The 72,089-nt window shown below is 33.3% G+C and overlaps 5 protein-coding genes across 10 annotated transcripts in view; 2 read left to right on the forward strand and 3 right to left on the reverse strand.

Moving 5' to 3' along the window:
• Positions 1–21,401: 21,401 nt before the first annotated feature.
• LOC109806920 (nuclear transport factor 2) lies at positions 21,402–26,395 on the reverse strand. 2 transcript variants are annotated; one of them, XM_020369451.3, is made up of 10 exons: positions 26,213–26,395; positions 25,591–25,668; positions 25,360–25,497; positions 24,575–24,851; positions 24,251–24,483; positions 23,857–24,034; positions 23,633–23,754; positions 23,495–23,554; positions 22,900–22,963; positions 21,402–22,137 (listed from the first exon to the last, which is right to left on the reverse strand). In XM_020369451.3, the coding sequence occupies exons 2-10, from the start codon at positions 25,639–25,641 to the stop codon at positions 21,824–21,826; spliced, it is 1,437 nt and encodes a 478-aa protein (XP_020225040.1). In that variant the 5' UTR covers positions 25,642–25,668; positions 26,213–26,395; the 3' UTR covers positions 21,402–21,823. The 2 variants fall into 2 exon arrangements, with proteins under 2 accessions (XP_020225040.1, XP_020225039.1); XM_020369450.3 differs by having other exon boundaries at positions 24,251–24,489.
• A 3,428-nt stretch (positions 26,396–29,823) lies between these two features.
• LOC145956827 (zinc finger BED domain-containing protein RICESLEEPER 2-like) lies at positions 29,824–34,471 on the reverse strand. Of its 3 annotated transcripts, XR_014433116.1 has the most exons (5): positions 34,452–34,471; positions 30,940–31,075; positions 30,489–30,654; positions 30,103–30,194; positions 29,824–30,022 (listed from the first exon to the last, which is right to left on the reverse strand). XR_014433116.1 is itself a non-coding variant. In XM_083072568.1 (3 exons), exons 2-3 carry the CDS (start codon positions 32,995–32,997, stop codon positions 31,423–31,425), a joined length of 1,479 nt encoding a protein of 492 aa, XP_082928694.1. In that variant the 5' UTR covers positions 32,998–33,601; positions 34,452–34,471; the 3' UTR covers positions 31,195–31,422. The 3 variants fall into 3 exon arrangements, 2 of the variants coding, with proteins under 2 accessions (XP_082928694.1, XP_082928693.1); XM_083072568.1 differs by lacking the exons at positions 29,824–30,022; positions 30,103–30,194; positions 30,489–30,654; positions 30,940–31,075 and adding exons at positions 31,195–31,484; positions 31,581–33,601; XM_083072567.1 differs by lacking the exons at positions 29,824–30,022; positions 30,103–30,194; positions 30,489–30,654; positions 30,940–31,075 and adding exons at positions 31,195–31,484; positions 31,581–33,630.
• Positions 34,472–47,049: 12,578 nt separating this feature from the next.
• On the forward strand, positions 47,050–54,295 carry LOC109807748 (cyclin-C1-2). 3 transcript variants are annotated; one of them, XM_020370349.3, is made up of 10 exons: positions 47,050–47,204; positions 47,642–47,752; positions 47,842–47,948; positions 48,442–48,481; positions 49,670–49,714; positions 50,608–50,726; positions 50,866–50,980; positions 51,490–51,540; positions 52,373–52,520; positions 53,767–54,295. In XM_020370349.3, the coding sequence occupies exons 2-10, from the start codon at positions 47,721–47,723 to the stop codon at positions 53,869–53,871; spliced, it is 762 nt and encodes a 253-aa protein (XP_020225938.1). In that variant the 5' UTR covers positions 47,050–47,204; positions 47,642–47,720; the 3' UTR covers positions 53,872–54,295. The 3 variants fall into 3 exon arrangements, with proteins under 3 accessions (XP_020225938.1, XP_020225936.1, XP_020225939.1); XM_020370347.3 differs by having other exon boundaries at positions 47,103–47,278; XM_020370350.3 differs by having other exon boundaries at positions 47,103–47,241.
• Positions 54,296–67,106: 12,811 nt separating this feature from the next.
• Positions 67,107–71,784, forward strand: LOC109807746 (GTP cyclohydrolase I). Its single transcript, XM_020370345.3, has 2 exons — positions 67,107–67,809; positions 69,977–71,784. Exons 1-2 carry the CDS (start codon positions 67,599–67,601, stop codon positions 71,158–71,160), a joined length of 1,395 nt encoding a protein of 464 aa, XP_020225934.1. The 5' UTR covers positions 67,107–67,598; the 3' UTR covers positions 71,161–71,784.
• A 269-nt stretch (positions 71,785–72,053) lies between these two features.
• LOC109807747 (P-loop containing nucleoside triphosphate hydrolases superfamily protein) overlaps positions 72,054–72,089 on the reverse strand; it is a 7,047-nt gene continuing 7,011 nt past the window's right edge. The window contains exon 9 of the mRNA XM_020370346.3: positions 72,054–72,089. This exon is cut by the window's right edge and continues 259 nt beyond it. The gene's annotated coding sequence lies outside the window, so the exon portion shown is untranslated.

Consider the following 72,089-nt stretch of genomic DNA (forward strand, 5'->3'; position numbering starts at 1 on the left):
TTATCCACTCCCAAATATTGACCGATTGGTTGACGGAGCATCAGGGCATAAATTTCTCACTTTCCTTGACGCGTATTCTGGATACAATCAGATACGCATGCACCCTGGTGACGAAGAAAAAATAGCCTTTATCACCGATTCGGCCAATTATTGCTATAGGGTAATGCCCTTTGGATTGAAAAATGCAGGGGCCACATATCAACGGTTGATGAATAAAGTGTTTTGGCATCAGATTGGCAATATGGAAGTATATGTGGACGACATGGTCGTCAAGTCCGAAGATCTTGATCGGCATATATCTGACCTCGCAGAGGTGTTTCAACAACTCCGAAAGCATGACTGCGGTTAAATCCAGAAAAGTGTGTATTCGGCATTTCTGGGGGTAAGTTTCTCGATTTCATGCTATCGGCCAGGGGCATTGAAGCCAATCCGGACAAATGCTTAGTCGTGGTCGGTATGAGAAGTCCCCAGAACCTTAAAGAAGTGCAGAGATTAGCCAGACGACTCACGTCGCCATCAAGATTTCTGTCATGCCTTGCCGAAACTACGAAGCCTATCATTGGGTTGCTGCGAAAGGTCAAAAAGTTTGAATGGTCAGCCGAGTGTGAAGAAGCGTTTCAGGTATTAAAGCAACGTCTCGGATCTCCCCCAATCCTCTCAAAACCCGATCCTCGGATAAGCATGATTGTATACTTGTGTGTATCCGACGAAGCAATCAGTGTCGTCTTAGTCCAAGAAAAGGAAGCACAATAGCCTGTGTACTTTACAGTCGAATGCTCCAAGACTTCGAAACAAGGTTCATACGGCCCGACGTCTTCGGCAGTATTTTCACAGCTGTCGTGTGATAGTTCGTACTGATTGTCCTATCGCTAAGGTTTTGCGCAAACCGGAATTGGCTGGGCGAATGATGGCTTGGTCAATTGAGCTTTCAGAGTTTGACATAACTTTTGAACCCCGAGGCCTGATTAAATCTCAGTGCTTGGCTGACTTTGTTAATGAATTACAGCCGACAGGCCACTTTATAAATGACTTGTGGACCATACATGTGGACGGATCCTCCAACAATCAAGGCAGTGGGGCTGGAATCATCCTTGAAGGACCGAAGGGGCTGACACTTGAGCAATCTTTGCGATTCGCCTTCAAGACGTCAAACAATCAGGCCGAGTATGAAGCATTTCTAGCAGGTTTAAGGCTTGCTCAAGAAGTGGGTGCTCAGCGAGTAATATGCTGGACAGACTCAAAAATCGTCTCGGAACAGGTGAATGATAACTTCCAGGTGAAGGACTCCAACTTGCTGAAGTATTACCATGTATTTCAGAAAGTACGCAACACTTTTGAGGAGGTCCAGGTAAAGCATACCCCCAGAGAACACAATGAGCGAGCCAATTAGTTGACTCGGTTAGCTAGCAGTAGCCGAAAACCGAGGCAACTGCGAACCACACTTCATCTCGACCTCTCAGCCTTAAGTGTGAACTCGGTTGAAAACACACCGATCCCTGACCTTGCTCAGAATTGGATCTCGGAAATTAAAGATTACATCGAACATGGAAAACAACCGATCGACCCCTCGGCTGCTAAAAGACTGCGAACACAAGCAGCTCGGTATTCCGTTGTAGGAGGAGAATTATACCAAAGAGGTTTTTCAACACCATTGCTGAAATGTATTGACTCGGCACAGGCCGAATACGTGTTGAGGGAAATCCATGACGGAATCTGTGGTTCCCATTCGGGCGGAAGAATCATGGCGGCCAAAGTCTTGAGAGCAGGTTACTACTGGCCAACTCTTAGGACCGATTGTGCGAAAATTGTTAAACGATGTATTCAATGCCAGCGACACGGTAATATCATCCATGCCTCAGCTGAAGAATTGCACAATATTAGCGCTCCCTGGCCATTTGCATTATGGGGAATGGACAATCTCGATCGGCCCATTCCCTCTCACAAAAGGCCAATGCAAGTTCTTGTTGGTGGCCATCGACTACCTCACGAAATGGATTGAAGCCGAACCACTAGCAACAATCACTGCAAACATGGTCCAAAAATACCTATGGAAAAACATTATCACACGTTTCGGTATTCCACATGCCATTGTGACGGACAATGGTTTGCAGTTTACGAACCAAAAGTTGAACAAGTTCATCCAAGATTTGGGCATCCGACACAGATTCACATCTGTTGAACACCCACAATTAATCAAATGGACAGGCCGAAGCGGTAAATAAAGTAATCCTGACGGAGCTAAAAAAGCGCCTAGGAGATTCCAAGGGAGCGTGGGCCGAGGAATTGCTGGAAGTGTTGTGGGCTTACAGGTGTACGCCTCAATCCACAACCAGGGAAACTAGGGAAACTCCTTTCTGATTGACATATGGCACGGATACGATGATTCCGGTGGAGGTCGGCGAACCCTCTTTTTGCCGATTGCATTTTGAAGAGTCATGTAACGACCCGGCCCTTCGGGCAGAAATCGATGTTGTTGATGAAATTCGCAAAAAAGCACACATCGTGGCCGAAGCATGCAAACAACGGATGATTCAGCGATTCAACGCACACTCACCAAATGAAGTTTTCAGGAAAGAGACCTAGTTTGGCGCGTTCAGGGATCGGCTCGAAGAAACCCTCGCGAAGGGAAGTTTGCGGCCAATTGGGATGGCCCCTTCAGAATTCGACACAACCTCCAAAATGGAGCCTACAAGCTCGAAGAGTTGTCGGGAAAAATTATCCCTTGGACCTAGAATTCGACTCACTTGAAGACATATTTTAGCTAGAAATCTCTGTAAAGACAAAGAAATCATCAATGTACATGCATGGTGCACTCTTTTCCTTAATCGGTCTTTTCTCCCCTTATAAAAAAGTGAAAAGGGGTTTTGGCTGACAAGGTTTTTAACGAGGCACCCATCAATGAAATGCAATTCTACTCATCATACTCTTTTTCAAGTCATTTATTTTCAAAAAGGCTTCCCTCCCGAGTGACCCCACCCGGCCAAGGATGTGCCTTCGAAAAGGCTTCCCTATCGAGTATCCCTACTCGGCCAAGGATGTGCCTTCGGAATTCGTACAAAGAGGCTTCCCTCCCGAGTGACCCCACTTGGCCAAGGACGCGCCTTCGAAATTCATACAAAGAGGCTTCCCTCCCGAGTGACCCCACTCGGCCAAGGACGTGCCTTCGGAATTCATACAGAGGCTTCCTTCCCGAGTGACCCCACTCGGCCAAGGACGTGCCTTCGGGATTCATACAAAAAGGCTTCCCTCCCGAGTGACCTCACTCGGCCAAGGACGTGCCTTCGGAATTCATACAAAGAGGTTTCCCTCCCGAGTGACCCCACTCGGCCAAGGACGTGCCTTTGGAATTCATACAAAGAGGCTTCCCTCCCGAGTGACCCCACTCGGCCAAGGACGTGCCTTCAGAATTCATACAAAGAGGCTTCCCTCCCGAGTGACCCCACTTGGCCAAGGACGCGCCTTCAGAATTCATACAAAGAGGTTTCCCTCCCGAGTGACCCCACTCGGCCAAGGACGTGCCTTCGGAATTCATACAGAGGCTTCCCTCCCGAGTGACCCCACTCGGCCAAAGTCGTGCCTTCAGAATTCGTACAATCAGGTTTCCCTCCCGATTAACCCCGCTCTGAATTTACACCAAACAGTAAGAAATCTGAGTGACCCCATTCGGCATGGCTTTAAAAAGATCAATCAAATCTAAATGAGTCCATTCGGTTTTGACTCCAAAAAGCAATCAATTCCGAATGAGTCCATTCGGTTTTGACTCCAAAAGCAATCAAATCCGAATGAGTCCATTCGGTTTTGACTCCAAAAAGCAATCAATTCTGAATGAGTCCATTCGGTTTTGACTTCAAAAGCAATCAAATCCGAATGAGTCCATTCGGTGTTGACTCAAAAAAGCAATCAATTCCGAGTGAGTCCATTCCGTTTTGACTCAAAAAGCAATCAAATACGAATGAGTCCATTCAATTTTGACTTCAAAAACAATCAATTCCGAATGAGTCCATTCGGTTTTGACTCCAAAAGCAATCAAATCCGAATGAGTCCATTCGTTTTTTACTCAAAAAACAATCAATTCCAAATGAATCCATTCGGTTTCCACTCGTAAAGCGAGCATTTCCAAATGAATCCATTCGGTTTTGGCTCAATGAAGGTGCCTATCCTAAACAATCTCACTCGGTTCTTGCTGGAACATCTTAGTTGAGTATTAACTTAGTCAACATGCATTGTGGAACAATCAACTCAGCCCGAGGATTTACGCAAATTTTATTAAGCAATTCAAAGATACACAACACTGTTTCGGTATGCAAGCACAAAATTAACTTTTCATTAATCAGAAAAAAGGTTCTATTGACCTTTACTACAAAGAAGGCTCTGTCGGCCCTTACTACAAAAAATGATACAGGATTAATCATTCATCAGGGTTGATGGAGGCATCCTCTTGTGTCTCAGGTTCGTCCTCTTGGTCGCGGTTCGGCCCCTCCTACTCATTTTCAGCCTCGTCATCCGACGCACCTTGGGTCTCCTCCTCTTCGGGGACGTCATTCGGCTCATCGCTGTCAGGGACAGCTCCCTCGGGCATATCCTGGAAAGACATGAAAGACCCCTGATAAAAGTCTTTGGTCATGTCAAACTCAAAATCTTCCCTAAAGCGGCCGAAATACCTTACTTGCCGAAGAGCATGGCAAAACCCGGCTTCATGCTGGGTGACAATGCGATCTTTCGCCTGTGCTTTTACCCGTTCCAGCTCGGCCTTGGCATCTTCCACTCGGCGTTGCTCTTCGTTGGTTGCCTTTTGGAGGTCCAGCCGAAGACTGTCATTATTGTGCCTCTGCACGTCTAACTCGGCTGCAAGCTGGCGATTCGTAGCTAGGGCTTCGTCGGCCGTTGCCATGGCCTTGGCCGTCGCCTTTTTAGCTTCCTCAAGTCTTTGCCTCAGTTGCATTAGCTCGCCAATCGGCCCCATGGCAAGTTGGTGTACAAGTGCCAACGACCGAGACTGTACCTCACAGTAGTACTTCCACTTCGACACCGCATCCAACTGCCCTAAAAACTCTCGGCCCTGTTCCGAAATGCCATCTGGCCGAACCAGGGAGTCGACAGAAACACCCTCACCCCAAAAGTTCCTTGACATCAACGTGGGAGGCACACAAATTACTGTCCTGCCCAGAGAAGACACAGTTTGCTTCGATTTCTTAGTCTTCTCAGGCCTCTCTTCGGTGTTCTTCCTTTTATGGCCCTCCTGAGCAGCTTCCTTCCCTTTTTTCCCTTTTTTATGCTTCCGGGTCGGAGAAGGAGGGTTTCGGTCATCTTGCACCGGACGAGGAGTTTGGGCAATAGACGAGCTACCTACAACCCCAGAGGCCTTGGCCTGTTGCATTCGGCCGGCAAGTAAATTGCGAATGTTGAATTCATCAGCCCCACTTGACACCATGATTCCTACAAAAAACAATCAAGTGAACATCAATATGCATTTACTTATGGTTGAAGCAGGAAGAATCACGTACCTATTAGATCATTTTCCCACTTGGGAGATTCTACCACATTTATATGCGACCTTGTCGGCAAGCGCCGAGGAAGCTGAAGCAAAAATTGTAAGTCCTGCTGCTCTTCAGCTGTGAGAAGATCTTCTGTTACCTCGTCATATGGCCGAGGGGAACGCGTCCAGTACAGCGGGAAAAAACTTCTGTCTTCGGCCCCAAAGAAGAAATGACGTCCATTCGGATGAATTGTTAATCGAAAAAACCCGGCCTTAAATTTCTTATAAGACGAAGTAAAACTGTCCAAAAGTTGCCGAGTCCCTACTCGGTTGAGCGATACCCACTTCGCCAGGTCTGATGGCCGAGACGAGTAGAAATACAGAAAAAGCAAAGGAGAAAGCCTAATGCTTAGGCATCGACACAGGTTTTTGAAGCCTTGCAGCTGAGCCCAACTGTTTGGATGAAGTTGAGTCGGCGCTATGTTCAAAACTCTTAGCACTCCTATCGTGAATTCATCAAACGGCAATTTCACTTTCAAATCTCGCAATAGGCAGTCATACATATAAAAGGACTCCATCTTATCACCATTCTTGTTGAGGCACACCATGTCGGGGTTTGGAAAGGCATTGTTTTGGCACGCTCTGACCCCAATCGGATACGGCTCCTCTGTAGGATCAAAATTCAGACACTTCGCATACTCCAACAAGTTAGTTATCATGGTGGTATCTCGGTAGCAGGAGTAGTAAGAAGTAACCTCCCCATTCACCCACTCATACTCCAGTACCTCGGAGGGCCCATATCGTTGCCGAGTGGAGACACGCCTAGTTTTAATCACCACTTCGGCACTCCCACTTGTAGAAGTCTCCTCGGATGAACTACCACTCCCACTAGAACGATCGCTCTCATTCGGCGATCCCCTTCTACATAACCTGAACCCTTGGACGATGACCCCTCGGACGACGAAGACCGATCCCCACTAGCCGAAGAGCTCTCGGAAGAATTTGCCATAAAACTTACCAAGAATAAAACTCTGAAAAGGTCGCTCAGCACGCTAGATCAAGATCTCTGTACTTGCTCGGACAATACACTTCGATCGAGAGCTACACGCGTGGAAGGGCCTACCAATCACTTCCATATATAGCCAAACAAGAAGGCGAGAAAATTCAAAAAATTCGAAACAAGTAACCGCCTGATCATGAAGATCCAAGGGCTAAGATGGATCAACCCTCATCGCCCCTACATAACTTAACCTTTATACCCTTGCAGAAGGTACCCTTTCTCCAAGGCTGGGGGGCAAGTGTACTAGTAAAACCGTTCGGCCTCCACGTGGCCGATACCCAATCGGCACCTGAGTGGCTGAACCAGGAACCCGACTGCTGATCGGCCACCTGATGACCCATAGGTGCAGACCCCTCCTAATCAAGAATTAAGTATTACCCCTAATCAAGGGTTAAGAGCTAATCACACCAATAAGCCGATTAGAGGCGTATTACCTAAAATGGTAGTCCTGTTGCAGGGCCCATGGGAGTCCGGGCCCATCAATGTCAGTATAAATAGCTCATGTCACGAGGTAACGTCACTGTTCATTAATTACTATCGATATTTGTGCTTTGTCCTGACTTGAGCGTCGGAGTGCCTTTTGCAAGTACCTCCCCCTCACCGGAATATTCGATCGGAGCACTCGTTCGGCCCTCAGAATACGAGAAGATTACTAGTGTGCCCTCCAGACAGGTACAATGAGCAATGAACAATAGTACAATATTATTAGCAAAGAAAAAATGGAGAAGACAAAAGCATAAAAAAAATAATGAAAAACTCACTTGAAATTTCTTGAAAAGTCACTTCAAACAATCCTTCAAAATCCGATGGGTTTGGATGAGATTGTTTTATGAATTTGGTATTTATAGATAACACTAGAAAGTCCTTCAAAATCCCTCTCACAAAACAATCATTTAAAATCCTTATATTTTTGAATACCAATGGATTGTTTTTAAGTTGTAAAAAATCTCAAATGCATACCAATGGATTTTAATGGACTCTTTAAAAAATCTTAAAAATCCAGATTGAATACCACTGGATTGTTTTTAAGTGACATAAAATCCTGATTGAATACTAATGAACTTTTTTACTCAAAAAAAGTCTTTTAAAATCCTACGAAATCCTAAACCAATACACCCCCCTAATACTCTTTTTATAGTTTATACATTTGTATTTCACTCAATTTTATTAATAGATTATTTAATATTATTTTTAAACATCTTTAATTGAGTAGACAATAATACTATATATATTAAGATGTACTAGTATATGTAATGATTCGACAGGTTATCACACTCGAACAACACAACAACTAAAACAACTACAATAGAAAATATAGAGTCAACTAACATAAGGTTCTCATGTAAACAATTCCTAGATATTCATAAAACATAAAACAAAATATGTCCATAGACTAAAAACGTAAAGCTTCTTATAAGGTTATAGTTATTCCTAAATATATATATATATATATATATATATATATATATATATAGAGAGAGAGAGAGAGAGAGAGAGTTAATCATCCATACACTACCAATGTAAAGATTTTTACATTGGCAACCGATTATATCTTTTAAATTATTTTATTTTATTTTTATTTTATTAAATGAGTAACTGAGATGACACTATTAAAAGATATGATTGGTTTCCAGTGTAAAAAAAACTTTACACTGACAGTGTATAGGTGATTAACTCATATATATATATAATATGAGGGGGTTATAATTACATCGGTATAACTTTTACCAAGTATTACACCGTTTAATAACTTTATATTAAATGTGAATTTTGTAAATCTAAATGTTGGATTGAAAGTTCATATCACTTTATATATGTATATCAAATTTTGTTAAAATTGAATAACAAGTTGAAGGTAATCAAAGTATTCATATTTTAGTGTATTTTGAAATGAATATATTACGTCAATTTTGTTTTATAAGAATGACGTATCAAATCATCTTGGATTAATATAAAAATTTTGTATATATGATCTAAGAAATATGAACTTTCAATATAACGGTTGGATTTACAAAATTCACAATTAATATAAAATTATTGAGCGGTGTAATACTTAGTAAAAGTTACACCGGTATTATTATAACCTTCCTCTCTCTCTCTCTCTCTCTCTCTCTCTCTATATATATATATATATATATACAATTAGTGTCAATATTTACATCTATGTAAGAACTAAACACAAAAACCCTATGTGTTGACCAAGCACTCTAAACTACGTTTTATCAAAATAGCTTCACAAAATGCCATCTAACTCCAAGTTTTCCCTCTAACCTAATCTTAATTTGTTTTCATACCAAGTATGATTATCGCAATCCAATACATAGAAAAGCAAAGATAAGCTTGTATAATAGAAAACATATCATAGAAAGTGAAAAGCCATCTATATCAACATAAACATCATGGTATCAACATGACATCACATAACCTTTTAATTTCAACTCAACGACTTAACATCTCAGTTTACAACTTAAGTAACACTGTTATGAAACTCACAACATGATTATACGACTCAACACAATATATGACTTGGCAACACAAATAATAACTCAATAACACAGTATGTAACTTAACAACATTATGCATCGGCACACATTTCAACTTAGGAGATCTCCTACAACACATGTGAATAGTTTAAGTGATTTGACCCTATCAAACTAACAATACAAAATACCTTTCATTTTTAGATCATAACAACACAAGTTTGGCTTAAAAGTCATAAACAACTTATAAATAGTTTTTCGAATGTCCCTACTTGAACTAGAAAGGTTCAGTATAGCTGTCAAGTATAATACAACTTGAGTTTGGGCCTACTATAACATTGGTATACTCAAGTAAGTCTCAATATAGAATTTGTTTCCCATCTTCTTGGTAACGTGCACCCTTCCAACACCTGGTTAAGGATTTGAACCTCTGACTCTATGTCTTACTCCATTGGTTCCTTTTAACAAGTACAATTTGACCTTACCCCCATACTATATTAATTTAAGAAATTAGAGGAAACATCATTTCAAAAGCAACTATTCACTTCATGACCCAACTCTATTACTAAAGATTTTTCATATTTGGACTCATAAAGCACCATAACTCAAATTCTCACAATGGGATTTTTCAACACAGAATCAACTCACTCTATTGAAACCAAAGACAATAACATGCGTCTAGTTCACTAGTTTTGATGATAACAAGACAATGACCTTCACTAATATTTATCTAATTCATTACATGATACATGTGTCTAAGGATATAGAAGGAATGAAGACTAAAAATATTTTTATAACAAACGTCTTCTACAATCACGTAAAAATAAACAAGCATAAAGCTTAGTAACTTAGGATTGTTAGCATATGCATTCATTGTCCAATGCATTATGATAAATGTATGCATCTTCTAAGTTTTCAAAAGTTCAATGCTTGTTGAACATCTACATGCCTTAATATATGTTTTCAAATGTTTGAAAAACATATGTGATACAATTAAGAAACAATTCACTCTCCTTTAGTTTCTAAGTTCAACTCACAACACAAAAAAAAAAGCAACATGGATTATCAACTCAAATTAAAACTTAATCAACTCGTCACTCTATAACTCACGACATCTACTAAAAAAAATCGTGTAAATACAACACAATTACAACTTGAAATCTTAATCAATCCATATCACATGTCATCAATCTTTTCATATTATCCCAAAGTCATCACTAAAAATCAACATGTAATCATTTACGACATTTGTTATCAACTTCACATCATAACGATAGCCAAGCATCTCAAATAAATCAACAAAAACAAAATTCTTCAAAAATAGGGCTTTCACTAAGTGAGTTCTATCTCGTAAAGCACCTAACCCTCACTAGGGTCTCGCCCAGTGAGAAAAACTTTGTCATTCCTCTCATTGGGCCAACAAAACCTTATGTGGTCATCCGCCCTAAGCGAGTAAGACTCTCTATGAATCCCCTCACTAGGCGAGCTTGAACTTGTTGGTTGAGCTCCTAATGATCCACCCACAAAACTATCATCTCATTTGGCAATGATAGTGTTGCCTGATGCCACTTCACCATGTTCATAGCAACTGGTCATTTTCATTAAGCAACTCGTGGTGTTGTTGAGAAAAAAAAAGATTATAGGTTTTTAGCCTTTGTTTTTGAAGGCTTGTGTGAGAATGTGTTGCACCTCCTTGGTGCTCACATTCTCCCAGTTCATCCAGCAACCACATCCCACTTCCATCACATGCAACTCAAGAATTCAACTCCAAACCACCTAAAAAATCAACTTAAACAACACATGCATTCACAATATAACAAGGATTCAACAAGAATTGGGACTTGGTTCTTCAAACCCAAACCCACACCTTCAACTCAATATCAACAACTCCAATCTTTGAACTAAATATCATTAATGGCTAAACTAAGAAAGAATCAACAAAAATCAAATCAAGAAAATCAAACAACAAGCTTTTCTTATCTCGTTTGCTTCCTAAAATAGAGAAATCAAGGATGAAGAGGAAGAACCATGGGACCTTCAAAGGTCGACTTCCCTCTAAGAATTTGAACTCCTTAAGCTTGAAGCTTAGCTTCTACAACTCAATCCACCATTAGAAAAGGACAAGGAAGCTCCTAGTGGAATTAGAAGAAGAATCTAACTTATTTGGCTCGAAAGCCTTTCTCTCCAAAACATAAGGAAATGAACTTTTGAAGTTCATGTTTTCCTAAAACCTTATATACATTCCCCTATTCTTGAACAACTTTGACCTTAACTCAAACAACTTTAAAAAACCTTAGCTCTTAAGGATTTTTCAATCATTAGAGCTCTATAAAACAATTAAAAAAACAACATACAACTCAAAACATCTCAAAACATCATAAACCACAAAATAACATCTAATGTGCATAAAAGCAAAACAAATAGTGTTACAGTATAAGACCTTGAAAAAAGTGACTTTTAAGTTAATTAAATCTTGAAAAGCTATGTAAATATTAATATTAATATAATCTTTTTATTAGAGGACCTAAAGTGAAGGTTTTGTTGGCCTCATGATGAGAACACAACTAAGGACAAGGACCATGAAGCACTTAGGGGACTTTGAGGACCTATGACAAGGGCAAGGACTAGAAAAGCAAAGGAAACTTTACAACTAGTGTTAGCAACTATTCTTGAAGTTTGGTGTAACTTAGAAGATTTGAGGCCTAAAATGATGAATTGCATCATAGCAAATGAAGACCAAGTATAGCCTTTTTTAATGGGCCTTTGAGGGTGGTTTTATTTAGCATTATGTTAATTAAAATAAAGCCCAAAAATAGGTTTGTGTTGGTTGACCAATTTAGATGGGTTATTTTCTGATTTGTATTAATCTTTTCAATTGAACCTTTAGAGAAGTTACAAACTTCACATTTAATGATGGTGCTTAATTTACTTTTAATGTGTGTAATGGTGACTGAAGCTATATGTATAGTTATGGAAGAATGAAATAATCACACCTGGATTTTGTTTTCAAAACGTATATTTTTGTGAGAGTGATTCTCCTAGGTTCTTCTTTGAACCAATTTCATAGATTTATCAAAGGATCTTCCACCACCTTTGTGTGACATCTCAAATTGACTTATCTTCCTTCCAAGGAAGTGGTGCCACCACCATCCACATATGTCCTATCCAGAATCTTTTCACTAAAACTACCACCAACCATTTTTTTCTAATAGCCCAACTCAGCCAATCGTTCGCCCTTTTGATTGTTTTCTAATTCATCCTTCTTAAAAAGGAAACAATTTTCTATTCCCATCAATTTTGACCCTAGCCTACACCTAGCACAACCATTATCTTTTTTTTTTCTTCCTAAATTCTGGATTCAATCTATTAAACCAGAAATTCTAGCAAACACAATCCTATTGTTAATAGGGCTAGCATCATTTGGTATCAGAGTTAACCCTGTTAATACAAATCAAAAAATAACTCATCTAAATTGGTCAACCAACACAAACTTATTTTTGGGCTTTATTTTAATTAACATAATGCTAAATAAACCACCGTCAAAGGCCCATTAAGAAAGACTCTACTTGGTTTTCATTTTCCATGATGCAATCCATCATTTTGGGCTTCAAATCTTCTAAGTTAGGCCCAGCTTCAAAAATAGTTGTCAACACTCTTTGTAGAGCTTCCTTTACTTTTCTAGTCCTTGTCCTTGTCATAGGTCCTTCAAGTCCTCCAAGTGTTTCATGATCCTTGTCCTTAGTTGTGTTCTCATCACCTCACTTAATTTTGAGCCGACCCTGCAAGCATTCTAATGTTTTGTTGATGATTTAATTATTGCGGTTGATCGAACGAGGGATTCAAGACTAGGGATGGCAAATAAACTTGTACCCGTGGGTAATACCCGAACCCATCCAGACTTTGACGGAGAATACTCGCTTTGACCGGGTACGGGTACGGGTACGGGTAAAACTCGATAAAAGAAATCAGGTACGGGTACGGGGACGGGTATATACTTACCCGCCCCGTCCCCGTCCCCGTCCCCATCCCCGTCCTCGGTTAAATACCCGTCCCTGGTTGAATTATTTTAAAAAAATCAACATTTCAAATATTGTTCTAAAAGGCCACGCTGAGCAAGCAAACAATTAGGGTTTCTATTTTCAAATCTCATTCACACTCCAGGACCAAGCACTCTACTTTCTCCCTCCGAGCCACCGCACCAGCCACTCCAGCCTCTACTTTCTCCCTCCGAGTGGCTCCCTCACGACTGGTACGTCTCTCTCTCGCTCAATCTTTTTTCTTCCTTCCCTCGCAGCGGGGCCGTTGAGATTGTGCCGTCGAGGTTGCAATATCGTGTAATGGAAAATGGTGAAGCTGATTGTTATTCCACTTAGGAATTCTAAGTTTGAGGGTGTAATTTGTGATTTATCCTTTCTTTGTAATTAATTAAAAGCTAGATTGAGGCCAAGATTGTGCTTCTCTTTTGGAGGATTTGCATCTTGCTGTCTCTTGCTAGAAACTTAAAGAATATAAAGGAAAAGGCAGTGTCGAATTGGGATTCAGCACAAGCATGTTTTTTAATTATGTAGAGTGGTTCCCTAGACAATAGTTATGACCTGCTTAAAGATATTGATCCAGTTGCAGCAAATAGAATCCATCCAAATAACCACAGAAAGGTTGGGGTGTGATTTGATTATTTAAGGTTTTTAAATATTTTTAAAAAAAAAATTATTATTTTACGGGTACGGGTACGGGTACGGTACGGGTACACCCGATACCCAACGGGGACGGGGATGGGACAAAATTTACATACCCAACGGGTATGGAGACGGGGACGGGTATGGGTTTGAGTCGCGGGGACGGGAACGGGTATCATGAAACCCGTACTCGCCCCGCCCCGTTGCCATCCCTATTCAAGACCCTATTCCAGAGTTTCATAATTTAACTCGCATTGAATTTGATAATGAGTATTGGCTTGATGTGCTTGAAGTGATCAACCTTTCCCCAAGCTTCAAAATCATTCCATTGATAAGGTTTGCTGAATTTAGCTTTTAAGGATACGCTTTTGGTTTCTTCGTTCTTTACATATTTGCATTTACTGTGTTATTGGATATTGTTTACAAAGATTCTTTCACCTCGCAAAATTCGTGAACTAAGTTGTCTTACCCTCAGTGTGTTCCTGAATGCATCTCACTGCATCTTAAAACAGATTATCTTATTCAATACACTAACACCAGAGGGGAGTTTGAATTTGCAAAATATATTATGCAAGACTATTGAAGAATATGACAATCCGTAGTTGCATTTTGGCAAAGGTAAGACTCTCTCCAACTTAAACATGGTATAATCAATATTATTTTAGAATTAATTTACCAAATTGGGTCCCTTTTAAAAGTTACCCATCTCTATTGCAAGTGATATACATATATATATCAATTATTTTTATCCCATTTAATATTATTCTCTATAAATGCATGTCTTTTTAATTGTCTCATTTACATTCCTTTTAACATTTATAACAAAGATAGTTTAAAAAGAACACTGTAAGCTTAGTAAAATTTAATGCAGATAATTAACTTTATTAATATACCTAAAATCCTTTCTTTTATAATAGAGAACATAGCAAAGTATATTATAAAATGAGACTATTTTGAAAGTCTTTTCAATTGTCTCATTTACACTCCTTTTGGCATTTATAACAAAGATAGTTTCAAAAGAATACTAAAATATTAGTAAAATCCTTTCTTTTATAATAGAAAACAGAGCAAAGTATATTAAAATTTATGAGACTATTTTGAAAGTATTTGATAATGGACAAAACTTAAGTATAATTCCTTAGTTGTAATTGGTGTTATTTTCCAAAAATTGAAATTTTACTTTAATATTATACATTTACATTTAATGCAAGTCTCAATAATATATATATTTATGTATATTCTCGAGATAAAACTTTAACTCTAACTAAAGAACAATATCAATCACACCTAAAAAATTATCCCTAAATTTTATCTTTAGATAATTTAGTGTTGCCGAAGATAACTATTTCCAAAACCAAGTCAAATTTTTTTTTTTAATTATTTCATTGAAATTTACGTGTTCCCAAAGTGGAAACACACTCGACGTTTACTTATTTTTAGTTTTTTTTTTTTAAATAAAAGGTTAGGTATCATAAATTAAATAAAGAAAAGTAGACACACATAAAAAAAATAAATAAAATAAATAAAAAAAACCTCATCATGCATCTATTTATAATTTTAAATTTTGAAATATTTAATGATTATACAGGATTGAAATATAAATTAAGGTATTAAAATTTAAATCATATATCTAAAAAAAAGTTATAAACTAAAAATACTCATCATTCTATCATTCATATGTATATATAAATAAATTATTGTAGACTATTGTCCATGGATGTGGAGAATACAAATGGATCTGAATTCTTAAGACGTACAATACAATGTCCTTAAAAACTTATATACAGACTCTCATGCAAGTTCTGAGGATACAATAGGATGTTTCCGATACTAGACTGAGATTTGAGAACATAAAACTAGCAAATTCTTAACTTAGAAAAGAGAGAACAGAAAAGAGAACAGTGCTCCGTATTATTGACTCCTACTAAATCTCAATATTTATAGAAGGGAGACACTGACTATCATGACTTTAATTATCATGATAATTAAAATCAATTAATTTTGAATTTAAACTTAAATTCAAAATTATTTCATGAATTAATTAACCTTTTAAAATATCTCAAAATATACAACATAAATATGTACATAATATATTAGTTATAGTTCATGCATGCATGCGCCACTACAATAAGGTTGTGTTGCGTATAGGGTTTAACTGTGTTTGCAAGGGAGGGATGCATGTGTAAATTGTAATGTGCTAACAAAGGCCATGGAATACTATCCTTCAAAACACCTATATCACAAGAGTCATGTGAAGAGGAATCAACTATATATGAAACTTGTTCCACCAAAAGGATAGGGGTTTTTTGTAGCATAAAAAAAAGCGGGTGCATGTCTAATATCAACAAACATAGGAAGTATTGATGTAATTTACTCTTAAATAAACAAATTAAAAATTAAAATTAGACTTAATTATTTAAATGAGTTGAATCCAAACTTTAAAAGTTTGACATTAAGAATTTAATAATATATATATATGGTTTAGGAAATATTATGAAAATAATTATGAATCTGTTATGTATAAACTTAATTTTATTGATCTTATGCATCTTTGATACATTGTGTGTCAAGTTTGATGTTTTAGTAAATTTAATTTTATAATAATTTAAAATAATTTAATTTTACCTGTCACATTTTAAGCACATTTTTCTATTAGTGGATAATTATTAAATGTTACATTGATAAAGCTAAAAAATAATTTAAGAAAAATAAGTTTAAAATGAATTATTTCAATCAAGTTCAAACTTTCAATTAGGCTCGATTAAATAAATGAATCAAGTTTAATAAATCAATTTTTCTCACAAGTCAAATTCAAGTTTCAAGAGCATGACTTGACTTGTCCTTTACACATCAAAAATAATTTTAGATGATCGATTCGGAGTATATAGCATTACTCTTGACATACTTATTTATCACTACTTAAATGATGGGATACTTAGTGATATAATATCTAGAGTTAAAAATTAAAAAATAATATAAAAAAATATCTTCATTTATATCTATTTTAAAGAATGGTTGATATTTATTTTAATAATAAATCTTATTTCTATTTTTTTTTCAAATATCATATCACTAAATGTCAAATCACTTGAATGTGAGTGAAATTAAAATTTAACAAACGGCGATTAACTGGTTTCAAGTTGACAAAATGACCAAAATTTCATATTTTTAAAATTAGAAAGAATAAATATCTCTATTTTAAAATAGAATGACCAATGTTTCAAAAATAAAATAAAAGGACCAAAATAAGAAATTGATGAAAATAAAAAGACCAAAATACAATTCAACCTATAGTTTTTATATGATTGAAAAAAAAATTTCTTATAATTTCACTGAATTTACCTTTTAGTCCTTATAATTTAAAATAAACATTTTTAGTTGTTATACTTATATTTTTTAGTCCGTTTTAGTTCTTATGTTAATTTCTTTATAACATTGTTTTCGTATAATTGTATGAGTGACGAGAACCTATTAAATTCATGTATCAATAATGTATTTAATTTGTGTACAATGATGTGTCATTTAATAGTTTAAGAGAGAGAGAAATGAGAAGTCTAGATAATTTTTGTGAATAATCAATATTCATTATGAATGAATATGATCGAAATAAGCAATTAAATTGTTATGAATGCGTAATATATCATTAAATAATATATTATCATTCAAGATATCAAATACAATACTATTACGTAGATTTAATAAGTCAATGTCACTCACAGAAAAATAACATTATAAAGAAATTAATGATAAAATTTAAAAATATAGATATAATGACTAAAAAAATTTAATTTAAATTATAAAAACTAAAAAATAAAATAATTAAAACTATTACAAATAAAAATATATTTTAACCTTTTATAATCTTTTAAGTAAAGGACCTAAAATCTACACACGTAAAGATTAGTGGACAAATGGGGGGATCTGGCTACCTAGTTTGAACTTTGAACTAATAAAAATTGAACCAAATTTTGGCGTTTCAAAAATGACAGCACTTAGTGAGTTATTGATTTTAAGAAGCTGAAGCAGCACTTTGTTGGGTCAAGGACTTATAAAATCCATTCCAATTATTCCTAACATATCATTTCATCTAACGTTCTTAATCATGAGTGACAGAATCAGTAGTTTGCCAAACGCAGTCCTATGTTACATTCTCTCTTTTCTCCCAACCAAATTAAGTATCTGTGGCAACCAAATAAGTACTGGTTTTGATGTGTTTGAAGTGATCAAGCATTGCCCCAATAAGCTTCAAAAACTTTTCGTTTATAAGGCTTGTTGAATTAAGCTCTTAAACATGTTTCTGTCTTTTCCTTCACATATTTCCATTTATTTTACTTTGTGCATATTGTTAACAGAGAATGTTCACCACTCATTTAGCTTTCATCCAAAAGGGTCTTGTGATGTTATTTGTTTGGTTGATCTCCTCATTGTTTCTAATCAAAGTGGCCTCATGTTAATTAACTTGTTACACAAAATAATTTTATACCTTCAATGAATAAGTTTGCATTATATATTGATTGCTATATATAATGTTCAATTATCTATGGTAACTATAAGTCTGAATTATAACAATAGATTTGCTACAGCAATTGACGGTTGCACTATCATGCAAAACATTTTTTACATGGTAATGATTGTAATTTTATTTATTTATACACACATATATAAATATATTTATATTAAAATTATAATGACTTTAACTTCACAAGATTTAAACTATGTATTAATTACCTTAATACCAACACTAGGTGGAATGGTTTCGGATAATGTTGTAATAATTGTGCATATAAGTAATGCCTTTCTCTAAATTTGTATGACAAAAAGTATTAGAATGGGAAATAAATATTAAATTTTCTTGAGTATTTCAGGCTAAAAATGATAATTGTCATGTTAATAATGTTAATTAATTTGGTTCCTTTATCAAATATATTTTGTGCCTCTTTAAGTTTGATTAGAATTTCTATCACAAAGGCGTCAAATATATATACTGGTCACTGTCTCCAATACTTAAAAACAAATTATGTAGAATAATGAAATTGCATCGACATATAATACAAAGTAAATACGTAAAAGTTAAAATAAAATAAAATAAATAAACATCCTAATGGGAGTCTACTTTAAATTATTTGAGTATTTTTTTTATTTAGTATTGATCAGTATATGCCCAGTGCATAGGATATTGGACCCCAAAATTAACAACTGGATTGGCATAAAATTTAAAACTTGCATTTCTAATTGAATTGCTTAATACTAAACAATTTTTTTCAACTATTTTCTCTTATCCTTATTATAAAGCATAATTTTTTTAAAAAAAATCTTAGTTCTTTTATGGACATATTATAATTTTTGTACAACATTAAATTATTTTATTTATTTTGTCTCTATTAAAGATTGTGAGAATGTATTTTTCTTTGTCACTTCTCAAACTCTCTCTAATTGAAATTTATCATTTTTGTTGATATCGGTGTATAAATTTTAGTGTAAGGTAATATTTCTATGTCATGAAAAATTTAATAATAAGTAAAAAGGATAAAATTGGTAATTCATGATTTTATTTTATAACCCAATAAAATTAATATAACTACTTATATTGATTTGTGTGATTCGATTAAAGTGCTTTATAATATGGGCAGGATGGAGTATTACATTTGTTGAATATAATTTATGCGTATTAAAGAATTTTAATATATTATGATGATTTTGTTTTAGTAAATAGAATACTTGTAAGAATATAATATTTTAAGATCTTTACAATTAAGTGTTAGATTAAAAGACGATCTCAAGTCCCTAGGAACATAAATTTTAATGCTAACAAAATTAAACGTTTTTCTTAAAGAAGCATTTTTTTAGATCTCATAGTAAGACAAACTAAAATAGATGATTGGTTATGATGACATGTAATCTCTCATATGAATCATTTTGTATGTTTAAGATGAATTGATTTAATATATATCATTTATGATGTCTAATAATCAAATCATTTTTGTCTATATTATTCCTTAACAAATTGAAGGAATAAGTTTATTTGGTACTTGTACTTCAAAAAAGAACGAAGACATGTTTTTCATTAGAGAAAGAACAAACAAATCTCTTGTGTGAAGTCTCAACTAATGTCATTTGTGACTTACACATGTAACAACTTCTCTTGTTTTGTATCTTAAAGGTGATAAGTAACCTCTTTGATCACATAAAAAGTAATAATTTAATAAAATACATTTAATGTATCAATGGGCATTTTTATCTCTACATGGAAGGAAGACGAAGATACATGAAGATGCCTTGTGTGAGATGCTTATGATTTTGTAACAATCATTTTCATAAAACACTTATATAAAGAAGTTTCAAGACTAAAAAAGAATATAGAACAATCATTTTAAAAATTTATTCTTTCTTTCTGTAAAAAACTTTTTACTTAATTTGATTGTATCTTGTCTTGAAAGTAAGACGAAATAATGAGTGATTTTTTAACTTTAACTTTGTGTTATTTCTTAAAACCTGAAGGGGCTTTGTAATAAAGAATAATTGGCTATTAAAGTCTGAAGAAGCTTCATTGCTCAAAAAGTACTTGAATAGTTTCTTGAAGAGACAAATCAAAGAATACTTAAGTTAAAAGAAAAGTGACTTGAGAAATAAAACTTGTATCTTTGTAAAAGATCTAATAGAACTTGATCAAGTTGATCAAGAAATGAAAGTAGTCTTAGTAATTGAGACGAACCAATATAAAAATTTTGTGTTCTTAGTTCTCTATTCTTCTACACTCTTATAGTCACGATATTACTTCCCTATTTCAAAAAGTGTTGAATTTTTTATTGATACTATTCAACTCCGCTTCCTAGTATTTTTCTTTTTTCCACAGTTTAATATAAGAGTTCAATCTTTGATGGGGTTAATCATCTAACCGCACTAAAGGAAAAGATCTTAAGATGCAAAGTAGTGAAGATCAATACCAACCTTTAATAGAAAAGACTATCCATATTGAAAGGAAATGATATATTCATCAAGTCTAACCAATATCATCTCTAAAAGATTATCATGGATTTGCAATTCAACACACAAGAAGACTACGATTTGCAATTCAACACAAAAACAAGATATATCTTAACTTACTCTTTGTCTATATAAAAGGGAATGAAACTATTCTTGAAATATTTAAAAGATTTCAAATCATTCTCAATCCCTAATGAGTAAAGTACTTGAAAAAAAAAATACAATAATTTTTATTAAAAAATTAAAAAAAATAATAACCACCAAAATTAACTTAGTGATGAAGATTAAAATAATGTACATAAAATATTAAATTCAAACCTTAGTCATAATTTCAATGATTCTAAAACAAGAATTAAAAGGTTTCCTATCCTCACGTGTCACATTATAATTAATTTTCCCGCCTTTTTAGTCGGTATAATTTTCCCACGTTATCTTCAGATTCTAGCCATTGATGGATCTCCCCTACACTTCGAATGAATAATAACCCATGCATATCCCCAAGCATACATACTTCAAAATTAAATTCATAACTTTTAATAGAAAAGCTAATATAGTTGTAAATTAAAAATATACACAATGTATATTTGCATTCAAATAAACTTAAAAATTCAGCCAACAACGATCCAGTTCCCACATCTGTCAGAACCAAATTGAACATTAATAATTAGCTTCGTTTGTCAACTTGACACAATTTTAATCATGCTATTACGAAGATAAATCCCTAATTAAAGGGGATGCCCGACCGAATCTGCAACCGGGGCAATAAAAATCATATTTAACACTACTCAAGAGTTTTACAAAAATCATATCCGCAAATTCAGGCTGATAGCAACCTCTCATGTCGCAACTATACTATCAATCAAGTTCCCAAAAAAATAAATGAGGTACCCCCAAATATATATATTCATAAAAAGTGGGGAAGCACAAAAACTACTGCTAAGACATTATAATTAACAGAAACTGAAAAGCTAACTTTACCAAGACCACCAATATCAAAAAAATGAAAAGGTAAAAAAAAAAAAAAAAAAAAAAGACCTTAAGAAACTCTTTAAGTAGCTCAACCAAAAAAAGGCTCGCTCCTTAATTCTCCAACTGCAAATTGAAACACAGTTTCAATCAGCATGTCTCCTTAACTGAAAGTTCCTCCTCAAGCAGAAGCAGGAACACGAACACCTGTGGTTTTGACTGCTGAATTAACAGCAGAGCCACCAGCTCGATTCATGCGGCCACTGCTGGTTCCCATGTGATCATTTCTCTGATACCCATCACCACCTCCACGGCTTGGAAACCCTCCACGGTTGCCATTCCTGTAACTATACTCTGCCCTGCCACTGAAGTCCCTGCCATTAAAGTCCCCGCGACCACCATAGCTTCTGCCATTTCCATAATTTCCACGCCCTCTTGCACCTTCACCCCTGTACCCCGGGGCCCTGCCAGATGAGTACCGTCCTCTGCTATTACCTGAACGGAGAAAGTAAACAGTTGACTTCTGAATGCAACATAATAAAAAACACCATGTAAAACCCACTTTTCATGTCAAATGCATCGGATAAGACAACCACAAATAATTTCTTTGTGAACAAATGCAAAACGAAATTCATAATAATTTACGAGCTTGGCCACATAACCAATTAAGAAGCACACAAAGAGAATGTAGAGGAAGATGGTATTCAAAAATCTTTGCAAACTACTGACTCTAATGCTTTATCTCCAGCGAGGTCCAGAGCACTATGTAACAGAAAGAACAGGAAAAGTTGTGTCCAGAAATATGTATCCTCTCCCCCAATGAGCCAAATATTACATACACCGTTCCTTACTAAAGAGAAGACAGCCATGATTTGATAAACTTGAGAACTAGAAAATTAGTAAGCAAAGTAATATTTGAGAAACCACAAAAATTCCTCAAGCATACAAATAGTTAATTATCTACACTTTATATAAATACGGTGCTAGCCATTGAGTAAAAAAAAAAACAACAGCAAACTTAAAAATTAATTGGATGACCTCAAAAGTTCCTTACAATCATATATCATGGTAGACAAATTTCTTCGAACTTTTTCAGTTCAAACACATGCATCATTCTCAAAAGGATTTCAACATGTGCATAAGCAATCAATATCCTTAGAAATCATTGCATGTAAAGATTGATAGGTATATGCAAAATGGAAGTTTCATTGTCATCATACAAAAATAGCAAGATTCAATATCAAAAAAAAAACTTGCCTCGATTAGTTGATCTCTTTTCCTCAACCACAATGTGGCGGCCATTGATCAAAATTGGTGAAGCCTGAAATTTCAATGAAAATGCAAGATTAAAAAAGGAAATATCTAGAGCAATTATTTGAGGAAAATTTAGCACTCAGCATCTTCTAGAAATTTACTATCATATACTATTGAAACATTATAAAAATTATAACACAAATGAAGCACCTCTTAATTTCAGTGAAAAAGCAGTTTTTCCCAGAAATCAACAGATGCCTAAATACTTGCAGAGTAAAATTGAATGATAAACATGGCAAATTTGTTAAAGTCAATTTGGAATCAATTTTAAGTGAACCATTTCAAACTAAAAAAAATTCTCGAATGAGCAGAATTTGAGAAAAGCATCACAAACATGGAAGGGTGAGGATATGATGATAAAAATTAAACTACAAAGTGAGTACATTAAGGGAACTGAATATAATTCCAGGGTTTGCAATCAATCCATTAAAGAAATTATTTAAATTTTGAATTAGAAAAATTATCTCTATATTAGACAAAAGATAAATTAAACAAATTAAGATTCCATATGGAATATTAAGGTACATTTAATAAATACCTCAAGTGCGCTTTGCACAGCACTTGCCACTTCAAACTCCACAAAGCCAAAGGAAAATCCCTGTTCAACCCATTAGTGTGTAAATATATCAGCTAGCAGCCAATATTAAAGAAAGCAGGGCAATAATGTGAAAAATACCTTTTGGGTCCTAACTTGGATACCACCACTCTTAATAGGTCCAAACTTCTTAAACTCATTCTCAAGGAGGGAAGGTGTAGCATTTGATGGCAGACCCTTCACATAAATTGAGTAGCCCTCAGCTGTCAAAGACCAATTAAACATGTCAATATATTTCACTAAGTTAGACACAATTGAATTTGAACCATCAAATTATGTTTCTGACATAAGGGGAGACCACACACCTTCAACTTCTTGGTTGTTTCCAATTTCATTAGTATTTATACTAGAACCATTTGTCTCTGACATGATGGATGGCGGAGGTGCAGCAGTACCCTGCTGTTCTTGGCTCTTATGGGCAGACTTCACAGTAACAGTTGTCACAGTAGAAGATGGTATGGCACCCTCTTTCATGACCTTCAACTAAAAAAGACCCACAACTTAGAATGGAAAATAATAAGTAACCAGATCATTTATTACTCTAGCAAATAAAAGGAATTTAAAAGTATTATTCTGGTCAATTTAAGCATTTCACTATTATAAAATCAAAGATTATATAAAATAAGTATGTTCAATTGCTACTCAGTATGATCTTGAAATAACCATAAAGGCAGAGGGCATTTTAGAATGGAGACTAACTATCGAGGCATAAGACTGCTTTGGAACTTTCTCAATTAGAGATGGCAATCCAGCTACCATCTGGGAATCATCAGGAATTTCATCAAGAACCTCGGGTACAGGAGCTTCTTCTTCTTCAATTAAAGCTTGACCATTTTCTGGGCCATCTTCTGGATTGTAGACTTCCTCCTCCTCACCATCCTCAGCTGTCACAGATATTTGCTCTGAAACTTGTGTCTCCAGCATAGAAGGATCTGTTGCTGAAAGGTCGGGAACAGGAGCATCAGAGTACACCAAAAAAAAGCTAAAAGAAAAAAGTAATGCAAGCACAACTTATACAACTACCAGCGTCAGGAGCAACAGGAGCTGCAATCTCATGAGCAGACTCTTGGATTCCATTTTCATCAACATATCTAAAAACATCATTCAAAACAAAGTAGCCTTTCTCTTGAGGAGCAAGGAAGAAACATTGAGTAAATTTCTGTTTAATGTTTTCCTTTCCTATCATAAACCCAGTGACCAAGACAAGGACTCCTCCACCATAAGATTCTTGTGCATCCACAGATATGATCTCTGCACTGAGTTCACCATAACCCAGTGATAGTATCTTATTGTTAATATCCTGCTTGATAAATAGTTAAAAGAATGCATTAACATCAGGGGACAAGTATTAAACTTGTTTTAAACAGAAAATCCTTCATATTTTATGCATAGAAGTATTAGAAACAAAGTTAACAGTTGGACTTCAGAAAATCTGATAATGAAAATGGAGAAAATTAAAGTAAATAAATGAAGAGGCATCAACAACAACTAATCACATCTGGTCAGTTCCTGGATCAATATCTAACCTTATTTTTTTAGATATGTTTTCTATATGCACATAGTACAATATTGGACATTTGATGGTAAGAATAAATTATGACAAGACACGGGAAGTGGAGTAAGAGCTAGAACTGGGAGTGACACACTTACAAGCATGATACCAATACACCAAATGTCAAAAAAAAATATACATATATATATATATATATAATGTATTACAGATATCTTAATATGAAGAAAGTTGGGTATACACTACTCAGCATATTTCGGGAAAACAAAAGAGAAAGATTGTAAGAGAGAAAACTCACAAACATTGTGGTTGTAATACCCATTATACCATTCTGTTCGGGACGCCCAAGCTTACTGTCATCTTGGTAAAACCTATGCACCAGCTCAGGGCTTTCATGCAACATGTGGTAATACTGATCAACAAAGGCATTACCAACCTACATTGTAGGTTCATTCAATACCAGTCAGTTATGTGAAAATTAACAGGGAGCATTTATCAGGCTCAATAAAGAAAATGTAGATATACATACAATATCAGCCGCAGGAGTTTTGGGTGCGGCTTGCTGCTCTGGAGTTGCCATAATAATTGTTTCCAAAAGCTAGTCCAACTGCCAATTAACATCACCAACTTATCATGATCCAATCGACATACACACTTTGGGTCCGAACATTAACTCAAAAATAAACAGTCATTAAACCAGACAATAATGTTGAAGTCTTAGAAATCAGATTGAAAGTGAACATGAGTAATTTAAAAACAAAACAACCTTCGAATGAAAAAAAAAATTAAACTAGAAAAACCTGGTCTCCATTCTTTACAACATAAATAAATATAAAAAAACTAAGGCGCATCCTAGATGATAAAATTATTTTTTCCAATAAAATCAATTCAGCAAAAAAAAAAAAAAGCGAGACATAACAAATTTATTGGTTGGTCCCATTCGCATCCCTTCCTCTTGTCAAAACGATTACCACCTTGGGAGAAAGCATTAATGCGTCCAACAAAATCGGAAAGAGGGTGATTTGAAATAGTTAGCCGGCGAGAGAAAGGATTAAAAAGAAAAGATGTAGATTGATTAGGGATCGAAGGGGAAGGGGCGGAGAATTTAGAGGTTGGAATGGGAAAAGAAGAAGAAGAAGAAGCGAAGGTACCTGGATGGAAGAGAAGAAGCGAAGGGGTGAAGGTGTTGTCCTTGCTCAGCTCCCTCTGCGGTAGGGGTTAGCTAGGGTTTGGGTTGCGGATCTTGCAGAGAGGAGTGAGAAAGAAACACTCCAACCAACGTACGTACGATTTTCAGAGAAAACGCAAAAGTCACGCTCTTACAATTCCACCGCTTTCTTTTCTACATATATATTATAATACACAATCCTCCATGACGTCACACTCCTTAACCTCTCCATTTAACTTTCCTCAAAATTAAAAATAAAATAATATATATATATATATATTTAATTTAAATATATTTTTAATCTTTTAAATTTAAGATAAATTTATTTTTAATTTTTTAAATTTAAAATTGATATTAAAAACTAAAACAAATTTGAGGCATCAAAAACAAATTTATTAGACTTAAATATGTTTTTAGTCCTTTTAATTTAAGATAAATTTATTTTTGGTATCTTAAATTTAAAATTATTTTTTTAGTTCTATAATTTAAAAAATATTATTTTATTTTTTCAAGTCATTATTTCTTTAGTTCTGCAATTTTTAAAAATCTTATTTTAGTCATCCAAGTCATTAATAATACATGAAAATAACAAATTGAGACAGTTATGCAACATTAATTAAGTTTAATATTATGTTTTAACTAATAAAGATACTAGTATGTAAATTTTGTATGACAATATTTGATTGATTCTCTAAAAAAACTTGAGTATTAGAATTAAAACAATATTTTTAAAAAAAAATATATAGGACTAAAAATATCAATTTTAAATTTGAAGGATTAAAAATAAATTTACATGTTAAGAGATTAAAAACATATTTTAAGCCTTATATTTAAATACATGATATAAGATCTTTATTTAAATTATAATACAAGATTATTTTTAATCATTAATATTTTAATTTAACACTAAGATCTCAAATGTGAAAATCCAACACATAACAACAAGCTTATAAAAAAAGCGCTTGCAAGAATTAGCAAGGAACACCGATAAAAGAATAACTACGGATTAGTTATTGGTTGTCAACTTTGGAACATTACATAGGTCATGTCCATGGGCCCAAAAAAAAATAGATAACCCAAAGAGACATAGATTTTTAGTGTGCAAATCCCTTAATGTAAGGGTAAAAATTACAAGTCGTCCAAATTAAAGAAAAATTCTACTATGATCAACAAAGGGTATAAGACAGTCTCCAATGAACACATAAAACAATTCTTACAATCAATCAAAGAAAATCAAACACAATTGCTTACAAATGAGAAATATGATGAAAAACCTCAAAAATATAGTTGTTACTGTGAGACACTTTTATCCCACTTCAGACCTCCTTCTGACGATCCAACCATTAAAAACGAAGAGTTATGTCGTACGAACCTTTTAACCAAAAATCAGTCTGATCCAATAATGAACAAATCTCCAATTACAATTTGAAAAATGTTGCCTAGTTGATATGTGAACTGAAAAACGAAACTTTCTATCTTCTATTCTTTGTATTTTGCTGTTATTTCCTTTCAAAATGAGTCACTTTGTTTACCTTGACATAACCCCTCTCCACTTAGTTAAGTAAAACTTAATTAGCTTACATATTCTTAAAACAAACCATTCCTATCTTATATTTACATGCAATTCATATCATACATAGTATTATGTATTTTCTTTTTTGTACTTTATTAAATACGTGTAACCTTATAGTAGCATAACCACCTTAGAGTAGCATAACCAATGCTTCAACAATACCATGAATCAATGTGGAATAATCAAGCTCGTCATTACACCATTTAACTTATTTAAGTTCTTACTTGGAAGCATAGTTTTAAAAACCGGACCGGTTATCGAACCGGTTAAGGTACTGGGTCAGTGGGTCAAAGGTTGAACCGGTGAGTCACTAGTTGAACCGCATGACTCGATTTTTATTAAAAAATATTTATTAAATATATTTTATACTTATAAATTTTAATAAATTCATATCTTATTTTAAATTTCAATTTTTCTATCTTATTTAAAATTATTTTTATTTTTATTTTGTAAAAAAATACATAAAAAAATTACATGTTAAACGGTATATTAATACAAATTAAAAATATAAATAATATGTACATATATAATATGCTTGCAATTAATATTACAAAATAATATATGTAATATTTACATAGATATTGCATTATTAAATATATAATTTAAAATTAATAATATACTATAAAAGTTATTTAAGTTGTATATATTGCAAACAAATATATTAGAACAAGTAGTCATTGTTATATTTAATAAGACTCCTTGCTTTTTCATTAAGAGATTCAATTTTCATTATTATTTTTGTGATTTATGGTTCCTTAAAAAAATTTAAAAAAAAAATAAGAAAAAAAAGTGGTTGAACCGGTTTGACCCACCGGTTCACCGGTTGAACCGGAAAATTGACATGTTCAATCCGGTTTGAAACGGATCGACTGCATAACCGATCCAACTTCAGATTCGAACCTGCTGGACCACCGGTTCCTAGTCCAACTGGTCCGACCGGCCGGGTCGGTCCGGGTTTTAAACCACTGCTTGGAAGTATAATGGCTTCTAGGTGGTATACAATGTGTTTTCACGTCTAAGAAGATTCAGCCTTCCATGGCTAGGCTTGGTATCTTTCTTATTTTATTAATATATGTTTTTGCATATAAAAAGCCAATTAACAAATGATAATTAATATAAAATGGGTCCACTTTTCATGATATAAAATAAATTATATTAAATGAAAATGGCAAAAAATAAATTAGAAACTACTTTTCCGCGATAGTGTTTATAGGAATTTTTAATGACTTTTTAACTAGTTTAATTTTTTTATTTGTCATATTTATTTATAAATTAAATTTTGATATTTTAAAATAAATTATTAATAATTAAAAATAATCTTGTACCACAATATAAAATATTTATCTTAAATTTAAAATATAATTTATATGCTTAAAAAATACTTATTTATACAAATTTTAGATATAATTTATATATTTAAATATAATTTTTATTTATATAAAATTTATTATAAACTTATAATTATGACAATAATTCTATCAATCACTTATCAATGTATAGAAAAGAAAAGGATTAAAAGAATAATTGTTATTTTTTAAATAAAACTAATATCTTTTAGGTGAAACCAAGCTTAATTTGAAGGTATCTTTTGCATAAAAACTGTACTAGGGAACCCTCTGCTATTAAGATTATCATGTCTAATCAAGGTTAAATGATAAGGGTCCACATCAACCCTAACTAAAACATAAAACCTAGATTACTAGGCTCTGGAGCCAAAAGGTCCATCAAGCCCAAGTAGGGGTGTGCATAGTTTGGTTTTTTAAAAAAAACTGCACTAAACTGCACCACACCATTTTAATAAAATAAATTGGTTTATAAATTATGGAAACCACTTTAACAAACCAGTTTAAAACTGAATTACTTTAATAAACAAGTTTATAATCGGTTTAAAACCAGTTTCATAATAAAACCAGTTTTTGAACCGGTTTTAAGAAATAAACCAGTTTTAACTGCATACGCAAACTCTGTCCACAAGTCTGCAGAATATGGATCACAACCTTCAACAAGGATACTGCATCATGAAGCACCCGAATCTCAATTATGTGATTTAATAATCCATTTAGATAAAATAGTACCTTCAGGTCTAAATTAGTAACAAATATTGTGAAACAATACAATTGCAGGAATAGAACAAAAGAAAATGAAAAATCCATACTTCGGTCTGAAACGATTAATAAGCATAGGTTCCTTTAGAAGCTCGTTTAGTGCATCCAATGATTCCTGAAAATCATAAATGTCAAATACTGAGTAGAGAATCAGAATATAAGTAAAATTATAGTTCATTTCCATACTTGACTGACCTTAGATAAAAGTAAGAATCGATAACCATCAGAGAAATAGGTGTGATGCTTGCTCCCAACATAATCAGGATCTACTTGTCTAACTTCCGAAGCTTCATTTGGAAACATTAAAGAGGTTTGTCAATCATCATAATGTTTTGTTTTTCTTTTTCTGAGCCATACTTGACAAGTGACAACTACAAGACAATTTCATATATGTGCATCTTGATGAATCAATGCAAGTTGATATACAGTGGCCCCAGTTAATCCAAGTAATGTTCTTGTATTCTTAAAACAGTTATAGTTCTTTACCAAATCATTACATGTCTAAGGTAACATACCCTTCTCGACAATTTTAATGTTCTCATTAACTTAAACTTTAAGGTTTAATAGTTTCAAAGACCTACCAGTATTGAAGCGGACCAGTTGACAAGGTTTTCCTAAATAATCTGAGAACTACCGAGACGCCTCTGCTCCTTCATCCAAGGCATTCCCAGACTGTGACAGCATCTGTTACTTCATGTTGCTTACTCAAACAAATTTTTAGAGGTTGCATCCCAGGTGCTTTCAGCACTGTAAGATGAAGGTAATGAGACTTCATATATATTTACTAAAACACAAGAAAAACAATCATGATCATGAACAATGAGCAAAAGCAAAACTGCATCATCATTTCAACTACAGTAATTTTTTTCTTCAAAATACAAAACACAAGGATAGCAACTGTCAAATGAGAAATGATTTTTCTTTTTCTTTTTTTATGTACTGTGTACATCAAGTTCAGAAACAATAACCACTTATTCCCGAATTAAACATGGCAACTTTCTTACTGGAATGCAATAGTGTTGAGTGTTTTACCATCTCCAACTGCACCAAACTCCAAAATGGAGACACTGTGTGGTCTGGGGTCTAGTGTTGGATTGGAACCACATTGCCCACCATCTCCATTAACTCTCACGACATTGCTCAATGCCAACAGCAAGAGCAATGCCACCTGAAAGAGGGTAGAAAAAGCAAACCGCAACCCATTGATTCTCAGAAGATATCCTACAAATACAATAATTAACCACAAGATTATATCCTATATTAAAATTTATGAGCCACACACACAGAGAAACCAAATCCAAACATAATTCAATTGGATAAACATAAGATAATATCAGACCAACCAAAAGAAATGAAAGATACTGAATTACTGAAGAAGATGAAATGTATTACAGAGATAAAATCTGCAATACCCACAGAGCACAGCTCCTGACCCACTACTAACAAAATTCCCCAAAACTATAAATGGGATTACACAAAAGCATAACATATGTAAACTATAATGTAAGTGTTTCTCTAATCATCATCAAGTGTAACAGAGGAGACTGAATAAGCACCATCTTGTGAGGGGACAATATCTGCAACATAAAGAAAAACATTCAATTAGTAGCTAGTCATGTTATATTAAGTAGATAATAAAATAATAGTGTAAGGAAATTAAAAAAAATTATTACCTTGTTCAAATTTCTCAAGCTCCACAAAATCCTCTATTTCATTCAAGGACAATGGTGGAAGTCTCCCTTTGAGCCAATCTTGCGTGCAAATAAGTGCTTCCACCATTTGTGGTGTAAGAGAACTACGATATGCATCAAGAACTCTTCCTTCGGTACTAAAGGCAGATTCAGAGGCCACAGTAGAAACAGGTATAGCAAGCAAATCTCTTGCCATGTTTGAAAGAATTGGAAATCGACCCGAATTTAGCTTCCACCAATTTAAAACATCCAAATCTCCTTGACTCTCTTCTAAGGCTTCCTCTAAGTATTTACTTAATTCAGATTTATGAGATCCAGTTGATTTGAAAAACTGGTTGTAGCCATAAGGATCGTCACTTGCTTCTTCATTGAGTCGAGCTTCCTGTGAGTTAGCTTCAAACTCAATTCTCCCACCATTATACTCTTCAAAAAGTAATCTTATACTTGATTCCACTTTGTCTTTCAAATTAGATGCCACAACACCATCAAAACTTTGATTAATCAACCAATGCATGAATTTTAACTTATATCTTGGATGCAACACAAGAGCAATCAATAATAACATGTTCAGTCGATCAGGATTTCCCCAATATTTATCATATTTCTTTTTCATGTTTTCAGCCATCATACTTATAATCACATCCTTGGAAACACACATTTGCTTAATCTTTATTCCAATCCCGAAGGCCTCAAACATGTACATATTGCTAGTCACATAAGATGAACCAGAGATACGCATAGTAGCATCATAAAACAACTTTAAAAATGGTAAGATACCACGCACAAACTCCCAATCACCTAATGTAGGAACACCCTTCCCTTTTTCCAACTCTTCAATGTATTTTTTATCTTGCATCTCAAGCTCTTCAAATGCCTTTTGATGTTTTAATGCAGCTTCCAACATTAAGTATGTAGAATTCCACCTGGTTTCAACATCTAGGCAAACAAGCCCTTTAAATTCAATGTTTTGTTGCTCAACACATGCCTTGAATTTGGATAGCCTAGAAGGGGAAGATCTTACATATTTGATAGCGGCACGAATTCTCACAACAACATCAATATTTTCTTTGAATCCATCTTTCACAATTAAATTAAGAATATGTGCACAACAACGCATGTGAACATAATCTCCCTTCATCACCAAACTGTTCCATGACATTAGCCTCTTCTTGAGATATTGGATTCCAACATCATTCGATGAGGCATTATCAACTGTTAAACTAAGGACCCAATTCAAACCCCAACTACTCAAGCAATGCTCAACTGTCTTAGCCATAGTCTTTCCTGAGTGACTTGTGACTTGACAAAAATTTAATATCTTCTTTTGCAACTTCCAGTTATTGTCGATGAAATGAGCTGTCAAACACATGTAACCTAGATTTTGACGTGAAGTCCACATGTCAGTGGTGAGGCAAACCCTATGACAGTGTCGAGAAAGAAACTTTTTTAGCTTTGCTTTTTCACTATCCCAAAGTTTCAAAGTATGACGTGCTAGGGTAGTGCGTGAGTAGACAGTAAGAGAGGGTGCTATAATGCTTAAAAATTCTCGCAAAGCTTCATGCTCAATATTTCAAAAGGGGAGTTCCATTGCTATGAACATTTTGACCAATGCATTCCAACATGTTTCCTGGTCAATTTTAGGCCTAGCCAAGGAAGGAGAAGAAACAACATTTGTGGATGAATTTGACTTTTGCTTCTTTCTTGCTTCTTTATCTAGGTTATTTTGGCATCTACATAGATGAGCTCGCATTGCACTTGTTCCACTTTCAAATTTAATCAACCTATCACAATAGTTGCATTTAGCTATCTTATCTTCATTGGATTCCTTAGTTAAATGATCCCATACTTTAGATCGATTTTTGCGTGAATCAAAACTACGAGGAGGTGGCATTTTACTTGTGTTAGAGACAGCAGTAGGTGGAGGAGAAACTAAATCATTTGTTGTCTCAAAGGGTAAAATGCCATCTTGATCAGCCATTGATTGATGTAGTTGTCTTGAAGATCTAACCCGATAAACAAAGTAAACTTATAACTACTAAACGATAGGCTAAATCAAATTAATAGAAGCTAATTAAAACCCATAAGCTATGTACAACAAAAATCATAATCAAATTAACAATCGAAAACAAGAATACATCATATTCACAATAGAAGCTAATTAAAAAAAAAAAACTAAAAATGTAACCAGCAATGAACCATAATCGAATACATCAGGAAAACTACATTTGGCAAATTAAAACAAAAGGTGTACCGATAAATTGTTTTCTTTACAAAATAAAATTGCACACCGTTCATTTGAATGGTAGAACATGCATATATGAGCCTCAACAGGATGTCTTGGAGCTGTCTCAATTACTTAAATTTGCAATTGATGTCTGCAAAGGTATGCAAGCACCAAAAATGAACTAGATATATGTTGTTATCTTTGCGTATATTTTAACCCAATAAATTTATTCCTGTACTTTTTCTTTCTTTTTTCTTTTGTAATTGTGACAAATTATCAACAGGTTTTCTGAATATTTTATTGAAGTATGATAAAAAAAATGAAACAATAATAATAATTATAGTACAAAGTTTTAGTTGAGATTATGATTCAACCCCTGCTCATGTCCTGACAAATAGCATTTGTTGAAAGTGATATGAAATTTTTGGCAAATATTTGAGCTTTCAGAAACAGGGCACTCTATTTTATATAATATATTTATGAATATATACTCACGCGAATAAAAATAAGCAACAAAAATAAGCAACGAGAAACAAGACTAAATCAAATTCACAATAGAAGCTAATTAAAACCCATAAGCTATGTACAACAAAAAATAAAGTTCCGACAAAAAGGAAACGAAAGCTAACCTCTTTGAACCTGTGAAACTACACGTTAGGGTTCTTCCTCTGAAATTTCACTTGAAAATTTGGGGCTTTTGTTGTTGCGAGAGTCTAAGAAAGAGAGAGTGTGTTACCCACCGGAATCCGCATCAAACCCACTATCAAAAGCGTGGTTGAGGAATGAAATGTGCGTATGCGAGATGTGTGTATGCGAGATGTGCGTATGCGAGATAGAGTGACTGAGAGGGCTTAGGGCTGTTCCGCTTTACAGTTTGAGTGAACCAAAGCTTTTTAAAAAAATAAGTTCAGTTTTTTAGTTTCATTTTAAAAATTAAAACCGGTTCAATTTATTATAATTGGTTCCGATTTTTTTTTAAATAGTTTGGTTTGGTTTTAAATTCAATGCGGTTCTTTTGGTTTTTTTGAACAGCCCTAAGCCCAAGTATGTCACTATAAATATAATATTGATGGGACAAGAACGGTGGATATGATTATTTAATGCTACAATATTTATTACTTTGTGTTCTTACCGGGAATCCGAGGTAGGGATGATCCGCTGGGTAAGATCGGTGAGCCTCCTTCACTGGTACGTTGATGCTCCAAGATGGGGGTGGTACCTGCAAAAGAGACTCCGATGCTAAAGTTAGGGTTTGTGTGAATATGAGTCTCGTATAAGTAATGCACGTACCTTGGTGTGAATTAGGGTTTTGTTGGGCCTTGGGCCCGAGATCAGTTTATGACCTAATTGGATAGCAAGCCGATGTTGCCTAACGCGTGTCCGAGGTCACTCCACGCTATGATGTCGAGCTCGAGCTCGGCATAGCGGTACAGATAGTACACTTTGCATTGAGTATTGACTTGAGCGTCAAAGTGCCTTTGTAGGTACCTCCCCCTCCTTTTTGGGACAAGGATTCGGGAAGTTATCACCTCAACTTGGAAGAAGGTCAAGTGTTAGAGAGCATTAACGTAAGAGTATTGTTTCCTAGTAGGAACATTTTGGTGCCCACCGTGGAGGCGAAATCTGGACGATTTCTGACCCTTTGAGTCAGAATGGTAGCAACGAGAAGCCAGCAAAAGACCACGACTACCCCCAACCTAGGGATGCCACAGGAATAAGGACAACCGAGGAATCAGGAAGTAAGTGAGGAAATGGAAGAATCGTATGAAGATCGGCCTCAATCGACTGACCTGTCTTCAATAATTGAACAATTAAAGGCGAAAATAATGGAACTTCGGAGGCTTCAAGAAAAAGACGCTCATGAATTGTCCGTTCTAAGAAAAGAAAACGCCAAACTCAAAAATGATAATAGCTCATGACAGCCCTCTCAGAGCATCCCTCCTACTCGGGCCTCGCATGACCAGGGCGAATCCTTGGGATGGAATAGGGAGTCGAAACTCTCTAACCACCCTATTACAGCCACAACGGCAACACTTGACCAACATAGGCACCAAGAAAGAACACCTTTCACTTAGGAGATATTGAATGCTCGCCTCCTAGATAATTGGAAGAACTAGACCTTGGACTGGTGCAATGGAATGACCGACCTAGATGAGTACCTTGATACCTTCATCACCCAAGTTAGCTTATACACCGACAAGGATCCCATTCTGTGCAAAGTATTCCTGACATTGCTAAAAGGACCCGCATTGAGCTGGTTCACCAAACTCCCCATAAGGTCTACTGATTCTTTCTCAATACTATCAACTACTTCAGTATCTAATTCGCTATGAGCCAACCACACAGGCTTATCTTTGTAGCTCTAGTTAACATTCGCAAGGAAAAGAAAGAATCTCTGAGAGTTTTCATGAAACGATTTAGAAAAAATGACCTTGGTCATTCGAGACTTGAACCTAGTAGTGGCTATGCACCATCTCAACATGGCCTTACGACTAGGGCCTTTTGTGAATAACATATATAAGTAATCGCCAACTAATTTGGATGACTTACGAAAAAAAGCCACCAGATACATGCAGATGGAGGAATTAGCCAAGTTTTGAAACCAAATGCGACCCAACTTAAGCTATGGAAAAAAAGAGACAAAGAAAGAACATCCAGGAAGAACACGTCAAAATGATACTTCAGATTGCGAAAGGGTAACAAGGGGACCTAAATACACACACTACACTCCTCTCAATGCTAGTCGAGCCAGAGTGTTGGAACAAGCCCTCCCATAAAAATCCTAACAGTACCATGATGTGCAATGACCCCACGTCATGTAGATAAGACAAAGACTTATCGGTTCCACCGGAATTGAGGCCACACTACTGAGGAGTGTACAACTCTTCGAGATTGCATTGAGGACCTGTTGAATACAAGACACATCCAAATTTTCATGCAGGTTCTGAACAAGAACGGTCAAGATCGCTAACCCAACTCGAGGGCCCAACCCCGTGAAAAATGAGACATAGAACCCACAACGTTCAGACAGAGGGAACACAATAGGTCCCGTGGATGGCAAAATAGTCATCACCATAACAATCTACCCTGAAAAGTAATCAACACCATTGTGGGAGGATTCGTTGGGGGAGGAGGAACCTCCTCAGCCCGAAGAAGACACCTACGAGCCATCAGATCCGTGAACGCGATATCCCAAGCAAATTTGGTCCCCATGCTATGCATTACGTTCACCAATAGGGACTTTCAAGGGGTGATCCAATACAAGATAACTCAATGGTAATCAGTGTAGAGATCGACAATTGTTTAGTAAGAAAAACATTGATTGATCAAGGAAGCTCAACAGATATTCTATATTGGAAGATGTTCGAACAACTTGGGATTCCCGAGCAGGAATTGATACCATACCACGAGCCCCTTATCGGGTTCTTAGGAGAAAGAGTGGACATTAGAGGGACTATTGACCTTTATACCTACTTTGGCTCAGAACGAGAAGGACAACACATCAAGGTATGATACATGATGGTGCATGCAAATACCTCTTATAACATCCTACTTGGACGACCTTGTTGAACAAGTTGCGCGCAATTGTGTCCACCCCGCATCTAACTATGAAGTTCCCATCAGAGTCTGAAGAGATGGTCACACAGCACGCCAATCAGAAAATAGCTCGTGAGTGCTATTATGCAAGTATGAGATTGCAACCATTGCCCAAGCCTTCAAAGGACATCAATGTCATCAGTGCACCTCATCAAATGGACAAAGCCAAGGATCTAGAGCTCGATCCACGATTGAATGACGATCAAAGGGTCGAACCAACCAAGACGACCGTCCTTTTCCAGATAGAGAGAGATAAAGAATAAGTCACATACTTAGGTTCTTAGTTGACATCAGATGAATAAGAAACCATTAAGGAAGTTTTGACCTAGAACGTCGACCTCTTTGCATGGAGTGCAGCGGATATGCCTGAAATTGATCCACGTTTCCACTGCCATCGACTTTCCATATGTTGGGATGCTAGACTAATCGCCCAAAAGAAAAGAAAGACAAGGGGTGAAAGAGCCCAAACTTTGATGGATGAAACAACCAAGTTTCTAGAGGCGGGATTTATTAGAGAAGTCTATACCACTTGGCTGGCTAATGTAGTAATGGTAAAAAAGGCAAATGGGAAATGGTGAATGTGTACCAATTACACCAACTTGAACAAAACTTGCTTGAAAGATGTGTACCCTTTGCCACAAATCGATACCATGGTAGATGGAACGACATGGCATTAGGTACTTAATTTTCTTGATGCCTATTCGGGGTATAATCATTCCCAAGTACCCTCCCAGATGAAGACAAAACCGCCTTTCATATAGAGTCAACAAATTTTTGCTATAGGGTCATGCCCTTCGACCTTAAGAATACGAGAGCCACCTACCAACGTTTGATGGACAAGATCTTCAGAAAACAAATTGGAACTTGTTTAGAAGTATACGTTGATGACATGGTGGTCAAATCAAGCTCTATCTTTATACATGCAGACAATTTGAAAAGTATTCGCCAAGGTGAGGAGACACCGCATGTGCTTTAACCCCGCTAAGTGCACCTTTGGCGTTGTCGAGGGCAAGTTCCTAGGATTCATGCTTTCTGAAAGAGGAATACAGTCCAACCTTGACAAATGTCAAGCCGTTATCGATATGAAAAGCCCACGCAATGTGAAAGAAGTGCAAAGATTGACGGGATGAATAACATCATTAGCTCATTTTTTGCCACAAGTGGCTGATAAATCTCAACCCTTCATGCAAATACTCAGGAAAATGCACAAATTTGAATGGACCGATGAGTACAAATCAGCTTTCAAAGAACTTAAGAATGCACTCGCCACCCCACCATTATTATCAAAACCTGACCCAAGCCTAAATCTTATCATTTACCTATCTGTCTCGGATGCGGTAGTCAGTGTGACATTGGTGCAATAGAAAGATGAACAGATACCAATGTATTTTGTTAGTCGAGCTCTTCATGAGGCCAAAATGAGATACTAGCTTTTGGAGAAGACAACATTTGCCCTTGTGCAAACAGCTCGACGGCTTCGTCACTACTTCCAGAGTCACAAAATAATAGTATGAACAGATAGCCAGATAGCAAAAATCCTCCGTAAACCCGAGTTGGCAGGGAGGATGGTGGCCTGGTCAGTAGAGTTATTCCAATTTGACATAAACTTCAAAGCAAGGCAGTCAATCAAGGCTCAAAGTGTAGTTGATTTCCTCAATAAGTTCCACCCCGAAGGACCACCACTAACTCCAACATGGACATTAGACGTAGATGGCTCTTCCAACCAATAAGGCAACAAGGCAGGAATCATCCTTGAAGGCCCCGAGAAAATCGTAATAGAACAATCCTAGAGATTCGGTTTCAAAAGCTCCAATAACCAAGCTAAATATGAGGCCTTGCTTGCTGGGTTACGCTTGGCTAATGAATAAGGGATCGCTAAAATTCTCTGTTGGAGTGACACACAAATCATCACTGAACAAATCAGTGGAGCTTTTCAAGTCAAAGACCTTATACTACTCCAATATTACCATGCTTTCCTTTGGGAAAAGACGAACTTCGAAGTAGTCCTGGTACAACACATCCCCCAGGAGTGAAACAAGAGCCGACTAACTAACTAAATTAGCAAATAGCAAAAAAACCAATCAGCTAAAAAGTGTCATCCAGCAGGATATACTAGAACCAAGTATCACGAGGCATGAATTCTTATAGGTAAAAATGGCCCTATAGAATTGGATGATCGACATCATAACTTATCTCAGTGGGAAACTTACCAAAAGACCTTAATGAAGCTAGAAAAGTATGGGTAAAGGCAGTCCAATACACTTTGATATCAGGGGACTTGTACAAAAGAGGGATATCAACTCCCCTATTGAAATGCCTCAACCTCAAAGAGGGTTAGTATGTCCTACGGGAAGTTCATGAAGGCATATACAGAACACACGCTGACAGATGAACTATGTCAACAAAGGTACTAAGAGTTGGGTACTATTGGCCTACTATGGCTATAAATTACACCGATTTCATCCAGAGATGCCAACCGTGTCAACAACATGGGCCCCTAATACACTAGCCAACGAACGAACTACACTTTATCACAACACCCTAGCCCTTTTACCGTATGGGGCATGGATATTTTAAGGCCATTCCCCCTAACTAAAAGACAGGTGAAATTTCTCCTGGTTGTAGTGGATCATTTCACAAAGTAGATAAAGGCAGAACCATTAATTGCCATCACAACTAACAATGTGAAAAAATTTCTTTGGAAAACCATTATGACTCGCTTTGGCATTCCCTATGCATTGATCACGGACAATGGTTTACAGTTCACAAACTGACGCTTTAATGAATTCTTGGAAGGATTGCATATCAAACATAGGATGACATTCATGGAACATCCCCAAAGCAACGGACAAGCTAAAGCTGCAAACAAAGTCATCTTGAAAGAGTTAAAAGACGATTAGGACAAGTTAAAGGAAGTTGGCCATAACAGTTGCTAGAAATTTTGTGGGCATACAGGTGCACCCCCCAAACCTCCACTAAAGAGACCCCTTTTTCGGTTAACGTACGAAACAGACGCCATGATACTTATAGAAATTAGGGAGACTTCATTAAGGTGACAACAATTTAGGGAAAACAACAATGGAGAAGCATTAAGCATAGCATTAGATTTGGTTGACGAAGTTAGGGACCAAGTCCTAATTAATATGGAAGCATGTTGGACGAGACTGGCTAGGCGATTTAAAAGCAAGGTCAAGTAGCGGGAACTTCAGCTAAGGGATTTGGTTTGGAGAGTCATAAGAGAACCAAGAAAGAATTGAGCACAAGGTAAGTTGGCTCCAAATTAGGATGGCCCTTTCAGAATATTACACAACTTGAAGAATGGGGCATATAAACTTGACCAAACACATACTGACTCGGCCATCCAATCACACGAGTACTCGACCACGCAACCACACATGAAGTTCAGCACCTCTTCGACCACATGAGCATCCGAGTGCTCCTTCGAGAAACCCGCCTATGTATGAAAAGGCACCTAGCATCCAAGTGCTCCTTCGAGAAACCTGCCTATGTATGAAAAGGCACCTAGCATCCAAGTGCTCCTTCGAGAAACCCACCTATGTATAGAAAAGGCACCTTTTTAGCCACAGGAGCATCTGAGTACTCATTCGAGAAACCCACCTATACACGAAAATACACCTCGGCCACACGAGCATCTAAGTACTCTTTTGAGAAGTAGGAAGCGACTTGAAGTGTTTGTTAAGTAATTAATAATGACGGTCGATTGGGAGTATTCCAATATATGTGGATATTCTTTTCTTTTTGCTTTATGTGAAGGAAAGATGAAGTTCAGATTGAAAACAAATGAAACAAAATAGTTATAAAAATAATATATATATATATAATGTGGATACCCAATGAGTGGCATTCGAATACCCCAAACCTGTTTATTCACGAAAAGGACGCCGACGTTACCAACTTACTCCATCATGTCTCGTTTTTATGCCATACACTTGGTTTAAGTGTCACATTAATTTGGTTTTCTTACCTCTTATATCTAAACGTATGTGCATGCATTAAATTTTCACCAATTTGCTACAATTTTTTAGTGCACCATTCAGCCAACTAATACCATATACATATTTTACAACACCTAGCCATAGGAGTATGCACCATTCGGCCACTTAGCATCACATGCGCACTTTAAAACATCCAACTAGGCATAAGAGGATGCACTATTTGGCCTCAAATTGTTACGAGACCCTCCTATTCAAACATGCACTTGTCTAAAAAGAATATATTCAGCCATTCTCGCAGCTAGAGTTCTCCTCAGGCTTGGGGGAAAGTGTACTGGGGAACCCTCTGCTATTAAGATTATCCTTTCTTAATCAAGTTTAAATAATAAGGACCCACGTCAGCCCTAACTAGAACATAAAACCTAGATTACTAGACTATGGAGCCAAAAGACCCATCGGGCCAAAGTATGTACTATAAATATGGTATTGATGGGACAAGAACAAAGGGTATGATTATTTAATGCTATAGTATTTATTGCTTTGCACCGAGTATTGACTTGAGCATCGGAGTGCCTTTGTAGGTACCCTCCCCCCTCCTTTTTGGGACAAAGATTCGAGAAGTTATCACCTCAGCTTGGAAGAAGATCAAGTGTTAGAGAGCATCAACGAAAGAGTGTTTCCTAGCAGGAACAAAAACAAAATATGTCGTCGTAAACTTTATTATGTTTTTTTGGCTACAGTTTTACTGTATTATCTCTCCCATATATAATTATTGTTTGCAATTGATGACCATATATGTATTGTAAAGAAAAATACTAAATAATCCTCTAAACCTCCAAACAGGAGCTTTGAGAATGCAATTCACCACAAATAGAGCGAAATCATCCATGTCAATTCCATCAAGAGCTTGAGACAACAAGAATTATTTGTATGTATCATTCCTGATTAATTCCATTTTTCTCTAAATCACATGCTCTAAATAGTTTATATTTGCTTTATATTATACAAGTTTTATTCATCAAATCATGCATATTTTCAAGTGGAGTCCCTTATGCATTGCATAAAGCATTTAGAGTAGATTCATATAATCTGATCATATATGTTTTAACTACTAAAATAGAAATACATGCTCTGATTGATAACATATGCTCTGATACATCTCAACATTTTCTTTGCTTTGATGCAAGCATGTTATGCTATAATGATCCCTTATGCTTTCATATATTTTAATATGCTTTTATATAAAACATATGCTTTGATATAAAACATATGCACTGATACACTTTAATATATCTTAATATGCTTAATAATAAAGAGATAAAGCAAGCACAATTTGTCATATCTATCTTGTATAGTTTAATATGCTTTAACACACTTCAATATAATGTGCTATGATATGTTTAATAAGAAATAGATAAAATAAGCATGTCATGTTATATATATCTTATATGCTATGTTTTAACTTTGAAATATGAAGACCATTTCACATAGAATATATATGCTTTGATTTAGCTCTCAAATGTGAAGACCAGGTCTCATAGAATATGTATCTTTATAGTGTCTGATATAATGGCTTAGTTTGATAAATGCCTTACATCAATTCGATAATGGCAAAAATAAAGTTACTTGAATGATCTTTCAACTTCTTTGATATTTGTCTTACATCAATTTGATAAGAACATTTTCGAATCGCTTTTATGCCTTTTTAATAAAAATGTTTTAAGTATTGAAAAGTTGATACTCTCTTTCAAGGTTAAAAAGGATAGAATTTCTAAAGAAAAATACCTTTGAAAGATGATAGATCGACCATACAAAGGGAAAGATTTTGAAAATCCCTTCATCTTACTAAAGCAAAAAAATTTTCAAGACAAAAGAAAAATGAACACTTAAAAAATATAGAAACGTGTTTGTCACTATCAAAAGGGGGAGAATATTAAGTCAAAAGACGATCTCCTAAATTTAGAGTTTTAATATTAACAAACAAAACATTTTTATATAGAAGAAATACCTATGAAAATGTATTTGAAACGTATCTTTGAAAGGCTTATCAAAGGAAGCGTAAGACACAAATCGTGTGTAAAACGATTGTTAATAAGACGAAGCATATAGTTTGTCTCATATACATTAAATACTTATCATTTATTGAAACTAATGACAAAGTTTTCTTTGAATTTTTATTCCTTAATAGATCGAATCAAAAACTTGTCTCAGAATTCACAAATCTGTTAAAGAGAAGAACTATACTTTCTGTTAGAACTAAATCCCTAAAATCATAAAGAAAAGAAGATAAAGTCATTACTATAGTTGTTTTGCACTGACATTACTTCTACAAGCTCCGTTTGATATGAAAAATTGATAAGTAGCCTCCTTGATCAGATAAGGGGTACTACTTGGTGAAATGCATTTAATTCTCGCATTAAATATGTCAAATGGTTACCTGTCACCACAAGGAAAAATGATGAAGATAGATGAAACAAACTTGTGAGTTGGACTCAAAAGTATTACAATGGTGATCTTCTTTAGACTACTATATAAAAAGATTCAAAGCATAAGAAAGAGAAAGACAGTAATTGTAATTGATACATATACATTTATATAAACACTTTGAAAATCCATTCTTTATTATATACATTCACTACTCTGTAATTGATTATATAACATCTAAGTGAGATGAACACAACATATAAGTAACCTTTATAACCATTGTTATAAGGTTGAGTCTAGAAAGACTTGTTTGTAAAATAATACTTGTTTTGAGCCTAGAGATGTTTGATTGTAAAAGAATACTTGGTTATTAAGCTTGGAGAGACTTATCTGTAAAAGAATACTTATTTTGAGTCTATAAAAGCTTAACTATAAAAGAATACTTGATTGTTAAGTTTGGAGAGGCTTGTTATTAAAAGAACACTTGGGTAATTGTTTAAAGAGGTGGTTCAAAGAATACTTAGAATTAAGCCATAGGTGGCTTGTTAAAATAATACTTGTATCTTTGTTTAAAGATAGTGAAACTTAATCTGGTTGGATTAAGAATTGGACGTAGTATCGGTGATTGAAACGAACTAGTATAAAAATACTCAATATTCCATCGGATTGCTGTTCTTGCTTCGTTTGACTAGCATTACTACATCACTACAAAAAAGTGCAACTTTTTGATATACATTATTCAACCCTTTCTAGTATTTATCTTTTCTCCACAGTTACAAATGGTATCAAAGCAGGTCCTCTCTTCTAGCACAATGTGGTTTGAGGATGAACCAAGTGAAAGTTAATGGGCTTATAACAGCCTAAACACATTAGAATGAGAGAGATCCATATATGAACCAGGCAGAAGCTGGTGGACTTGTAACAACCCAAACACACTAGAATGAGAGGGATCCATAAATTGTACTTGTGTGAGACTGTATATTTGGGGATGACTTAAAAGAATTAATTTGTACTACCTATACCAACAAGATGCATCTACTTTTCAGTAACTTATCACAAAAGAACCCCATAGTTAAACATGTTTGACTTGGAGAAATTTAGGAATGAGTGACCTTTTGGGAAGTTTCCCAAAAGACATGCGAGTGAAAAAACATGCTAAAAAGTCTTATATTGGTTTGTGGAGTTAGTTGTTGATCCTAAAGACAACCAAACATATAAAAAATGGCTACTCTTGAAGGATTCTGATTAGTAAAGGTTTTGACCAATGAGGAGTTGTGAAAAGTGTCACCATGTGAAGTGTCATGGAGTGAAGCTGTTAAGACATTAAATCTAAGGGGTGTTACATATCTCACTCCTTTTCTTCTTTTGTTTTGTTGTTTTGTTTGGTTGAACACTACTTGCAAGAGAAGATTATTAGGAGGTTGGTGTTGATGATGAGTCTTGAACATTGTTGTATGTCCTTTAGGTGTGCTATAATAGAATAATGTTATCGACACTAGTGCAATTTACCTTTTTTGTTCTTAGGATAGACTATATATTATGTGTTGAGCTATTTTAATTTAGACTTATCTTATTTTTTTTAAAGACCTTTTGTTATGACTTGTATTGGTCTTTAGATAGCCAAACTATTTTCCTTGTTTTAGCTTATGTTGGTATTTTGGTATTTTATTTTAAAAAAACTTAAAGAATTATTTCAGTAACACATATTTCGAGTTTAAGTTTTCTACATTTTGAACCATTTTCAATGCAAATATTATGATGTTTTATCAAAAGTGATTATTAGAAAGAACCTATCCTTACTTATTATGTATCTAAGTAAAGGGTGTCACACTAAATTTTATGAACCATTTTTTTTATTTTATAAAATATTTTTTTTCTTTGTCATGTTAATTTCACATTAGGATTTATGAGTCCCACATATACTAGAAAATTACGATATCCATTCATGTCAACATTTAAGTGTTATATCGAGATCAACATGTCAAGTTATTAATTATTATTAATTAATAATTAACTAATAGTCAATAATAATTAATGGTTAGAAAATTTGTATAATTTTATAAATTATGGAATCAAAATTATGTAATTAAATAAAGAGAAACCAAATGAATTAAATTTTTTTAATTTAAATATATTTTTATTCTTTCAAATGTGAAGTATATACTTTTTTTGCCTCCTTAAATTTAAAAATTATATTTTTAATCCTTATAATTACAAACATATTATTTTGATCCTTTAAATATAAAATTTGTGTTTGTAGATTATAGTTTCTTGAGAAATTTATTTTAATCTATCTCAATTTATCATAATTAATTATGATATTAGTGGTTAGTATTTTTTTGAAATTACATAAATTATAAAATAAATTTGAAATTTGAAGATAAAATATATATGTCTCAAATTTACATGAATAAAAACATAATTATACAAAAAATTTAGAAGACAAAAATGTAATTTACCCATATTATTTTTAAAAATTTAAGGGGATAAATAGTAAAACGCATAGTTTTAAAAACCGGACTGGTCATCGAACCGGTTAAAGTACTGGGTCAGTGGGTCAAAGGTTGAACCGGTAGGTCACTAGTTGAACCGCATGACTCGGTTTTTATTTATTTATATTAAAAAAATATTCATATTAAATATATTTTATACTTATAAATTTTAATAAATTCATATCTTATTTTAAATTTTAATTTTTCTATCTTATTTAAAATTATTTTTATTTTTTTTATAAAAAATACATAAAAAATTATATGTTAAACGGTATATTAATACAAATTAAAATATAAATAATATTTACATATATAATATGCTTGCAATTAATATCACAAAATAATATATGTAATATTTACATAGATATTATATTATTAAATATATAATTTAAAATTAATAATATACTATAAAAGTTATTTAAGTTGTATATATTACAAACAAATATATTAGAACAAGTAGTTATTGTTATATTTAATAAGACTCCTTACTTTTCCATTAAGAGATTCAATTTTTATTATTATTTTTGTGATTTATGGTCCCTTAAAAAATTTTATTAAAAAAAAAATTAAAAAAAGTGGTTGAACCGGTTTGACCCACTAGTTCACCGGTTGAACCAGAAAATTGACCGGTTCAATCCGGTTTAAAACGGGTCAACTACATAACCAATCCAACTTAAGATTCGAATCGGATGGACCACCGATTCCCGGTCCAACCGGTCCGGTCGGTCCGGGTTTTAAAACAGTGGTAAAACGGACATTGGCAATAGAATTGCCCTAATCATTTTCTGCTTCAATTTATGTCCCCAAAACATATTAGTCCAAAAACTAAAAAACGAGAAACCGAACACAAGAAATCAATTAAGAACACAAACTAGTGGTTTCTCCACTAGCCTTGTTCTGATGTTTCGTTCTTCCCGTATGTGCACTTTCTCTCCACACCCAGCAGCACTGAAGTGAAATCCCACTTTGTCGTTTTTCTATAAGCCCCACGTTGTTGTTTACTTTAATGTTTATTCATTTTTTTTTTAAGTTTATAGCCTTTTCTCGTTTAAAGATTTTAAGTTGGGATTTGCTGTACCCACTTTCTTGTATCGTCAAAATTTAGTTTTTTTAGCCTTTTATTATCTATTTATAATTATTCCCTTTATTATTTTCAAATTTGATTCTACATCCACCGCTCCGTTTTGAGTATTTTCTACTTCCATCCTCAATTGCTTATCACCCACCGTTTTCGTTTTGTGAAATTCTCGTTAATTTCGCGCCCTTAATAATTACTGGATTTGGTAGAACATATAATTTTGGATCAATCTTTAATGGGGTTGCTCTTCTAAATGGGTTTGCTTCACGTTGCAGTGTTGCACAGTGTTTGTCTTTGTCCCCCTTTTTCTGCTTCTTCTTTGGCTGACTTTTCCTGATCTCTGAAGAAGAAGAAATGGCTGCGAATTTCTGGACATCATCTCATTAGTATGTTTAATCTTTCTTTGCCCCCTCATGATTCACTCTTTCTCCGTTTGTGTTCTAATTTGGGATTCATTGGGTTTTGTATCTTGCAGCAAGCATCTTCTAGATCAGGAAGATGTGGATATGGTGAATCCACTTGACAAAGAAAAGGGTATCACACTTGAGGATTTTAAGCTCATTAAGATGCACATGGCCAATTGTATGATCTCTTTTTATGTCTTTCCTCAATCTCTACCATCCTTATATTTGTGCACCTCATGCCACTGCTTTGTTCTCTAACCTTATGCTTTTGGCTGTTGCTTGTAACTATCATTCTTTTGGCTGCTGACATCCTTAGGTTTCTGTGCTTGGGATTGGTTTCAAACGGAATTTCTTATAACTGATCATTGTTCTCTTATTTAGGGCTTATGATGCTTTTATCATTTTTTTTTTGCATGCTCTTTTATTTAAGAAATTCTGAAAGATGTTTATAGAAAATAAATTATTAGGGCTATAACCACTAGGGTCGGCCTAGTGGTTGCGGGAGTTGGAGTAGATTATGGGAACTTAGATTTGATCCTCGTTGCTGTTGTTATAATTTTTTTCTACCGCTAAAAAAATCATTAGGTTTATCCTTCATTTGCTATAGAAGTGTTTGATTCTTATGATTTATCTTTTCTGACTTTCTGCTTTTTCCTTTCTTGCTTGTGCAGATATTTTGAAATTGGCACAACAAGTAAAAGTGAGGCAGAGGTGTGAACTGCATTTCATGAATATGCACAACTTGTCTCTTTTGTGTTTATAATCTGTTACATCTTAATAATGTGGGAACTGGGAAGTATGGGGGAGGGGCTAGGGAGGGGTATAAAGTTAAAAGTAAATTGAATTACTAGAGAAAGATTTGTATATTAGTTTGATATTGTGGGCTTAAACTGTGAGTAACCTGCAATGCATGAAGGAAAAAAAAAGGGAATTGCCGCACTTCTTTGGCCAAAAGCCCCATGAACAAACAGAAAATGAAGTCTATGAATCATGTTTTTTTAATTTGCCTGCCTTTTTCAGCACGCTTTGATATCATTAGGAATTTTTATTATTCCTTACCATTAAAAATTATCATATAGGCACACTTTTTATAAATTCCAGTATATGAAATTTAAGTTGTTTGTGAAATGAAAATACCTGTCTGGCATGTTTAATGTAGACTTGACCTTCAAGCTTGTATGACATGCAATGTTCTATAATTTTTTATACACCGTTTTCAACGTTAGGAAGTTTTGAAAATAATTTGAATTATTAGGATAAGGAGGCCATTAAGTCACTGACTAAACCTCCCAATCCCTCTTTTTGAACAAGGTGCTATATCTGTAAATGTCGGACTTGTCTGTCATGTAGGCTTATGCATGTACTTGTAAACCCAATTCCTAGAGATTCTGCATAACCATGGCTAATAGAATGGAAATCAATAACCACTCCCAAATGCTATGACTGCACAGCTATGCCATGTAAATTTACTATGTACTTGTTGGATTTATTTTAAAGTTATTAGTTTAACTTATGCATTTATTTATGTTTATCGTAAGTTGCTTATTTATGTAAAATTGGGATATTATATGATATTGATGCATATAATGCACTTGTGACATAAATCTGTGATGACTTCATTAATGATGATCATTTACATTTGAAAAGGAACTATAACACCCACATTCCCATCTATAAGTGTAGATGAACATGTTAAAGAGTTATATTAGGAACCAACTCAACCTTTAGGATACCACTTATGTATCTCTATGGATTTGCAAAGTAATAAGTCTTTGTACTAAATTTTTCTGGTCAAAGAATGATAAGAACAGTTTCATCATTTTGTCAAAACTTTAACATCTTTTGCCATTTATTTTGTGTTAAATGCCATGACAATTTTTATGTTGGTCGATCTTTCAGGGTTGTGGCCACAGCTGTTACATACATGAGGCGTGTTTACACCAAGTATGTGTTGTGAACCTACAAACCTCTAGTGTAGGGAAGAATTTGATTCTGAAGTGGTTGGAACTTCCTGTATTGCTTTTAGATTGGGGATAGCTTGTACATTATGCAGTGTTTATGAAGTTTGGAGTCAGTAATGCAAGTTTACTGTAGTATGTATTATAAATTGTTTTTCCTTTTGATGTCGGGATTTATCATAGTTGCAGACTCTTTTTCTGGTTTCATTAAATCCAAATCCAATGTTCATACTTCATATTAGTACTACTATCTAGGTTAATGTTCTGCAACTGCATTAGAATAACCCAAAACACTCATTCTGGGATATGTTAACTGCAACTACCTCGGCAATTGTGGTAAAAAAATATGGTGATTTTCCAACACTAACTTTTTGATTTTCTATAGAAACCACTTTATGCATAATCATTTTTCCCCCAAATGTAACTATAAGCAGACAACTATTGATTATATTATTATATTTGGAATAGGAAAAGTAACAAGTTGACATTTATCATAGAAACAGAAAGTTCATCTCTAATATCCTATTCTTTTTATAAAACAAGGACAATAAACATAAAAGCAAAATAAAAGAGTAGTTCATCATATTTTCGACTTTTAATTGTTTAATTTGATCAAAATTGTTCGAGTTTTTGGTTGTTGCTAAATTGAATAGCACTCCTTTCCCTAAACAACTCATGTTTTTAGCAGCTATCATTGTTGAATTTTTTTTTCTTTTCAATAAAGGTTGAATTTATATGTTTTTCTCTTGTTTGAATATCCAGGCTGTTGTTGTGTTCATAATACTATCTTCTTCTCCCTGAAAGTAGTAGTATATTCCTAATAAACTACCCTTAACAAGTGTCAACTGATAACTACCTTATTTTTCTTTTTATTTTAAGGAAGAGTATGACAGAATATGATCCACGCTTGGTAGCTCCAACTTGCTTGTACCTGGCATCAAAAGCAGAAGAAAGCACAGTACAGGCTCGGCTTCTTGTATTCTACATTAAAAAATTATGTAAGCTGCTTGCTTATAAATTTGTCTTATTTTGCTTCATGTTGAATTCTGATTTTAAATGTGAATTTGTTTTCAAAGTTGTCTCATGCTATTATTATATTTCTTTTCTATGCTGAAAGCACAGTGATTTTGTATGCAGATGCTGATGATAAATATAGATATGAAATCAAGGACATACTTGAAATGGAAATGAAGGTTTTAGAAGCTCTTAATTATTACCTGGTTGTATACCACCCATACCGTTCACTATCTCCGTAAGTGTTTGATAAAGATTGCTTGTTCAGCTTTTGCACACAGGAGTGTTGAACTTATGAAGAAACAATTTTATTTGTTCACACTTTTCTTGGGGAGAAAGCACTATTTTAAGAATGTTGTCCACACAGCTGTGACTAATCTAATCACATAAAAGAGGAACTAAGGACATAATACAAACTGAATCACCTGGTTTAGGAAACATAATTGTTTTTTATCTTTCTAAAGGACATACTAACCTAATCAATTAAATAAGGAAAGAAGATATACAGAAAATAAAAAACTCACAAACATGTGAGTAACAAAAAAATGCACTATTCATTGTTCCTTTCTTCTGTCTTCAAATTTACCAAGTGTCAGCAAGTTGAACAAATACCAATAATGAACATTTTAGCTTGTTGGATCCTGTCTAAGTTAAATGTTGGTGATGGAAGAACTGGTTCAACATTCTTGCCATTTAGATTATATTCATTTATGATTTCTCACTGTCATTATAATGATAATTCTCCAGGTTGCTTCAGGATGCAGGTTTGAATGATCTAAACATGACTCAACTGACTTGGTAAGAGTCCTTCCTGTTGAATAGTTGAGACCAGTTTCTAAATAGGTTTTCCTTTCTATTATTCTTATTTTACAATTCCCATTTTATCACTTTATTTCTGCCCCTTCCCTTTTTAAGCTTTTGTTCTGTGTTTACTATTTTGTTAACTTAACGTTAAAAAAGAAAAATGACTTGGACCCTTGCATTAGAATTTCCCTTATTAGAAGGAAATAAAGATAAAATTAGCTTAGTTGGAGGACCAGGAACCAACACCAGCTTCTTTGCACTTCCTGTATCTCTCGATGAATTGTTTTCTTTAAAGAAAAAGAGGAAAAAACAAAGTATAGGTTAATGTGTTTGTCTGGTTTTGTAAAAGCTTGTAAGCAGGGTGTTGACACTCACTTGTAATTGTTCTCATTTGAATGTTTTCTAGAACATCTTTGGTTATCCCAGTTAGTTAGCACACACATCTCCTGTATACTCAACCATTACCCCTTTCACTGGCATCAATTAAGTGCTTCATGTTGATTTTTGACATGTTACATAACTACCATATTATATGAATGGTCATTTCTTTGCATATAAATCATGGAATTTTCTTACTGTTGTTGCTTTGTCAGAGTCTTCTCTCATTTTGTTTTGAATGTGAAGTAGATCCTTCAAGAAAGTTGCCTCAGTGCTGTAGATAGCTAATCTATTTATCCAGAAACCAATTTTATTGTATCACTATTAAGTGATTTTTTGTTGAGCTAGCAGCTATCTTGCTGACGCTGTTGGAATTGCAACTTCTACTTATTAGTAGTTTTGTTGGATTAAATTTATGAGAAAAAAAAATGTATTATGATGCTGGCAGGGGACTCGTAAATGACACATACAAGATGGACCTAATTCTTGTACATCCTCCACATTTGATTGCTTTAGCTTGCATATACATTGCTAGTGTACTCAGGGAGAAAGACACCACTGCATGGTTTGAAGAACTTCGTGTTGATATGAACGTGGTGGGTATTCCATTGTATTTCTAAGCACTTGTATGTTTCATCTTTATGTAGGCGTGTTAACCTGTCTGATATTTCTTTTCTCTTTTTTTTTTTCTTTCTTCAAAATTTCTTGATAAATTTGACAATAATCATAATTCATAAATTGCAATCTAAAACTTGATTGGTGATTGCCTGCTATGAATGCTGTGGAATGTGTGCACCCTGTATAGGATCAATTGAATAATCTTAAAATGAGAAAAATAGTGGATACAAATTTACATGGTTTGGCTTTAGGTGAAGATGGCAAATGAGTCACTAAATGAAAATGAAAAAGTTGCTTAATTCCACAATCTAAAGCTCACCAAAATACCTCCCATCTTTATGTCCTATTATATCGGGATCGCCCAAATTTTTTTGAAATATTTTACTCAAAAGGCACGCACATCACTGCTAAACCTCTAGTGTAAAACATCTCAAATTCTCTTAAGACCGGCATTAAATGAGATCTGATGCAGGGGATGATGCCCGTGGGATGTCTTGCAATTACAAAGTTACATGAACAGCCTTTATGCTTACTGGTCCTTAGTGAAGCCACTGGCTTGTCTTAAAGCCAAATAGTCCTAATGTTATTTGTCCTATACAATAGTGAAGAGTTTAACTTCTGAAACCTGGCCTTCCATGCAGCCAAAAACTCGGCTAATAACATGACTAACAAATTTTAATTTTAAGGATTAATTTGGTGCCCCCACAATTTGTGGAACTAAAATGGTAGTTTACTAATTACCAAAAGAAAAAATGGTAGTTTACTCAAATACTTGGGTGGTATAACTTTTTAAGATGCAGTATATTATGATAGAGGTCCAAAATGCATTATTGACTTGTCCTGTGCACCAGTTTAAAATCACTTTGGGTCTGTATGTATAAATTTCTCTAGAAGCAAACCTGGGAGAGAAAAAAATACGAAGGGAAATGAAATAAATTTTTCCATTAAATAAAATTAGCTTATGCATAAACTACTTGTATTTTTTTTAAAAGCTATATGGAAGAACTTTTACAAATTAGTTTACATATGAGCTAATTTTAGCTTAATAGAGTAATTTATCTCATTATTCTTTTCTATATTTTCTTCTTAAGAATGTTTTTGAAGAAGTTTATTCAAACACAAGCTTTGTTGCAAATTCCTGAACATGCACTAGACTGGAATTCTACTCATTTGAGTGATAAAGAAAAACATCTGTCTAAGTATTTGTTTATGTTCTTTTGACAGGTTAAAAACATATCAATGGAGATACTTGATTTTTATGAAAGCAATAGAATGTTCACTGAAGAGAGAATCAATGCTGCTCTCCAGAAGTTGACCTTGAGGCCCTAAAAGCTTACTGGAGATGAATCAATGCTGAATATGTGGAATGAAATTAATGCTAGTGGATGGTTGAATGATTTTCTTGGATCACTTCATGATTTATGTCAATGACTAAATAGTAAGGGCACTTATGTTGGGTTCAATTCAAAGTGTCCTTTTAAGAGCAAAAAAGGAGGAATGAAAAAGGCGATTCTTGGTGAGCATCAGCAAGACTCCCATCTAGTTCATATATTCTTATCCATTTATTGTCATAAATCGACTGCACTAAACACTACTACATTTTCCTTTTTACTTTTTACCATTATTTTTAGTGAGATGAGCAATTTATAATTGTTTTATAGGTATTAATTTCTCTACCACTCATTCACTCTGCAAGACAAATGCAAAGTACATTTTTCCTCTATTAATACAAGTCAGCCTAAACATTGTTTAAGCACCTAGTTATATTTTATATACTTTCATGTTTGGTTTGATTACACTTTTAGTCTATTATAATTAATTGGCGATTTTGATACCATAATGTTTTTTTACGGAAAATTTACTCTTAATTTTAATTTCTACAATCAAGTTCTTTTGCTAGTTTTTAATCTATTTAAAATTTAATTATCACATGTTCCAATTATATCCGTAGTAAATGAAGATTTGGAGTTTACGTGTAGGTTAATCGGAAAATTGACTTAATTATAGCAATTAAAAAAATTAGGGATTATAGAGTCAAAATAATAATTATGCTTAAGATCTTCTAAGTTCTATTATATATTGTAGGTGGCAAAATGGGTTAACTGAACTAGAATATACATGTTAAAATATAGAGTTTGAGTTTTATATGTTGGACATGAATTGAATATGAATTTTTTTAATCCGATTTGATAAGGCTCACATTATAATTGAGTTTGGACTAGATTAACGTGATTAGGTTTGGGTTATTTGATTATTTTTAAATTTTGATAAAAGAAAATGATGCATTCTTATTTATGATTTTATATTAACACTTATACAAGTTTATATTAAGAAAAAAATTTCAATAATATATTATTTTTTTTATATTTAATATTGTTGATTTATTTTTCTACAATCATGCTTAGATTTTTGTTGACTAGTAAGAAAAATAATTATTGATTAATTGTTCACAATTTATTTTCTCTAATATATTTTTGTATAGTTTAATTATATGATTTTTTTTAAATTTTTACATTATATAGATTAAATAACAATTTTTTGATATCCCTTCAACAAAAATACTCTGGGTGGTCAACCCACCAACTTGTGCTCCAGGCTACTTAAGGAAGGATGTTTATGGATTGAATTTTTGAAAAATTCATACCAGCTTGAACAGATCTACTTTATAAAAGTGGATCGATTAACTGATCCATTTTTTATAAAGTAAATCAATTTGAATTTTTAAAAAATATGAATCAAGTTTTAAAAATTGAATCAATTCAGTTTAGTGAGATTATCCACTTTATATCCATATATGATCAGTTTTTTAAAAAAATTAAAACGAACTAAACCAATCCACTTTGTGCAAATGGATCGAGTAACTTACTTGGTTTTGTAAAGTGGATTGGGTTGAATTTTTTCTCAAAATGGATTGGTTTTTTCAATATGGATCAGATTGATTATGAATCAATACAGATTAGTTTGAATTTTTTGTATACTCCTAAGACCACCACTACTCCTCTATGTGTGTGTGGATGTGTGTGTGTATATATATATATATATATATATATATATATATATATATATATATATATATATATATATATATATATATATATATATATATATATAACATTTTATACTTCTAGAGTTATGTATACATAATATCAGACCTTTATAACATTTACAAACTCATGTGTAAACCTTTGAATATATAACTATTTTCATGGAGACTTATTGATCAATATCTTGTTTTGAACACAACAAGTATTGTTCACAACTTCTGTCTAAAGGTGCTTAGAAATTGAATTTTGATAAAGCATGGTCTTATCCATCTCTTGTAGAGTTTTATTTTTCTTTTCAACTATTCCATTTTGTAGAGGTATTTTCAATGAAGAGAAGTTATAGAAAAATATCATTCATTTCACAAAAATGCTTTGAACTTAATGTTGTCAAATTTAGTCCTATGGCCACTTTTTATACCAATTATGCAAAAACCATTTTTTTTGTTATTTTGAACACACTCATAGACATTAAAAGACTCATATTTATGAGTTAGAAACTATACATATACATATATATATATATATATATATATATATATATATATATATATATATATATATATATATATATATATATATATATATAGAATGATCAAAACAAATTCATATGTAACAATTATAGAAGAATTCAAGAAATAAAAACAACATTTTTGGATGTAAAATAGGTTTATTTATTTTCCTTTTTAGCATGTTTTATAGATAAGATGAGTTTCTCAATAAATTTTAAGCAGTTGTGTTACATCCCTTTTTTTTCTAAAGATTTGAAATGTTTCAAATTTAGATGTCCAAACTTTTTCTTTTGCCAAATTTTCCTATTTTATCCTTTCTAAAAACTAAACATGTTACATTCTAATTGTTTAGACCCTCAATTTCAATCTTATAAAGATTGTTGTGTCTTTAGGTAGAAAATAATATGAAGTCATCACTATGTCTGACTATGTATAAATATTTATAGAATAAGACAATAATCCTATTATGACAAAATTGATTTATGTTGAGTAGGTTATATTTTAGTCCTTTAACATACACAAATTATCAATAGAAGCTAGATGAGGCTTTCCTACATTCATACCATTGATCTTTCTTTTGTCACTTCCTCCAAAGGAAACAATATCTTCATTGGTCTTAAGGTCAAGAAACATAGACATTTCTCTTGTTATGTTTCATGAGCATCCACTATTAAATTACTATAAGGAATCATTTTTTTCTCTATTAAGGATATATACAATGAGAACTGTTTGAGATTTTAATATCTAAATCTATTTTTGTTAGGTTCTTTGGTCTTAATCGACCTTTATTTCCTTTTATGGAAGACAAAGTGATCCATTTTGCCGCAAAAGGTACAACAACAAGAATGAGACTTTAGATATAAGAAAGGAAGGTTTATTTATTTATTTATTTATTTTTTATCATTCCTTGTATCATAGCCAATGTCAGATTTATTAATTGAAGGTCTTTTCTATTTTAAAATCATTTGTACTTTGGCAAGATCCCTTTTAAGAGTGGTACTTACATCTTTCATTTTTTCAACTTTAGATGAAGTTAGTTCCTTGTTGGAACTTTTAGCATGATTATACACTAGACCCGAGAGTGTTGTTTTAGTGATTATACTTTCTATGTCTTTCTTAAGTTTTTCATTTTTTGGAAATACTTCTATGTATTTTTATTTATATTTCTTACAGTCAAAATAGAACATGTGACAATTTGCTAGAAATGTCATATGACATCTTTTTTATCATCTTAAGAAAACTCAAAGGTATCAAACAAACTAAAATGAGGTTGATTTTTTTATTAATGTACATTAGAATTAGTTTTGTTTATGTCAACCATCAAATAAATGATAACCTTTTCATAATTTGAGTTGTTGTTATTACTATCAAGGTCTTCCCAAATGGCTAAGAAGTTTTTTTCTTATTTTCTTCTTGGTATTCTTCCTTTTCTTAACTTTAGACATTCAAATTTCTTTTAGATCAAAAGATAATCTTAGATTTCTGAAAGCATTAGTTTTAATGTTAAAAAAACTTAGACGCGTTTGTTAAGGAAATGATCTTTCATATTACATAGTAATACAAATTCAAATAAATGATTAGTTATGAAGATATGTAATCTTTTAAATGAATTACATCGTCTATATAAGATGAATACATTTAATATATATCATTTATGATGTATGATAACTAAATCATCTTTGTCTATGTTATTCCTTAAAAAATTGAAGGAATAAAACTTCTTTGGTACTTGCATTTAAAAAAGGAACGACAACATGCTTTTTGTCAGAGAATGGAAAAGCAAATCCTTCAAAGTGTGTGAAGTCTCATATAAAGTCATTTTTGACTATCACACAAAACAGTTCCTTCCATTTCATACCTTAAAAGTGACTGTCACACAATTTGATGAAATGCATTTAATGCTCTCAATTAATGCACCAACTGGAACTTTCCTTTACAAGGAAGGAAGACAATGATAGACGAAGAAGCCCTATGATAGAATCTTAAGGTTTTATAACGATCATCTTCTTGAAACACTTATATAAAAAACTTGAAGAATTGAAAAAGAAGAACAAAACAACCATTGTAAAATTTTATTCATTCTTTTTGTAAAATCTATGTACTTAATTTTTTTGTATCATGTCTTGAAAGTAAGACAAAACAACAAGTGATTTTTTAGCTTTAACTTTGTGTCATTACTTTAAGATTGAAGAGACTTTATTGTAAATAATACTTGGTTGTTAAATCCTGGAGAGGCTTTGTTGTAAAAAAATACCTGCTTGTTGAAGCCTATGAAGGTTTTGTTGTTCAGAATACTTGCTTGTTAAAGCCTATAGAGGTTTTGTTATTTAGAATACTTGGGTAATTGTTTAAAGATACAAGACAAAGAATACTTAGATTGAGCAATAAATGACTTATGAAAGAATACTTATATCTTTATGAAAGATAGTAGAACTTAATCAGGTTGATCAAAAACTAGATGTAGTCTTGGTGGTTGAGACAAACCAGTATACAAACTTTTTGTTCTCTATTATTCTCTCTTCATTTGCACTCTTACAATCACATTACTACTTCATTATTTCAAAAAGTGTTTAGTTTTTCAATTGATACAATTTAACCTCCTTTTAGTGTCTTTCTTTTCTTTACACTTTCATATGCCCTAATTTATGACATTAAAAGCAAATGATCTAACAACTTTTGCTTTTAGTTTGCTTCCTAAATTTGTCCTTTAACCTTGAATAATGCTTAAATCTTCCTATCTATTTAAACATTTATTCAAGATTTTTTGTCATGGGAGAGATCTCATCATCTAATAATTCAATACTGCTTTAGTTTGATCTCTCTTACTCATCAAACTAAACTCAAAGATTTTTACCTCTAATCTTCTCCCCAGCCTTTTTAATTCTCATCTAGCTTGACTCACCAAATTTAAAAGTCATCAGATCATTTTTCTTTCTCTTAATCTTACCTCATTTGAATGGATGTACTTGATGGACTTGTAAAGCTCTAAGAAGTTCATATAGTGTTAGAGTTTTCATGTTTTGATTCAATTATATTGGTGGCCTTTGGTTCCCACACCATGGGAAGTTTTCCAAGATCTTGAGATTGTTTTGGACTTTAGTGAACTCAACCCCAAGACTTTGTAGATCATTAATGATTGTTTGAAATCTTTCAAATATTTCATCAATCGTCTCATTGTCATTCAGAATGAACATTTTGTAGTGTCTTTGTAACGTTACAACTCTTCTCAGTTGCATGTCCTCAGTTCCTTTACATGTGATGCATAAAGTATGTCACATTTCTTTTACAATTTTGTACTTGCAAAACTTGTTATATGCAAATTTGGACAAAGAACAAGTATTAGAGTGCATTTCATTTGCTAAAAGTAAAGGGATAGGAAAATATAAAACTATTTTTTACATGTTTGATTTTAAAATTAGTAATGGGAAAAAATAAGATAAAAATGAGGGACTTAAAAAGGATAAAAACTTATAACTCACTCATTCACAATACGAATGTCAAAAATATCCTCATCATACTCTCTTTATCTATCTCTCTCTCTTTCTGACTCTTATGCACATTTCTCACTTCCACTATATTGTTTCTCTTTAAATTTTCCTTCTATCAATTGCCTCCCTCACATGCTATTTCCTTGCTCTCACCTCAATTATTTCAAACTTCTATTGCGCTTTTCACATTCCAAAGACGTTCTCACGAGTTGTTAAAGGTATGTAAAAATTTCATAAGTGTTGCAACATAAGTGATATGCTTCTTCAATGGATTTTATAAAATTAATAGGATTATCATTTATTTTAGTAAATTAGTTGATGTGCCTCACATGAGTTTTAAAAAATTATAAAATTTGGTGTGCCTTTTGGTGGATGAGTTGTTGGTGGCAATCAAGATCGGAAAAAAAAAAAAAAGGATACTTGAGAAATTGGCTTTGATTTTGTAACTAAATGAGAGAAATGACAATTTTCATTCATTCATACACGAAATTATGATTAGGTAATAAGGTGTCAACAAACTAATGAAAAAGGATTTTTTTTCCATAGAATAATTATGGTTGTCAATTCTTTATAGACTATTGAAATTGGGAAAATTAGATTTGGAAATTCCTGAAATGATGAAAAACAAAGGTTTTTTTTTTCCTAAAAAAAGAAGCAAAGTGAAGTATTTAAGATTTGAAGTTTCTTAAAGAATTGCTAAATCATATAAAATGATATAGCTAAAAGGATAATTTAAGAAATTTTACTTATTTTGTGTCTAGTACTTAAGCCTATAGAAAAAACATAGTATAAAATGTTTTGTGTTGTCTATATGGTTACTAAACAACATACAATACAAAAAGTTGTGTTGAGACTCAACTATTTGTCAAGTACTATTCTATTTGCCTTGTACCTTGTGTGTGTCAAACATACCTTCAATATTCCTTACATTGATAATTAATTGGAGCATGTTGTGGTCATCTTGGTTGTATTCATGTTCAAGCATTGTAATAGCTAGGTTTCCATGTGTGATGATCCTCCAAATGTTATAGTAGGTGGACTTGATATACATCTTCATCTTGTCTCTCTAGTAATCATAGTCTTCTCCATTGAAGATTGGAGACCTTGATAAGGAGGTTCTTTCTAGAATATATTATCTTTCGAGATTTGTGCTAATTTTTCCCTCTATCACTTGTTAAAGTGCTTAAACCTTAGAGACCGACCTCTAGTAATAAAATATAAAGCACAAGAAAATATAATAAAAGAGGTTGAATTGTATTTTAATTTTTTTAATAAATATTTCAATAAGAAAAGCTTCATCTGATGCATCAAACAAAAATGATCTAAAAAGATATTTTAAAATTGTTTTAAACTATAGATGGTTAATAAGTCTTTATCTCTTGAATTTTTTTTAAAAGATATTAGATTTTAAAACAATATTATTTAGTCAAGATAAAAAAAAGATAGAAACTAACATAATAGTTTTATATTTATTCCTCTTAACCATGTAACATTTCACTTTTTAAAATAAATAAATATTTAATAATTTTAGAATAATTAAGTTTAATATAAAGAAGTGTTTATTTAATTTAAATAAAATAAGTGGGGTCAAAATTGGATAGTATTGGGTTGGACTCTAAGTCCAACCATAAGGCTTATCAAAATAAAAACAAAGGGGTTAAGTCTTCTACCACATCTTTTGAAACTCTAAAAGCACCTGTATAGAGGAACCTAAAAGAGGCTATTGAAGAAAGTGTAGAGTAGCGATTGGAGCTACAAGAAATGTGTGTTACTACATAAATCATCACTCAAGGTAAGGAGGGAGTGAAATTATCGTTCCCATGGGTATATGTGAGGGATAAGAGTAGAAAGACGATCCCTAAGTCTCTTTTATTGTTGTGTTAAATTTGTATAAATATGTATAAATGTGATTAGTAATTGATTCCTGTTATATTCCTTAAATTTGTGTACTAAACTCTGATTGAATTAATGTAATGATGAATAGATGTGTTTTATGGGTTAGGATTACTATACACATGAATTTGGGATTTTAACTTGATTGGATTTTTTTATTTTATGATTTGATGATGTAAAAGTGAGTTATTGTTTAACCAATTGGATTGTAAATTGAGCCAAATGGATGTGTATGGATGAGTTTGGGGAGAATGGATAGTGAAACTCTCGTGCGAAGTGCAAAACCTGCAACAGTGTTAGGCATACCTTCATAGTGTCGAACGCGGATGCCTAGTTCTTAGCTTAGGGGGTGAAATGGGTCATTCTGAGTGCAAGGATGATAGTGAGATCTCTAACTTCCCAGCACCGGGAGAGAGGTGACTTATTTGCCACCGTTTGCCATAAGGGAGTGGAATACCAAGCATGACCCTGATCACATTGGGCAAGTTGGTTCTAAAGGGGTCCCTAACTTCTCAACGTTGGGCAAGAGAGTATCCACACAAGGCATGATGCATAAGAGGTTAAGTGAGTGATATATCATTTTGAGTATGAATAATGAATTGGTATGAATATTGTTGTATGAGAAATTATATAAATGGATGATATAATGGGTCACTATGAGTAATGTGATGAGATGTGGTGGATAAGTACAGTGTTGCAAACTGATAACTAATATTGATGGTCATTGCATGTATGTGATGATGTGGTATGTTTGGTAGAGTTCATGTATGTTTTTTTGTCAAGATAGTGTAAGTCTATCCAAGTAAGATTCAAAGGTCATATATCTAGATCTTGGAGGTGTTATGATGGGGAACCTCTTGTAAGTGGTAAGAGGCAACCATGACCAACTGTGACACTTCGATAGCGCACCTTGATAGACGTCCCTTGGCTGAGGATAGTTTGAGGGAACCATTGTAAGGAGGTGATCTCTACATCGAAAGGAGGTGATCTCTTTCCATGGCTTCTAGGATATTATGAATCGAAGATGATGAGGAAATTTTGTACCATGTGCATGTAAAATTATATGCATTCATTGCATAAGTGTATGTACATTAATTGTGATTTTTTGGGTTGTTGGAATGAGTTTCAATATAATTTGACATAATTGAGATATATGTCGTTTTAATGATGGATAAACGCAAATGCTTATGTATGATGTTCGTATGTTTGTGATATCTTATACCTTATATATGGTGGACATGAATAAGATGTATTTTCACTCCCTAGGTATTGTTTTGTGTGTGTGTGTTTAGGTTGATTGCCAATTGCATGCTTAAATAAAGTACATAAAGAGGAATTTGATGGAGGCAAAACTTAATGCTTCAATAACATTGGGACTGCTTTAATAGTGTGATATTGAAATTGAGAGTTTACTATTTTTAGTGATAGTTGGAGTCAATTTTAGTGTGATGAATTCCTATTTTATATTAGAAGTTTGTGCAAACTGGCGAGTTGTGCCCAATTTTTGAATTTATATAATCGTTTGGTTTTATTTATTCAAATGTTTTGTTTAAGGAGATGTGAACCCTTTTACTATAAAGTAATAAATAATTATTTTATAACTTATTTTAAAATTTTAATTTTACTATATTAAAAATATTTATTAAATAATATATGGGGTAGAAGGGTCTCACAAATCTTGAGACTATGTCAAAATCTTGATATATGATTAAGTTCCACTATAACTTATCACAAGTTATAAGTATTGTTTCTACAAACCTTTTTAGGCTTAATCCAATATGTCTTAAAAACTATGATAAAATAATATATTTTATAATAAATATATTATGATTATATAATAATAATAATAAATATATAGTTATTAAAAATATTTTACTATTTTTTTTCAATTGATATTTTAATTTGTTTGAGATTGACTTTTTTGTTTTTAGTTGTTATAATTGATATATTTCTTTTAGTTATGTAAATAGGAAAAACAATAAACTTAAAAACAAAACAAATGATAATTTTTTAATTAAATGTTTAAGTATAATAATTGTAATTTAATATTTACTTAAATCTATTAATAAAAAAAGTTAAATTACACTCTTTGTCCTTTTATTTTCATCAATCCACAATTAGTATTTTTATTTTAAAATAGAAATATTTAGTTTCTCTAATTTTAAAAATATGAAATTTCGGTCATTCCATCAAATTAATATTTACTAATCACTAAATTTTAACACTTGCTCATATTTAAATGATATAATATTTAATAACATGACATTTAAATATAAAAAAATTGAAAAAAAAATACAAAGAATATTTTTATTATTCAAATAAATATGAATCACTCACAAAAATAAATATAAACAAAGATTTTTTATTTTTTATTTTTATTCATGTATATCATGTCACTAAATATAATGTGAAAATTTAATGATTAATAAATATTAAATTGATAAAAAAAAACGAAAATTTTATATTTTATAAAAATAAGATAACTAAGTATCTTTATTTTAAAATAAAAAAAAATCAAAATTACAAAAAAAAATAAAAAGATAAAATATATAATTTAACCTAAATTAGAAAACATATGAGCTCCCCTGTCATGGAGTACTAGGACCGTCCCTGAATCGGGCTGCCATCTACCCATTTAACATTGAAAAATGCTAGATCCTCTAAAAACCAAACAGCCTCCAAAATTTTAAAATATTCACACTTTTAAATAAATTTATTATAAAATAATTATTTAATTTAATATTTTATAGTTTAAATTAATTTTTTAAGGATTCAGATCAATCAAGGATCTAGCATTTTTCAATCCTCAGAAATCTCATGGTATATCCCGTTTGTTTCCTTGGGAACATTGATAAGATGCTTTCTTAATAAAATAAATAAATAAATAACTAAAAGGAATCAACGTACTTTGATTAATAAGAATCTTAGTTCCTTGAAGCATCCAATTCGACCTCTAGATCTGGGCAACCGTCATAACTGCGTATTTTAATATAAGAGTACATATAATGATATCAATGCTTTACGCTCAAACTTTGTTTTGGTTATTTAATTTAAATTTCTCTATTTTTTTATCTATAATTTTTTAAATATTATAATTATAATTTATCGTAGTTATTTAAGTACAATAATATATATATATATATATATATATATATATATATATATTTATATACGATCTGTTTATTTTTTAGATAAATTTACTTAAACATTTAATAACTCATATTTTATATTAGATTTTAATGATTCGACTATTTAATTTAAAATTTTCAATACGTAGATTAAATTTGTAAATTTTTAAAAAATTTAAAAATTATTTGATATTTCATGTCATTAATTCAAATGAACGTATAAAATGATTATAATTATCCGTTCATTTGATACTTTAAGAAGGTTATGACAATTCTTTCATTCTTATGCTTCTTATTTCATTTTTACGCCTGTGTGTTGAAGAACTTGGAGAAAAACCAAAGATAGTTAGAGATCACTTTAGAGATTTGTACCCTTTGACTAATTGTTCACCAATGTAAGAAAAGTAAGAAATCTCGTTCTGAAAGTGAGATAATTGTTGGGTAATGATATTGACTCCCAATCTATTCTTTGTTATATGCGTCGTATGAAGGGAAATCCTAAATTATGTTTTGTATTGTATTTTTATCTTCCATGTTATTCACCATAGCTATAATTGAAGTTATTGATGTATATGTATGCTTAATTTCATATATCAAACTAATCTTGTGAACCTTAGGTTTCCGATGGATTCTTGTGGGAATTCTAAGGAAATACATTTTTGGTGATTGTTTGAAAAGTTGGTACGAGCATGTAAATATATGTAATTTGTGTCTTTTAGAAGTGTAACTTGACCTTTGGAGTGTTTTTACTAATTGGAATTGCAAAGTTGGCAATTGATACATGAGGTGTGGAATTTGCATTTTCTGCAAATGTTGGGTGGCTGAGAGAAAAATTGTGCTCTTTGTGTCGTTCATTTAGGTGCGGAATGGTCCTCGTCAGGTGCGAGAGCTCCAAGAAGCTCTCTGTGGTGATTTTGTTAAGTGTGAGATGAATCACGTTGGGTATGAGTTGTCCAGAGAGCTATGGGTGCTTTCTAGGTATGCAACATCAAGCATGTGGGATGGTTGCTGCTGGGTGCCATCCTGTACTTGGTATCTTTTGAAGTTTGTAATTAATAGAGATTGATATGGATGACTCTTGTGCTATTGGCAAATCGTTGGAAATATGCATCACACATGCAGTCCGAAATTGATTAAGAATATAAAACTTGTATTTTTTTAATCATAATTCCCACCACTGGCCCACATGTGGTTGAATGGACAATTTGTTCTGTACTATGCATGTATTTCATTTCAACTTTAACATGTACTTTTGTTTCTATCTTACAAAATTGGAAGGGAAGAGAAGAGTTGAAAGTTCAAACAAACCTAATACGCATATTCTTTTAAGACACCTCTCGCTCTGAAGTTGCGTCTGAACACCACAGCCATAACCAAAACCATGTGTCTTATAATATATCCGTAACCGTTGATATCCGAACTCATCCTGACTTTGACAGGAAATATCCGGTTTGACTGAGTACAGGTACGGGTACGGGTAAAATTCGATATATTAAATTGGGTACGGGTACGGGTACGAGCATCTACTTACCCGTTCCGTACCCGTACCCGTCCCGTTTCCATTTTTAATTTAATACTTATTTTTAATTTAATTATATTAAAAAATTTAATATTTTTTTATGTGTAATTATTTATTATAATATGGAATAAAAAAATAACTTAATTATAATTATAATATAATAAAAAATAATTTAAAAATATTATTTTTTTACAAAAAATAAAAAATAAAAAATTTGACGAGTACAGGTACGGGTATACGCAATACCCAACGGAAACGGAGATGAGAATAAAAATCACATACTCGACAGATACGGGAACGGAGATGAGAATAAATTTGACTCACTAGGACGAGAACGAGTATCATAAAACTCATACTCGTCCCGTCCCGTTGCCATCCCTACTTATGGACAAGGGAGTCTCACTTTAAAGGTAGCTTCACCGTGAATAGAAATTACTCAAATTAGTGTCTTGTGTGTTGTTTTAATCTTCGAGGGTAGCGGATAAAATTTGGGAAATACTTTTAAAAATTTAATACTTTTATGAAAAAATAGGTGATGCAAATAATTTTAATTATATAAAGTATAAAATAATTCTATATTGTCATTTAATTATTAATTATTGTTATGTAAAATATTAATTTTATTATAAATAAGTAAATAATTATATCTAGTTAAAAATTAAAACAAATGATCATAAATTATATCGGCATTAAATTTAAATATTATTAATTTTTAAAATTAAAAAATATGATTACTTGTCTTATAAAAATTAATTGAGACCTTATAACTTTTTTTATTATTAAAAAGAATATATTTTTTAATAAATAAATAAATTTATTATTTTATCGCATTATTCTTTTTAAAATATTTACTTTTTAATATATGATTTTTCTTTCTACTTATAACAGTGAAGATAAAAAAGTAGAGTGTGAATGTTAAAATAATTTCTATATATGTCAAGACCATCCAAAATTCCCACTTCCTACGCATTTCTGAGTTATAGCAATTAGCCACCAACCAAAACCATCCACATTCAGCACCAAACTCATCATCCCCTAATAATTTTTTCTTTCCTTTTTTCTTAGCCTCTCTTTTATTTATTTTAATATATATATATATATAATCATTCATTCTTATTATTACCCCACTTGTATTATTTATTGGTTGTTGGTTATCAATATCATGTATGTCATCTTCTGACACCGATCTCTGCCACCACCCTTTTGCATGCCCTTCTTCTTCCTTTATAACGATTTGTGATTTGTGATTTGTGATTCATCAACTCTTGTGTCGTTTATTGAGATCTAGCTCGTCCTTCTGTTCGACACGTAGTTTGTTTCGGGGTGTTTGTCACCCTGCCGAACCCATTATTGAAACTTGTCAAATGGGTTTTTGAAGATTTAGATTTGTTGTGAAAAGTTGAACACTTTTTGTCACAAGTTTGGCTTTTGGGGTGTTGAGAAGGTTGTGAATTTTCTTGTTGTTTATTGTTTCAATGGGGTGTTTGGATGATGGGCGTTTCGCTGTTGAGATTGAAAATGGAGTGAGTGTTGGTCGTGGTGAAGTGGGTTTGGGGAATGAAGGTGGTGGTGTCATTGAAGATGCTGTGAAGGTTTTGTTGGAGGGTCTAGGGGAAGATGTAAACAGGGAGGGTCTTAGAAAGACACCACTTCGTGTTGCCAAGGCCCTTCGTGAAGGAACTAAAGGTGACTTGCTTTCCCCCTCAATTTTCTTTGTTATAAAAAAAGTTGTATTTTTATTTTTATATTCTTTTGCTTAATTTGCTGAACAATCTGTACAATTTGAATGGTGGTGACTGTTAAGTGTTGTAACTTTTGACCTTTGCAGTGATTTGTTAGTAATTGGATGTATAATATTTTGTGGCCTGATATGGAAACTTGGATGAATGGATCTAAGGCCATTCTACTGTTCATGTCAGTGTATGTTTGGATTAACGTTTGCAAACTTGTGTTTGAATGAACTTTATTTTGAAAACTAAGGTTGCAAAAAAATAAATAAAAATAAAAAACTATCAATTATCTTCGGTTTCAAACTGAGTTTCAAGGAAAAAAAATTGACTTAAAGCTCAGTTTAGAATCAGATTCAACTGAAAAACCGAACAAGAGACCTTTCAGTTTTACTTTTTGAAAGCCTCCCAACTGAAAGTTAACATGAGTGAGCATATACGGAGGATTATTTTTGTGTTTTGACTGTCTTTTTCCTTGGAAAATGGTTAGAGAAAAAGTTGGTTACAGGTAAGGATATTCATTTGTCTTTTATTATTTATGACTACCACATTTGGTATTTCTTAAGAGAACATTGGAAAATTTGTCCTAGTCCTTTTTATAAAACTTCCTCCAAATTTTCTACTGTAGTGTAGTAATTATTTCGTTTACAAAATATTCCTCGAGTAGAGATGTATTATTTCATTAGGTGGAACAAGATTAAGGGAATGACATTCCAATAGCTTAAGGGTAGTTCTAGAAAAATAATACAAATTCCACTAACTAAATTCCTTAATTCCTTAAAAGGGTTTTGTATATAGGATGAGAGGTAGTGTTTGTTATATATCTTAAGGCTTCTGCATTCTGAATTACTTTTTAGTTCTTAAAGAACACTATCTGTTCTTTCCTAGTTAGTAGGATTGTCCTGCTGGTGAAAGGGATAGACATAGGTATTGAGTGCTGAGTATTAATTCATCTTGTCAGCTTCCAGCTTAATATTGCCATTTTATAGAAAACCATGGTGAACTTTTAATTTCTTAATTTTTTTGACTGTTGATACGAACAACTGCATGACCAAGTCCCAGACAGTCAATTATTTCAGTTGGTCTACATCTTGTTTCAGACAAGCTCAAGTGGTTAACCATAAAGGATATTCTGTCTATTGTAATGAACTTGTTTGATCTCCCGGGATCCTCACTCAGCTACTTATCATGGAGAAGATATTGATTATTGCTTTTTCATTATCTTCCTTAAGCATTTCTTGCATGACACATGGTTAGGCAATTCCAACAGCTTTTGGAGAGGGACAATAAATAGTTTGTTGAAAAATGTTGACATGTTGCAGTTAAGCCAGTCTCTTCTCTGCAACAGAGCATTTGACATGCTGTTCTTTGTCAAGTTTTTTATTTACTTGAGTTCATTTTGTCCTCTTTGTTAATTTCATTTCAGCTCTATTGCGTGCCTTTTTTTGGTTCATGTGCTTCTGTGAATGCCATGGCCTTGGTTTGGTCTCCATTATTATGTAAATTATCATTTTCAAGCTTGAAAGTAGAATGCTTTTGGTCATTCTTCTTTTTCTTAAGGTACAATTACCAAAGGGAAAATCATTTATTTAATCCATGAATTATGTGATGCACCAAGTACTGGTTTAAGAATGTTTTTCATGGAAACTATTTATTTGATTATGTGTTTTTAAGAGGGACTGATATCTGGTCGAAAAGGTATCTTCAATCCCATGGATGCAGTTGCTAAGTGCATTTTCTGTTTCTCTCTTGTGCTCATCTTTTGCATTTCTTCTTTTCTGGTGCTGCTGTGGGCTTTATTATATACCGACATTGCATATTACAGTTGTCTAAGTATGCATAGGATAGAGGGAAGGTTTTAACATCCAACTTCAATTTTTTTTCTAAATTTCATAATCACCAAGAACAATGATTCTATTCCATAATGAAGTTCTGCGACCTTAATGCACTTGCTGTAAATAAAGTGTATTCCTTCGTCCATTTTTTGCTTCATTGATTTATAAGCTCTACCCTTCTCCATAATTTCTCACATGAGTATGTTCCTTTAGCATTGTATTAAATTAAAAATTATCATATTTTCTTGAATGATATTATTACCAATCATAAGGATATCTATTTTCTTCCAGGTTACAGACAAAAGGTGAAGGACATAGTTCAAGGTGCTTTATTCCCTGAAGCTGGACTAGAAAATAGAGTTGGTCATGCAGGTGGAGCAGGTGGACTTGTGATTGTTCGAGATCTTGACTTGTTTTCCTATTGTGAGTCCTGCTTGCTTCCATTCCAAGTCAAGTGCCACGTGGGCTATGTCCCCTCTGGTGAAAGAGTTGTTGGTTTAAGCAAGCTCTCTCGTGTGGCTGATGTATTTGCAAAACGGCTTCAAGAGCCTCAGCGTCTGGCAGATGAGGTTTGTTCTGCTTTGCATCAGGGAATAAAGCCAGCAGGTGTTGCTATCATACTTCAATGTACACACATCCACTTTCCAGACATTGAATCGGTCTTTCTTGACACAAAGCACCAAGGATGGATGAAGGTACTTGTTTCCTCAGGTTCTGGGGTTTTTGAGAACAAAACTGCTGGTGTATGGGCTGATTTCTTTAGTCTTCTTAAATTTAGAGGCATCAATATGGATAAAATTCATTTTAGAGGACCATCTGATCCATGCTGGTGTCCTTCCCAGTCCTCTCTTTCTTCCAAAGTTTCCTCCAAATTTGGACCAGTCAATCCTGTAATGATCACTGCAGTAGCTTCAATTATTGAATCTTTGGGAGAAGATCCTTTGAGGGAGGAGCTCATAGGGACTCCCAGTAGATTTGTGAAATGGTTGATGAACTTTCAAAACAGTAACTTTGATATGAAGCTGAATGGTTTTCTTTGTGGTGGAAGTGTCAATGAGGAGGTTAACTTCAACAACAAAAAAATATCCTCTGAGCTGAACATACCATTTTGGTCACAATGTGAGCATCATTTGCTTCCATTTCATGGTGTTGTTCACATAGGATACCTCATGTCTGACGGATTCAATCCTATCGGAAAATCACTTCTACAATCAATAGTACATTTTTATGGTTTCAAGCTCCAAGTTCAGGAAAGGCTTACCAGGCAGATAGCTGAAACCATTTCCCCACTGTTAGGTGGAGATGTGATAGTAGTTGTAGAGGCAAGCCACACATGTATGATTTCTAGGGGAATTGAGAAGTTTGGAAGTAGTACAGCTACTATTGCTGTGTTAGGACGTTTTTCAACCGATCCTACTGCAAGGGCTTCATTCTTGCAGAGTATTCCTAGTCCTACATCATCTGGGGAGCAATGACTCTTGTTTTAGCTCACATGAAATAATTTAGCACTAGTTAAGATCATTTTGCACTTTGAAATTTCAGACCTGCAAAGTTTCAGTTACTCAAATTGTTTCAGTAACATATATAGAGTCAGAAACTGTGTCATGATTGATAGTCACATCGTTATCTGTGTCTTCTCGAGTCTTTTACATGATCATTACAACAAATCCCTAAGAAATTTGGCTTGGATTCGTCCAGATTTACATACTGGCAGACTGCTCCTAGAATTTTAATGATGTTAGTCTACCCTGAAAGTTATTCTTGATGTTAAAGTCAGAATACATGTTATAAATTCTTATTACTTTGTATGAAGACTCAGCGTACCACTTGTTTTACATGCTAAAGGCTATAGTGCTTGGTTAGGTATTCTATTGGCGGAATGGAGATCCTATTGATTCCTCAGCAAGTATATCAAGTTGTTCAAGTAACAAGGGGTGAGTATTAGGATTGTTCTACACGGATTGAACTCAAGCAATGAAGCAACTGTTATTGTTGGGATGCAAGTAAAGTCCTCCCAATGCTCAACAGTTATTTCATTAATGTAATACTACTTAAGCAACCTTCATCAATTTAAAATAAGAGTTGAATTGTTATTTTTATTGTGTACGAGTGCAAAGCAATTTAAAGAATAAATAAATTCACAAAATTCATTAACATGAGTGATTTCAACTAAAATTCGATCTCTGATTTAGTAAAAAAAAATTAAACAATTTTACAAAACAACAAAAATAGAAATGGGTTCAACGGTGTAAAAGCAGTCGAGGATTGATTTCACTCGATTTTTCCGATTTGTTCATTAACAAGACTCAATTCGAACGACGCCTTACTTTTCTAAAAGGATTGTTCTGCTTTAAATTTCAACCGCATGTTATCATGAAATGAAATAACCATTACCAAGAACAAA

The sequence above is a fragment of the Cajanus cajan genome, chromosome 4, assembly GCF_000230855.2.
Source record: "Cajanus cajan strain Asha chromosome 4, NIPB_CcT2T_4, whole genome shotgun sequence".
In the NCBI taxonomy this organism is placed as follows: domain Eukaryota; kingdom Viridiplantae; phylum Streptophyta; class Magnoliopsida; order Fabales; family Fabaceae; genus Cajanus; species Cajanus cajan.

Bases quoted from the DNA above. Each gene is read 5' to 3' on its own strand.
- LOC109806920 (XM_020369450.3), bottom strand. From the start codon at position 25,641: ATGGCAACTCCAGAGCAGCAAGCCGCACCCAAAACTCCTGCGGCTGAT. The intron at 24,852-25,359 runs GTGAGTTTTCTC...TTTATCAAGCAG, and splicing joins GTATTACAACCACAATGTTT to GATATTAACAATAAGATACT. The intron at 23,555-23,632 runs GTATTTTTCACA...TGGGTTGAACAG, and splicing joins TCCAAGTTAGGACCCAAAAG to GGATTTTCCTTTGGCTTTGT.
- LOC145956827 (XM_083072568.1), bottom strand. From the start codon at position 32,997: ATGTGGACTTCACGTCAAAATCTAGGTTACATGTGTTTGACAGCTCAT. The intron at 31,485-31,580 runs GTAATAATTTTT...TTTATGTTGCAG, and splicing joins GCTTGAGAAATTTGAACAAG to ATATTGTCCCCTCACAAGAT.
- LOC109807748 (XM_020370349.3), top strand. From the start codon at position 47,721: ATGGCTGCGAATTTCTGGACATCATCTCATTA. The intron at 47,949-48,441 runs GTATGATCTCTT...TTGCTTGTGCAG, and splicing joins TAAGATGCACATGGCCAATT to ATATTTTGAAATTGGCACAA. The intron at 49,715-50,607 runs GTATGTGTTGTG...TTTTATTTTAAG, and splicing joins ATGAGGCGTGTTTACACCAA to GAAGAGTATGACAGAATATG.
- LOC109807746 (XM_020370345.3), top strand. From the start codon at position 67,599: ATGGGGTGTTTGGATGATGGGCGTTTCGCTGTTGAGATTGAAAATGGA. The intron at 67,810-69,976 runs GTGACTTGCTTT...ATTTTCTTCCAG, and splicing joins CCTTCGTGAAGGAACTAAAG to GTTACAGACAAAAGGTGAAG.